Source organism: Dromiciops gliroides, chromosome 4 (genome assembly GCF_019393635.1).
Source record: "Dromiciops gliroides isolate mDroGli1 chromosome 4, mDroGli1.pri, whole genome shotgun sequence".
Taxonomy (NCBI): domain Eukaryota; kingdom Metazoa; phylum Chordata; class Mammalia; order Microbiotheria; family Microbiotheriidae; genus Dromiciops; species Dromiciops gliroides.
The window spans coordinates 380,552,976-380,623,096 of record NC_057864.1 but is presented as its reverse complement, the minus strand read 5'-3'; the positions used below and the strand labels follow the sequence as shown (position 1 = coordinate 380,623,096).

The 70,121-nt window shown below is 35.5% G+C and overlaps 1 protein-coding gene across 1 annotated transcript; it reads left to right on the top strand.

The window, feature by feature from the left end:
• Positions 1–20,999: 20,999 nt before the first annotated feature.
• NMBR (neuromedin B receptor) lies at positions 21,000–50,798 on the top strand. The gene is made up of 4 exons (XM_043963147.1): positions 21,000–21,056; positions 21,157–21,703; positions 44,261–44,609; positions 49,371–50,798. Exons 2-4 carry the CDS (start codon positions 21,246–21,248, stop codon positions 49,770–49,772), a joined length of 1,209 nt encoding a protein of 402 aa, XP_043819082.1. The 5' UTR covers positions 21,000–21,056; positions 21,157–21,245; the 3' UTR covers positions 49,773–50,798.
• Positions 50,799–70,121: the final 19,323 nt, after the last annotated feature.

The window sequence follows — 70,121 nt, the reverse complement described above, 5'->3', positions numbered from 1 at the left end:
TCTAACCTAGTTAGCTAAAAAAAAGATAGAGATGGAGCTACATTCCATTTATTAGAAAAGGCTCTAAGCTCTAACCCCTGAAAATTGCCTTGAAAGGTGAAAAAGTAATTTACTTTGTCAACCTAGACACATTTAAATTTTTGTCCTCTGCTGAGATTGCTGCAGGTGGACCAAATTTACATCAAACTCTTAACCTCCTTAGAGTGCTTTAACACTGCATATATTAACTTTGAGCAAACTCTACTTACTAAGTCTTGTCTTCATGCAGAAAAACATCTTAGGAGTGTGAAGGATGAGCTTCAAAAATGTGGAGGCAAGTAAATTGAATTAAAAACAGATTTTAAATGTGTAAATCATCTATTGACACACTGAACAAAAACAACTGATTTTTAACACATTTATCAGGCTTCAAAGCTGGAAAACATTTATGTAAAAAGTGTCAATCATCTTCTATTTTTAAGCAAATTTCTAGATGTTGTCAGATAAATCTTTATCTCCAAATTAGGGGAAGCTAAGCTACATTTTTCTACTCTTAATTCATTTAGGTTACAGGTAAATCATGTTCTATAGACATGGTTATATATATATTATATATATTTATATATATACTTTCTATTGTTTTCTATTGTTATATATTATTAATATATTATTATAGTATGTAATAATGTTATATGTTGTTGTTTGTCCTTCATTTCAAAGATGACCAATGATGTCACAGGGTAATATTTTGACTCGTGGATGAACTAGATTTAAGTGAGGTAGAGTTGCACAAAGTTGTCAGCCTTGCTCTCTTCCAGAATCATAGATGTGCACTGGCAGATAAAAATCAAGATGACTAGCAATGACCCAGGATGCAATGGATGACCTTGGCATCTTCAATGTCTGACCAAGTACTAAGTGCTCCATGGCACCTGCCTCCTTCAACTGCTTTCATTGTCTTTGGAACAAATTGTTCTCATCTGCCTATTCTTCCTGGGGAAGCCTTCACATACTTAGAATAGATATTTTCCTTTAATTCTTTGGTGCATTTGAGGCCCATTGGTTTATTTTGACTTGGTTTAACCTGTCTTTCAAGAGAAAGTTTTGCTGGGTCATGGTCACTGCACATGCTACAGTTCCTGGAGCTACAGGTGAGTTGAATGAAGGTGGATAGTCCACCAAAGGTGGATATGTAGTCCTGAAATTGACCCAACAATCTCTCACATTAGAGCTGCTAGTCTTTCTTGAACACCCCATATACCCTATGTATCTAGCCCATGAACACTGCAAAGCCTCCCAAATGTCTTGTCACTGGACTTCGAAGACTCTGGAAGATAGAGTGAGGTTGATGACTTTGTGCAACTCTGCTTCATTTCAATTCAATTCACATGCAAGTCATCACCTGATGATGTCACTGGTCCTCTTCAAAAATGAAGAGAACAACAGGTATATGCTATATAATATGTAGCATACAAATATATATATATATATATATATATATATAATGGCATATATTAATGCTACATATACTATAGTGTGTATAATGTAGCAATATTGTACTCTATAGTAATATAAATATAGTATATTATATAACATACTAATCTTATTAAGTGGCTATTATCTTTTCCTTTTAACACCAATAGGATAGCAGGGTTCTACTGAGTTTAGATGTATAGAGAGTGCTTTATGTATATATTGAAATACTTTACAAATGTTATTTATTATTATATTTTCCCAGACAATTGATTTTAGAGTCATATGTTTAATATCACATAAATAGTCATAATGAAGATCAAATAAATGGAGTAATAATTATATCCATAGTCATAGCATTTGTTACTGGTTATATGAGCCATATCACTGGCTTAGGAGTTTTCTTCAAGAGTCACATCTCCAGGAAATGAAATTGGAGGTTTATTCATATTAATCTACTCTGTTTTCTTCCAGATAATAACTATCAATTGTCAAAAGAAAAAAAAATCTGATCCCTTAAAATAATAGGCTGGATGTTGTAAGCTTGTAGAAGGAAGTCCTCCACAAATTCACATGGGGTTAGATGGACAGAAAGCTCTCCCTCCTAGATTCTCTTTTATATTGAATATAAATTTCCCGGGATGTATAAGTGGAACACTTACCTCTCCTGCCTCTTCCACAACATTATCCTCTCCCTTGTGGATGAGGATACAGAGGAAGCTGGTCATTTCTCTTCATTTAGGAAATGCCTTTTCCTTGGTTTGGGGGGAAGAACCAAGAAGAAGCAAAATCCCATCTCATCATTTTCTCCATCAGAATCTCTAAGCCTTACAAAATAGGTCAGGCTGTTTGGAAAGGTTGAATGACTTTTAGCTTTGGTGATCCAAAGCAGGGACTCTTCATGATGCATATCCTCCTTGGGATACCATCTATCCTAAACAAGGCTTCTTCAGTAAACCGATTCTATCAATTTGCCAATATAGTTTCTGTGACTCCTTTGTTTTATGTATATAAAACAGCTGGATTGTTAGTAAGATTGATGAAATGTGACCAAATCTCGGTAGGTGGCGCTTATGAGCCATGCAATACTGAAGTTGTCAAATCCTTTTCCTAGGCAGATTTTTATTCCACAGCCTTGTAATAAGGATGTCAGTGTAATGACTGGGCAATCTTACACAGTCCTTCAATTGGGGAATGGTAGAGTCACATTAAATGATTTTAGAGATTTATTTCATACCTCCTCTACAGTGAATTTGAAGTTTGTATGTCTATTCTTTCTATCACAAATACAGAAATATTGAAAAATGAATTCTGCGTGTCCCCAAATGGTCATTTCTTGTTTCTCCTTCAAAATCTGAAAACTTGTTTCATTTTTCTATTGCTGAAAACCAGCCATAGTTTGTCTATATAGCTGCCTTGCCAGTTTTCTACTGCAAAAGCAAACAAACAAGCAAATAAACAAACCTGGAGCAAATTGAGGTGATTCTTTGGTTAAGCAGGATATACTGAATTCATATGAAATTCTTGGCAGCTACTGCCTCCCAAGAAATTATAACCTTGCTTATCTTTTACACACACCAAGCAGGTTATCCACCAGTTTCCCATTCAATCTAAGTGTTAAGAAATACTGTCAAGCACTAAGCAAATTGCTTTTTTTATTTGCTCTACTGAGCTTTCAAAATATAAACCAGATGTAGTTTTTGAGCTAAACAGACTTTTTAGAAAGAGAAAACACAATTTAATTAAAAAGGACCAGAGTTCTTGCTTACCTTGTCATTTTGAGAATAAAGCGACTGTAAAAGGTTCCCTATAGATTAGAATGGAAGTTGGTGGTCTTTGGGCAAAAGCTATTTTGGAATTATCTTACATAAATGGAAGAAATGCATTCATTATATATGGTGAATCCAGGGGAGTGTATTAAAATAATGTGACATCTTCTTAATATTACTTCTAAATTTTTTGCATTCTTATTGACATTATTTTGTTTCCAAAGTAATTCATTGGTTCATTATTTCCTAGTAAAATCAGTCGGAGTTGATGTTCATATGCAAACATTTACAGTGATTTTTCCCTTTTGTTCTGATTCTTCTTTCACAACATGACTAATATAGAAATATGTTTAGCATGATTGTACATATATAACCTACATCAGATTGCTTGCTCTCTTAGGGAGGGGAGAATAAAGAGAAGGAGGGAGAAAAATTTGGAACTCAAAATCTTACAAAAATGAGTGTTGAAAACCATCTTTACATGTAATTGGAAAAAAATAAAATACTACTAAGATAAAAGAAAGATGCACTAGTTTCAAATGAGGCAGTATGGTATAGTGGGTGGAGTTTGGGGTTTGGAATCAGAAAGGCTTGAGTTCAAATTTTACTCTCTTACACGTATTAACAGAGTGATCCTGGGTAAATTACAAATTCTGTTTGCCTCAGGAAACAGCTATTAAATCATAGGTTGATTGATAGCCACAAAGGTGAAGAAAGTAATTTATAGTGACAAAATCCTGATAGATAAGCATTAAAAATAAACCTAAATTAGTATTTTTTTTTAGTGAGGCAATTGGGGTTAAGTGACTTGCCCAGGGTCACACAGCTAGTAAGTGTTAAGTGTCTGAGGCCGGATTTGAACTCAGGTACTCCTGAATCCAGGGCCGGTGCTCTATCCACTGCATCATCTAGCTGCCCCTAAATTAGTATTAAAGATAAAACAATGGATTTAATTAATTGTGATTAATCAAAAAAAGAATTTTTTAAAAATGTGTAATTGAGGCAATTATTATCTGAGCTACTTAAACATGTTCTTTCATGCTAAAAATAAGAAATAAGCTTTCTACATATACTTTTATTGTTTCCTAACCAATGTAAATCAATCATCACATGAGAGATAAAAGGCCAAAAAAAAAAAAAAGAGTCAGCCAGAAAACCCTTTATTTCCTTGCCAAGTGGAGAGATATAGAAGACAAGGACACCATCAAATCACTTGTAAAATATCATGGAGGAGACAGTAGAATATAATGAGCAGTATTACCTCATAAAAAGTTATAAGCAATAGGAAAACATAAGTTTCGAGAAAGCTTGATTAGAAACACAACTAAGTCAGGCTATCCTGATGGTATTTAAAGATGAAACTGGAATGACAACAAAGAATAGACAAAAACCAGAAAAGATCTGTAAAGCTTTCTTTTAAAAACATTCATATCTTTTTTACATTACTCATATTTCCAATTATATTTACCACCCCCACTCAAAGAGCTATTTCTTGTAATAAAGAATAAAAAAGAGAAAAAAAGGAGTCAAGAAAAACTAATCAACACTTCAACTAAGTCTGACCGTATATACTGAGTTCTAGAGGCATAGTCCCTTGTCTCTGCAAAAGAGAGAAGAAGGAACATTTTTTTTTCCTTTCTTATTCAGAGACATGCTAGATTGTTAAAAGTTATTCAGCATTCATTTTGTTGAGAGGCTGTTGTTTCTATTGTTCCTGCATTTATTTTGTTTTAGGCATCATGTATACTATTTTTCTTGTTTTTCTTATTTTATTTTATATTGAGTAACATGTCTTCCCATGCTTCTCAGTAACCTTCATTATAATTGTTTCTCAACACTCAGTTTAGTTCCTTCCACCCCAATGATGGTCATTGACCACCTACTTTGTTTCTAGTTTTATAGTAGAAAAATATCCCTATAAACATTTTGGTATATTATAAGTCTTTTCTATTTTTGACTTCATTGGAGAATATACCTAACAAAAGGATTTTTGGGTCATAGGGTGTGGATATTTTTAGTCACTTTTAGCCTAATTCTAAATTGCTTTTAATAATAGTTGGACCAATTCACAGTTCCACCAATAATATGTTAATATCTGTCAAGATTTCTATAACAAATATTTTTCTATTCATGATAGTGGATAGACCACATTTTGATTCTAACACCAAAATTCCTGTTGTAATGCATGAAGTAGAAATGCTACTAAAGAAAACAAAGAAAAATACACGTGAGGCAATATATGTTGGATGTAACAAAATTTTGAGGCTGTTGAAAAATTGATTCTTTAGACAATTGAAAGAGAGGAAGACAAGAAGTGTTTGGGGAAAAATGACAAACTTTATTATTACTGGAAAAAGTGACCAAATAAATATTAGCAACTACTTTCTGCCTCTACAAAGCCTTTATGAAATAATTCATGTATGTATGTATGTATGTATGTATGTTCTTGATGAGTGGGTAGCTAAGTGCTACAAAGGATAGAGCACTGGGAAGACCTAAGTTTAAATCCAGCCCCATACACTTACTAGCTGTGTGACACTGGGCAAGTCACTTAACCCTGTTTGCCTCAGTATCCTCATCTGTGAAATTAACTGCAGAAGGAAATGGCAAGGCACTCTAGTATCTTTGCCAAAAATTCCCCAAATGGGGTCATGAAGAGTCAAACACTACTTAACAACAACCAAATTCTTGATGAATGTGTGAAAAGGAAACACATAGCTTTCCTAAATATGCTATAGCAATATATATATTTTAGTCACACAATTGACTGAAAGGTGTAACAAATACAATTGCCACTGGGTTTACTGTTTGGTGACTATAAAAAGAAGTATTTGACTCAGTAAACTCCTCCTTACTTTCCTTCAACAACATGGCTCCCATGCATGTGTCATTATCACACAAGATTCCTTGAAAGATATAACAATAGAGACAACTTTGTTCATTGACTCCCATACAATATCGATCAAGACACAAGAGAAGGAGAATGCAGGCCAAAAATGTTTCCCAATTTCATGAAAAATGTTAAGCACAGAGTCTAACTGAAGGTTTTCGCTATAGATGGTTAGGACTTCCAGATGTTCCTTTTTCTACATGTTATTGTGCTGAATTCATTAATCTTTATAATACTTCACAACCTCATCCTAAAATGATATCCATACTCCATTAAGGATTTGGCTCAAAATTTGGTTTTTCCTAGTAAGATAGAAAAAACCAAATAGATGAAGAATATCTATTGTCCACACTGTGATTTACAATTGGATGGAAAATCCATAGATTTTTGTCTATCAGTACTTATATATTTGAAAATATTGTATATGTATCATAATTTGGATCTATAATTGAAGAGGAAGAAGAGAGTAGCCTGGATTACTTTCTTAAAATTGTGTAGTCATTTTTATAAGATCAAACTTCTGCCTAAGCCATAGCCTCATCTTTTTAATATCAGTGTCCTTCTGCTGTTTATGCCATATAATGGAAGTGTCTGAAAAATTAAAGTTGAGTAACTTAAGAAAGGTACGTAGTGGTTATGAGTGGGTGGCAACACATTATTAATGAAGAATTTTGAAGGAGACAGAGAGTAAATGATGTCAAAGTGGAAAAGGAAGTGAATTTATCATGCCTTGTTCAGAGACCTGGGTTTCTTGATTTTCTGGGTAATTTAATAATTTTATTAATAACACTAGCATGTTTATTAGTAAAATTTGGATGTGTCTCTCTTAGACCAAAGACCCCTCATGTCAGTGGGCTCACAGTTTATATGTCCTTGGAAGAGCAGGTATTCCTGAGCATGGCAATCAATTCTGATTGGTTCACAAGTATTGAGAGAATGAATACTACAATGAGAAGGCAGGCTATGATGAGGGTCTTGAGGTATGTGAGTTGGATCACTGAAATCTTGTTTAAAAAGACCTATCAATTTCCATATCACCTGTCTGACAAAAGGGAGGATTCACATTTTTCCAGACCTGTCTGAGCAAACACAATGAGCTAGAATGCACTCACTAGTTCAAACTTACAATTTATTTTACTGTCTTTGATTAGATTTCACCTATCCTGTCTGGGTAAGTGTTCTAGAAAGATTTCCCACACTGATTGATTTCTGGATGAGGAAGTAGAAAATGGGAAAAACCTTGGTCCTAATGCAATAATTTGTTATTAATATAAGAAATTATCATTTCTTACAACTGGGACTAAGAAGTAACATGAAGAATTCATGTCTTCTGTCGCTACTTCTGTAATATTAAGATTTATAGAAGAAGGTTATGAATAGTCTGGGTAGATCTACAGGAGAACATTGATAAGAGGCAAACAAGCTGAGACGGCTTGGATGTGCTGCAATATGCATCACTGCAGGGATTACCTACATAAATGAGATCAAAGATCCATCAAAGTATCACAATAGTTTTGGAATACTGTTTTATCTTTACCCAGGGACAGTGTCTTGGATAAAGTTAGTGCTAAATAATATTCAATTAAATTACTAGAAATCTAGCCTCACACACTTTCTAGCTATATGGCTCTTGGCAAATCATTTGACCTCTGTTTGCCTTAGTTTCCTTATCTGTAAAATGGAGCTATAAGTAGCACCTACCTCTCAAGATTTTTGTGAGGATCAACAAGATATTTGTAAAGTGCTTAGCACAGTGCTTGGCACATAATAAGCACTATATACATTTTAGCTATCATTATCACCATTATTTATTCCAGAATTTATAACACATCAAATAAAATAGTGAACTCCAACTATGAAGGCCCACAGAAGGAACTAGAAACCTATCTAGTATTTCTGAGCTGCTCAACTTCTGTACTCTACCTCATGAAAAGTATTATTTCCTGAACAATAATGCAAAGTCCTTCTTAACCTAAGCAATCTTCATCTCTGATCCAGGTATCTGTCTGATTCACAATTTCCTTAGATATTTTGGGGGAGTATTATTACAGAGGAAACCATTATTTTGATTTTCTATGGCTTTCTAATAGTGAAGCTTAAATGTGAGGATAGGAAACTTCAGACTTCATTTTCTCCTAATTTCTATTGAGAAGTAGAATGATTTGGAATAAGAATAACAAAGATGACAGTACTGGCAGAAAAAGAATTAAGGGAACAAAAGATATTGTTAGAAAGATATTGAAAGCAAGATTTTCCTCCTAAATGAAACAAAAATGCTATTGCAAAGAAAGGACATTGTCATTCTTAGTACCTTAGGAACTTCCATTCCTGGCTGTCTAATGAACTATACTTAAATAAAGACTTATTTTTAATAAGTCTAAATGTGATTAGTTCATTTGCAGATTACAGAGAATTGTCTGAATTTACATTAATAGCAGTTGAAATAACTATGGAAACAATAACTTGGAAGGGAATTTAACAAATTAGGATACTCCACTAATCTTGATATTGTGAAAGCAGAAATAAACCAGAATAGTCGCAAAACCTATAGACTTTATTTCATAAAGAAGTCAGCCCTTCTTTTCTAATTCACACCAAATATAACATTTTTTACCTTATTAGTGATGGAATTTCCTCTAGTAAACCTTGGTTCTGTCATAAATTATAACCAGAGAGCAGGCAGACCAAAGACAGAGGTTATGGGGCAGCATGTTGGTAGGTAATTGTAGAAGCATAAGAAACGATACATTGATAGTGATAAGTAGGAGAGAACTGAGGCAATCAGGAAGGAGGGAAGAGATGAAAACCAGTAAAAATAGCATAGGCATCTGGAAATATTTAGTGAAGAAGGGAATAGGCCCATATAGCTTTTTTTTTGGGGGGGGGTGAGGCAATTGGGGTTAAGTGACTTGCCCAGGGTCACACAGCTAGTAAGTGTTGTGTCTGAGGCCAGATTTGAACTCAGGTCCTCCTGACTCTAGGGCCTGTGCTCTATCCACTTCACCACCTAGCTGCCCCTCCATATAGCTCTTTAAACCCTGAAGGTATTATTCAGAGGAAAGATAGCAGAAGTTCCATCTACAACAGTACAGTGTCCTGGGGCAAATCAGTTAAGAAATCAAGTCAAGTTTTCTCCACCTCAAGAATCCCTTGAAGATATTATAGTTGATGCTCATGATAATGAGCTTCAACATATTGAGAATTAAACATTATGGTCTATATATTCTAATAATGTAGGGAAGTTTAGAATATGTTTTAGAAAATTTTCCATTGAAACCTATTAAAATAAAAAATGCCGAATGCATTAAATGTTAGTTGTTGGGGGAATATTTATTAGGACTACTTAATTCTCTAACAATGCTGCATAAATGAGACAATATTGTATAGACATGTTTATGTACACATATGTATATATATATGTATATTTACATGTATACATTTGCATATATACACATATTTTTGTGACATAGCATAGAATGGAAGGAACATTAAAGAACATCAAATTCAACACCAACCCTTCAATTTGTAAAACTAAACCTCTCATTTCAATGGTATTAAAAACTCCTAATGAAGAAACTCCCCCTTTCAACTCAGATCATCATCTACTCTGAAACTTTATAATGTTAAAGAGTAACCTAGGGCACTGAAAAGTTAAATAACTTGACTGGGACTATGTGGCCAGTACATATCTGAGGCAAGACTTGAATCCAGGTCTACCTAAAGCAGAGAACAGCTATCTATCTATGCCATGTTGCCTTTCTACTTACAGATAAGAAAATTGTGAAATGACTTTCCTAACAATGCACATGGCAGACCCAGATCTAGAATCCTGGTCTCCTAACCATTCATTCAGTGTGTTTTCTATTTTTGCATTTCATATCTAAAGAAGATCCTTGATTTGTAAACCTCAAATTGTTTTGAGTAATTATGAAAATACTTTTACCAATTGCCATGTTGAGTCAGTCACATTGGATAGTCAACAGATCTCTGGATTTAAAAGCAGGAGAGACCTTGGTTATTAGGCTTCCATCATGCTCTCATTGATGTTTCCTAATTTATAAAATAGGGATAATAATACATACCTCACAGAGTTGCTGTGAGAATTAAATTAGATAATATATTGTAAAGGGTTTTATACATTTTAATATACTCACTATTACTACTTAAATGGATCTGTGATCTCATCAGGTCTAAAACTCCCTGTAGTTGCAACCTACTATTCCTTTCTTTTCTGTTTGACTGTTGTCCTTGTGTCCTTCTGAGATTTCTCTTCATATTTTCATAGTGCAGGGGTAATATTGAAGCATTCTGGCTATCTGCCTGCCTCACTCTCATCATATATGACCAACTCATCTTCTGTTTTCATTATATATTTTTTTGATGGCATTATTGACTCTTTGTCCTTGGAGTATATAATTTGTTATATATTATAATCACTCACACTCACCACAAGCTTTTCTACTGCTCTCTATGTGATATTCAATTTTTATTCTTAAGAGGGAATGGTGTTCCAAGTTTGGATGCCGTATGACATCAGTGGTAAAATGTTTGTTTTGAAAAGATGAATGCTGGGTGTGGTAATACATGCCTGTAGTTCCTGTTCCTGGGGTGGGTGGGTAAGGCTGGTGCATCATTTGAATTCAGGAATTCTTAGATGTAGTAGGGCTAAAGCTGGTTTGGTATCCACATTGAGTCTATCAGCCATACAGTGAACCCCCAGGTATCAATATTGGGTTCTTGTTCAAGAGTGGTTGTTGTACTTTGAGTGGGAGTGAGATAAAGAGATCTGTTCTTAAAATAAAAATTTCAAAAATGAGCTCTTGTTACTAAGGGAAACGTGATTCATTAAAAGTGCCTTGCAATTTCCTGAAGGAAATCTAGTTCAACTTCCTCTGCCTTTTCAACACTGGATCTAACCCACTGTTCATCTGTATTATTCCAGAAAGATATATTATTGGAAATCTCTATGGGGGTTCATTCAGAGGCATGTTAATTTCTGGGCAGTAAACATTTTTTATGCATTTCATCTATCCTGTGTGGATGGACATGCCACACTTCTTTCACAAATTATAGTTGCAGGGGTAGCTAGGTGGCGCAGTGGATAGAGCACCGGCCCTGGAGTCAGGAGTACTTGAGTTCAAATCCGGCCTCAGACACTTAACACTTACTAGTTGTGTGACCCTGGGCAAGTCACTTAACCCCAATTGCTTCACTAAAAAAAACAAAATAAAATAAATTACAGTTCCCTTCCAGGAGGTTCTACAGTGTCTTCAGTTTGACATAATTAATCAACAAAATATCATCCATAAATAGGATTATCTCAAAGACCTCACCATCCATAAGGAAGCTTTCTTTGACTTGGACTTTACTATGGATTTCCTCTACTACAATGACAAATACTTTGGGCAAATATGCATCTTCCTGTTTAACAAGGGTCATCAAATGGGGTCATTTCTGTTGTTATATATATGAAGGACTTTTTAGTTATCTTTTTTTTTCTGGGGCAATGAGGGGTTAAGTGACTTGCCCAGGGTCACACAGCTAGTACGTGTCAAATTTCTGAGACTGGTTCTGAACTCAGGTCCTCCTGACTCCAGGGCTGGTGCTTTATCCACTGCACCACCTAGCTACCCTGCTTATCTTAATAAATGGTAGGGAGACACCTTGTTAACAAATAACTTGTTAGGTAGGATTTTGTTCTACCAACTCAAATGTCTTTATTTTTTTAAATCAACAAACAAAACACAACTGGATCTTATTTTTTCTATATTTTTAGTCAATTATGAAATTGTAGACATGGCTTATTTGTTTATTTTTAAGGCTTTTTTTGTGCAATGAAGGTTAAGTGACTTGTCCAGGGTCACACAGGAAGTAAGTGTCAAGTGTCAGAGGCTGGATTTAAACTTAGGTTCATACTGAATCTAGCCATTACATAAAACGGCCCAGCTGCTACCGAACCATACAGCTACCCCCAAACATGGCTTATTTTGAATAAGCCTAACTAATAACCCTTATTTTCAACTATTACTACCAATAGATATTAATAGATAATTTCTAAAATCATTGATGTCATTCAAGTACTATTAATATCCTCAGTGGTCATGGTCTTGCTATTGAATATGATCTTTTATTCTAGTGGATATTATATAATAACTTTTAAAATAATATTCAAGGAAAAAGATATTAAAAATCTATGAAAAATGGGGTAGATTTGATAAATATGATCAGTTACTAATATTTTCATTAACTTTCCCAAGTCCAATGGATAGAGAACCTTATATGTTATATTATAAATAATAGTTTTGTTTAAAGTAATATACATGCAAGAATTTGTAACTCATGGCTGATCATTTCCAAGTCCTAAATCAATATGGACAGGGTTCAATTCTTGGAGTGCCCCTTCCCCCCCAATTACTGTGTCAAACACATATCCAGAGTATACTCTGAAAAAACTTCCATAAATATCATTGTCCTCTTTGTGAGCAAAAGGGTACTCCAGTATCCCTTATAAAGACTCAACATAAGGGGTATCTGTCATATTTATATCTATTACTAGATAGTCTTGATTTCACTACACAGAAAATGTAGAAAATCTAAAGAACCCAGTGAAATCCATAAGCAAGAGCAAATACCTCCAAAACATGAAGGACTCACAATAACACGTAAATAGTCAACACAATTTCATTTACCTCTGGTTATTCATAGGGTCCTATAGTCCTATCTCAGTGTCATTGGATGGTTTGGGCCCCCAGCAAGGGAACTAGACTTAGGGTGGCCAATAGAGCAACAATGGACATCCTGGGTAGTCTCTTTACACAGAAATATCTAGTACTGAGATTTATAGCACCTCCTTGTGGTTTTGGTTCCTTTCAGAAGGGAAATGAATTTAGGACTGCTGGACAGACAAAAACTCATTGTTCCAGTAAGTCCCCTTTTTACTTCACTGAGACCCATTACGGTATTTAGTTGGTTTTTGTTGTTGTTGTTGTTGGGGGGAGGGTTTGGTGAGGCAATGAGGGTTAAGTGACTTGTCCAGGGTCACACAGCTAGTAAGTGTCAAGTGTCTGAGGCCAGATTTGAACTCAGGTCCTCCTGAATCCAAAGCTAGTGCTCTATCCACTGTGCCACCTAGCTGCCCGTACAGTATTTAGTTTTATGATGCTACTCTGAGGGCTTGGACTGTCCCAGGAGATAAATGTGCTTGGGGTTGCTATATAGGTAATCCTACTTCCCATTAGATTCACACTGTCTGAATAACTCATAATACTAATTAAGGACAGGATCTTTGATTTCTTGCTCCTCTATGCTATTCTTTAGTCCCTTGCTGCTGATCTTTTAGCATGTGTGTAATCCTCTTTTTTTTTTTAAGCGAGGCAATTGGGGTTAAGTGACTTGCCCAGGGTCACACAGCTAGTAAGTGTTAAGTGTCTGAGGCCGGATTTGAACTCAGGTACTCCTGACTCCAGGGCTGGTGCTCTATCCACTGCACCACCCAGCTACCCCGTGTAATCCTCTTTTTTTCTGAGAGGCACACTGTTGTAGCAATTTCTCTTCCCTACATTGGTCGGATATTTTCTCTTCACCTTGGAATTACTTGTGAGACAATCCCCAAGGATGGTATTATCCTGAAATTTCCCACTTCTCTTCTAAAAGGAAGGACTAGGAATCATGATTACTAGGGAATCCTCTTTTTCTGGTTTCAAGGACAGATGTTGTGACTATTATTAAACTGACTACTTGTAGATAGGCAACCCTCTGAATAACCAATTAGATTTGTTTTTCTTTTTCCATGACTGACATGAGGCAGTAAGGTTTTCACTGCCTTTACCAAGAAGTCAGCAATACTTAGTGTTTAGTTACTCTTGGGCTAAGTAGGAATCAATATGGCCATTTCTTCCATGTGCTCCTCCAAGAACTCTCATTACTCCACTGATTGTTTGGCCTGAGAGGATACCATTTTCAGACTGAATGGGGAAGGTGGGTGGGATGGTTTTTCCCTGGGGTTGCTTCTTGGATTCTGAAGTTTGTTATATGTTTCTGCTATAAGTCAACCATTAAAATCACTCTCACTTTCTCTTTCTGTGCTACCAAGACTTATTAATAAGAAGGTAGAAAAAGGATTTAGCAGGTTTATTTGCTCTCTTTTATATGCCAGCATAAAGGGGATGGCTACTCCAATAATAGAGTTATAGTCAACAATTCATTTTGGCAGTAGCCTTTAACTATGAAACTCATCCTCTAGGAGTTGTCAAAGAGCACTATTTTCTTAGGGAGATGCAGTAAAAACCCCCAACAAAGACCCACCACCCTGTTAGCACATTGATTGGGGAAGTCCCTTGATCCCTATCCATAGAATTTCAGAGTTGGAAGGGATAATTTAATTGAATCCATAACTGAATAGGAATTCTTTCTATACTATTTCCAATAAGAAACAACTTGACCTATGCTTAAAGAGCACTCATGATGGGCCAACATCACAACAACTTCCTGAGATATTCCATTCTACTTTGTTACAGGGTTGGGTTTTTTTTGGGGGGGGTCGTTTGTTTGTTTGTTTGTTTGTTTGTTTGTTTGTTTGTTTTTCTTTTGGTGAGGCAATTGGGATTTAAGTGACTTGCCCAGGGTCACACAGCTAGTAAGTGTCAATATTCTGAGGCCGGATTTGAACTCAGGTACTCCTGACTCTAGGATTGGTGCTTTATCCATGGTACCACCTAGCTGCCCCCTTTGTTACAATTTTTATAACACTTTTCTTTATATTGAATAACAGGGGGCAGCTAGATGGCGCAGTGGATAGAGCACCAGCCCTGGAGTCAGGAGGACCTGAGTTCAATTCCAGCCTCAGACACTTAACACTAACTAGCTGTGTGACCCTGGGCAAGTCACTTAACCCCAATTGCCTCACCTAAAAAAAAAAAGCTTATATTGAATAATAATCTGACTCTTCTATTTGACTTGTTTCTACTTGGGACAGGACTTTTAAATACTTGAAGGCAGCTATCATATTCCCTCTAATTTTTCTGTTCTGACTAATCATTAATACTCAGTCCTTGTATGGCATAATATTTTGCTGTATATGCGTGTATGTGTATATGTATATATGTTTACACACATAAATCTATATATGATTTGTATCAAAATCTCAGACTCAGGAAAAGTGGCAAGGTTATAGCCAAGGAAAATTACTTTTTATGGAGAAAAATAAAAATAAGTATTCAAATTACTTTTAAATACAAGAGGAAAGAAAATAACTTATTTAGTGAGTAAAATAACTGATAATATGCATTTCAGGTCCTTTTAAGGGAGATAAAAAGAGGCAAAGACCGAAAGACAAAAGAACACAGGGATGGGGGGGAAGAGAAAAAGATGGTGGGGAACTAGAGCATGAAATAAATCGAAGGATAAGAAAAATTTGATAACCCTCACAAACTTTGAACCTGCTTCTTTAAATTCATCCATCCTTTTTGTTTTTGTTTTTGTTTGTTTGTTTGTTTTTTTGCAGGGCAGTGGGGGTTAAGTGACTTGCCCAAGGTCACACAGCTAGTAAGTGTCAAGTGTCTGAGGCCGGATTTGAACTCAGGAACTCCTGAATCCAGGGCTGGTGCTTTATCCACTGTGCCACCTAGCCGCCCCCTCATCCATCCTTTTTAATGTCTTTATTCTCTTTGGTTCTGATTTTCTGGCTCACCACAATGGCTATGTCAATTCATGCTGCCAGTTTCCCATTTCTTAAAATTACCATGATTCCTTTCATGTTCTAACTGCTCCAATTCCCCCAAACTCCTGAAAAGCCCACATTGCTTTTATCCTTCCCCATTCCAGCAAATCACAAACAATATTGTTCCCTCTTTGCTCACTCGTAGGCAATATTCTTTGTCTGCCCATTCCAAAGCACTTGGAATCTCCACTCCAACTGCTGACAAGGGTTTAGCCTCATTTTCCCATTTGATTTTACCTGATGGGTCAAATCTTTTACCTATTCACATCCATATCTAAAACACAGCAGGGTTAGTGTACCTGCAGTACCCTTGACAGCATGTATAGAGTGTAAAACGATGGCAAACAACTCAAATAGAAATGGGGGCCACAAAACCATACATTAGGATCTCTGCAGGCTACATATTGACTTAATTTTAAAATGTAATGTTATCTGTGCTTTATTGGATTTTTATTTATTTTGCTAATTATTTCCTAATTTCATTTTGATTTGGTCTGAGCTTCCCTCTGGAGTGTTGCAGGAATGTGATCAGTGTGCCACATATTTATATTTCTGGTGTAAAGAATATTGGACTTCATATTAGAACGTCTAGGTATATATCTAAACTCATATCCTTAATAGTTGTCTAACTGGGAAATTTACTTAACTTTTCTGAATCTTGGTTTCCTCATTTGCAAAATGGGAAACTATACAAGTTCTTATACATCTTACCTCATAGGAGTGGTATGAAAACACTCATAAGTCTTAAAATGATATGAATTATGATTGGGTTTCATTGTCTTTGTCACCACTTCCAAATTCTAATACGCAATTGGCAAATAACAGATTCATCTCCTCAAATCTGACTAATATTTAGTGATTTGTCTCTCAAAGTGTTATCTTATAGCAAAAACTGGGGCAAGAATGAAAACTGTATAGCTGGGAGGGACCTTAGAGGTCATTAGGCCTAATTCCTTTATTTGACAGATGAAGAAACTGAGACCGAGACAGATGAAATGACTTGAAAGAAACATTGGACTGAAACCTTTGTGGCCATATGTAAGTCAATGAATCAATCAGAAATCGTTTATTAAGTGTTACCGTGGGCCAGTCACTGTGCTATTTGCTGGGGATACAAAGACAAAAGTGAAACAGCCCATCAAGGAATGTGTATTCTAATCAGGGAGATAACATGTATATATCTAAATATAAACATAATACATATAAATAAATAAGGATTGTTGTGAGAAAGAGGACACTAGTCATGGAGGTGGGAAAAGGGGTCAGGAAGGGCTTCATGTAGAGGGAATCACTTGAGATGAGTCATGAATGAAGCAAAGTATTCAAAGGGCAAGGAGTACAGAGTGTGAAAAGGCAGAGAAGGGAAATGGGGTATTCTTTCTATGGAAAGTAAATTACTATATATATCTATCACATAGTGTAAGGAGGAAAAATATATTAAAAAAGGTTTGAAAGGTACAAAGGGGCAAGGTTGTAAAGAACTTTAAATGGCAAATAGAAGAGTTCATAGTTGACCATAGAGGCAATAGGGAATTATTTGGTTTGTTGGTAAGGGGGCTGCCACGTTGACACCTGTCCTAGTAAAACTACTATGGAAGTTGTGTGGAGGATGGATTGAAAGAGATTTGAGGCAGACATAACAATGAGGAGTCTATTGCAACAGTACAGGTGGGAAATAATGAGGTCCTGAGCCAGGGTGGTGACTGTGTGAGGAAAGAGGTGACAAATGTGAGATGTGCAATGGGGACAGAAGTGACAATATATGTATATATATATATATATATATATGTATATATATATCAACATATTATATAATTATATTATATAAATTGGAATAGGTTAATATAGATGCTGGATCAGAAGTATAGGGACATTCAGATTATTTATCTTTGGTGTGTTAATAAGCATAAACAACTTAAAGAAGTACCATCTCAGTGCTATCTGTTGTAATTTCAAAAAAAAATTTTTTTATTTAAAGAACTAATCTTGGACTCAGGAAGCCCAGTATTCAAATTCTGCCTCTAATCCATATTCAGAACAAATCTATGACACAGGGAAAGTAATTTAACCTTTTAATACTTCAGTCACGTTTCTATGAGAATAAGATTCATAACAATTATTGATCTTCATTGGTAGAGGGAGTTTCTTCATATATGAGAATAAAGTCTCAGGTTTCAATCAAAAAAAGTTGTCTAAGCAATTTCAAGGCCTATGTAAATTTAACACTATATTAATGATGACAGGGTTTTAAATTCACTATCTATGTGTCTATGTGTGTGAATATATCTCATATGCCTATACACACATATCTATCTATCTATCTATCTATCTATCTATCTATCTATCTATCTATCTATCTATCTATCTATCTATCTATCTAGATACACACATATACACATGGAGATGGGAGTGTATATACATATTGCATTCATTCTGTTAGGGTCCTTAAAAAGAAAAAAAAATTGTAAAATAGTTAGGATAAATTGGGCCAACTTTCTGTAATACTTGGAGTAGTGATAATTCCATCAGTTTTACTGTGCTTAATCTTTTAAAAACATTTTCTGAATATTTTATTTCTGAACATTTTCTGAATATTTCTGAATATTATATAAAATATTGATTCAATTGAACAAATGTTGATATCATTGATGGGAAGCCTAGAAAATCTTTGCACTCATGATTTTCATTAAAGAAACATTTACAAATTTATTCAACATCTGCTTATATTATCACCTTTAATGTACATGATAACATTTGAACCTCCCAACAATCTTGTGAGGTAGGTAGTTTACTACGGGTGTGTTTTTATTTCATTCTTTTTTATGAATGAGGAAGCTGATGTTCAAAGAAATTAAGCGACTTGATTACAGACACAAGGTCAAGAGATGTCAAAGGATTTCAAACCTTGGTGTCTCCTGAATTGCTATTATACAATGCCACTACTACAAATTCAAATGCAAGAAAATACAGAAAACACAGAATTTGCTCCATTAAGCCTGCTGTGATAACAAATTTCTGTATGAAGATTTGAAAAGCCAACCCCCAATGATTTGTTATACAATGCTGAGAGTGTGGATGTTTAGAAAATTGAAATTTTAAGCTGAATACTTTGGTTTTCATCTGAATTTTAGGTATTACATAGATGTGACCAATAAAATAGAAAATATGAGAAAGAATACAGATAATTTATTCCAAAATACATTTTTACTAAAAATGTATAAATAATGGAGGTAAAAGTGCTCCGAGTGTGGGGTGAGTGTGTGTATAGTGTGTGTGTGTGTTGGAAGATGGCTTGCCTACATAATTGCTTCTATTTTCTAATTTGTTTTGCATATGTAATGATAACAACTGATATTTATATAGTATTTAAACACATCATATCATTTTATCACCAGAATAATCCTGTGAGATAGATATTATAGAATTATTTATCTATTGTCGAGGAGAAAACAGGTGCTCAGAGAGTTTGAATGACTTGCTCATGATCTCACAGAAAGAGTCTGAAGGCAAAAATAGTCTCGGATTTTTCTTCATTCCTTTTGTAGCCATCTTTCCACTGTGTTACACTGTCTCTCATATATGCAGAGCCTAGACTAACCATTAAAGCTGTAAAGGACTTTAGATAATCTAAAGTCAGCCAATTGATATTTGTTAAGCATCTACCATAGGCCAGGCACTGCGCCAAGCTCTGGGGATACAAACACAAATAAAAAACAATGACAGTCCCTGCCCTCAAGTATTTTATAATCTAATGAAGGCAGATGGCATGCAAAAGGAAGCCAAAATGTGAAGGAGTGATGGAGAAGGTACAAGGAAAGGGGGAGGGTTTTTCTGGGTGAAAGATATGTTAAAGAGTTCCAGAGAAGTATAAATGTTGTGTAGCTTGTGAGAAATGGGGAGAAAAACTATGCTTGAGTCCCTTCTTTAAATTGAAGCCCTGAAATCCATTGCCCTGCCCTTCAGTCAGAGGGTCAGGGCAATTAAAGGGACAGGGTGTACCAATGAGATATGAGCATCAGATTCAGTCTTGCAGCATAATGAGATTTCAATCTCATTATGATATAATATTTTAGATATTCATTCCTAATTAAGATGTAATTTTTATTCTTGTTTGCTGATTTCCATTACCTTGTAAAGACCTTCCACTATAACATTTTCACTGTTATCACATTTTCATTTAACAGGGAAACTTGTTTTAAGTTAAGTGGAAGACCGTAAGGAAGGAAAATTAAAAGTGAAAAGTTATCATAAGTGAATAAAGATGGTGATCACATCTGGGTGATTTTTCAAAAATCTGGTTAATTCAACTAAAATGCTATTGCTTGCATTTTTTAAGGACAATTCAGCAAATATTGTCTGATTGTATAGGTGAAATTATTCACTTCACTTTTATGTGTGTACACATTAAACTGACAGAGACATATAATTTCATTCTTTTAAACAATTACAGCCACATGATTTTATTCTTTCAAACTCCTTTTCTTATTAGAAAGCTAGTTTCCTTCACTAGTAAGCAAGCTATAGCCTAATGTTTTAGAAGTTCAGTACTAAACTGTATGTTCCAGTTACCAAAGAATATTAACTGGTCAATATCCAGATATCAGTAGAGCTTCCTTGGTCCATCCATTACATTCTATCATGGTTTTAGCATTGGGTGTGGGTTTTGCTATATGGTGTACATATGGAAAATGATAAGTAAAATGGAATATTATGGATCTTATTCAACGACTCTCTGAATCCTTGCTTCCCTCAGACCCAATTTAGGTTTTTGGCACTTAGGTTCTTTCAATTCAGTACAAACCCAGAGAAGCTGGCAAACTTCTAGCCTATACTCCCTTAGAATTGAAAAGCTCCTCCCCTGTGGAGGCGGGTTGGTATGAATGTATATAGGAACACAGCGTGAGAAGGAGGATCCTTGTCCCCTCCACTCACACACATGCTCAGGAAACTGCAGAAGTAAGGGAAACCCAGCCAGACTAAGATGCTGGAGTAGACTTGGTAGCCTCTTGGTTATGCTACCAGAGTTTCAGCAGCGTCTGGCTGGACAGCTCCAGGAAGCATTAATGCAGCTGCTCTGTTAGTTCGGTTCTCTTAAGAATCCAGACAGAAAAGCTCTAGTTTTTTCTCTCTCTTTCTCTCTCTGTCTCTGTCTCTCCCTCACTTCCCCCACCCCCATGGCCCCGTGAGGTTCGTAACACCAGGAAGAATTACTTTGCCCAGTTTTCAGGTAGATATAATCTGAACTTTGAGGGAGGAATTAAAGCACCTGAGTGTATGGATCAACTTTTCCAGTGTCTTTTATCCTCTGATTTTTTTTTTTTTTGCAGGACACTTTCTCTGTGGCAGAAACTTGACGAGGAAGACCGATCAATCTCATCGAGCATTTTTTTCTTCATTCTCCAGTGTTATAGAACGCATGAAAACTACAGTGGATTTTCCAGTAGTTAAGACTATGGTTACAAAATCTCTTTCTAACCTTTCCCTGCAAACCGACGAGAATGAGAGCAACTTGATTCCGGGCATCTTAGAGACAGATTCCTTGCCTTCCTCAGAACAGGGCACCGCGGAGTTCGTGATCCGCTGCGTGATCCCGTCGCTATACCTGCTTATTATCACCGTGGGTTTGCTGGGCAACATCACCCTAATGAAGATCTTCATCACTAACAGTGCCATGAGAAGCGTTCCTAACATCTTTATCTCTAGCCTAGCAGCTGGGGATCTGCTACTTTTGGTGACCTGCGTGCCGGTGGATGCCTCTCGCTACTTCTTTGAAGAGTGGATGTTTGGGAAAGTGGGCTGCAAACTTATTCCCGCCATACAGCTTACCTCAGTGGGAGTTTCTGTGTTCACTCTCACAGCGCTTAGTGCAGACAGGTAAGAATGCCTGCCATGGCACTGAGACTTTTTAATTTTTATTTGTTTATTGGGGGGTGGGGGGAGGTGAGACGAGGAGGTGAAGAGAAAAAGAAGGAAAATAAACATAAAGGGAAAGAAAAATGCAGAGGGAGAAAGGAAGAGAGCTAAGGATATAGGGAGGAGGGAGGAGGAGGAAAATGGGAGGGAGAGAGGGAAGGAGTAAGGATGAAAGGAGAGACAAAGATAGAGGGGAGAGAGCCAGAGATAAAAGGAGACAGAGAGAATGGGTAAACTGAACTAAAACATAATTTAAATGTGACATTTCAAAACATAATTTAAGAAATTTAAAAAGAGATCAAAGTACTTGAAATCATTTCTGGAATACATTTATTTGTGCATCACCACCATGAGACTCTTAAAGCTAGTTTCACCACTTTACATGGTAAAAATTCAATTTCAGGTGTCTTGTGAGGGGAGGAGAAATCTTCAAAGTGAGACTATATTTTATCTTTTAATCAATAGACTATCTTGATAGTCCAGAATATCCCTTTAAAGTATCCCTCTCAAATATTATCAGTATTTTGCCTCTGAAATTTTTATTGGACAAGGGGTAAACCTTGGCACTAATGCATTACCACTCTTTAGAGCAATAGCAACTACTTTTATGAACTATTCTAAGGTATTTTGGACATTTTATGTTTGTTTAGTACCAGCAGTTTAAGAGCACTTTCCTTAAAATGGGTTGTAACCAAGTTTTATTATTTATAGACAAGGGAGTAAATTAAAATTCAACCCCATGCAAGATGCTTTTTATATTTTACAAAAATTGCAGAGCAGGTGCTGGACTTCAATGATAGAAGGAAATTCCTCACTGAAATTTCCCTATACAAATGAAATCGTAAGTCTAGTCCAAAAAAACCCCACACCACCCTTAAATGTGTGTATGCATGTGTCCATACACACACACAATATATATATGTATATATATATGTATATATATGTATATATATATACGTATATATATATGTATATATATATATATAAACTATCACAACACACTTTATATGTAACACTTTATGGAGACATATAGACTAAAATGTCACTTAGAGCTTGAGGGTCATCTAGTCTGTTTAATTTTCAGATGAGTAAAGATCCAGAAATACCATGTGATTTATAACTTATGGTATAGTATGTACCTATGATTAGAACTCAGGTCTCTAATTCCTATCCAGGTATATTCCCAATATAACTTGCTCTCATCCATTGAAACTGTTAAGTAGATAGCTAAAGGAAAAAAGAGGATTTTTCTTTTTTCTTTTTTTTTTTGTCAAAAATGATAGGCAATATTTCTACAGTTGGATGAAAGCAAGGACAGGAAACCTGTTTATACTGTGAAATATGAATGTATTAATTTGATGGTTTATACTTCCAGGAATTCACTCTGTGCTATCTAAACATTTGAATGTTACATTGTCTAGGAAAGATCAAGTAAAGTGTATGTAAAAATAAACATATGGAAAATCAATATTCTTTAATTTCTTAATCCAAGTTTTTAAAGAAAAACAAAGTTTGAGTTATTGAATTATCCAGATCATTGAATTAATTCCTTATTCTGCTTTGTCAGTGGAGAGTTGATCAGAGATAGCACAAAGATAAAGTGAAGTAGAGAACTGAGTAAAATCTGTTAAATAGAAGACTATAGAATGTCATTCAAAAAGAATTAGACTTCAATATACACTTCCATAGGGAATAGTAGAGTTATTTTGTCTGAGTTATCTGGAAACTTTATTCAATTATTCATGTTATATTACTTATATGGACACAACCTCTTGTTCTTTTATTTTTTAATGTGCTGATAATTTTCTTGAAGTGCATGAAACAAGATATTCCTTTTTGTGTAATCTTTTATATATAAATCATTTTACATGTCTCAAATTAAAATGATACTATGATGATTTTGGACAAATCTCACTCATGTATGGATCTTACTGCAGTATTCTAGCCATTTTTATAATTTTTTGATGTGATTTTTTTCAGACATGAATCTTAGTATCCCAGTAGGACAATGCTGAATTCACCAAGTTGGTTTTATAAGTGCCAGAGAAACACAAGTAAAATTGTTCTGTCTAGGGTCAGATATTGTATTCATTTTTCTTATCAGGTATTAACAGCAGATAAATGTAGGTGGTTTCCATATAGTCTATATTGCTAGTGAATAAGTCCCAGATAATTTTAATACCATATGAGTTTCCTTCCTTATATTCAAATGACTTGTGAGATATTTCCCTCTGTGTTGATGTGTGCTTAGGGAATAAAACATAATCTTAGCAGCAATCCAAGGCAAACACATAATTCATTTCAAAATCTAGAATGATATTCAAGTTATTTGATTTTTTTGTTATCTCTATCTTGGTTCTTCTATTAAAGGATGGATGATTATGGGATGATGATGGTGGTAGTCACATAATACATATACACACATGCATGCACAAACATACACTTATACAGTTATGTATGTGTGCATACATGCATGCGCATATGCATGTATCTATGCATATGATTCAATTCACATTGAGTCCATCACCTCTCTATCTGGGGTGGATAGCATTTTAAAATATGAGTCCTCTGCAACTGTAGTTGGTTTCATTGTGTGGATAAGAGTTCCAAAATCTTTCAAAGTTGTTTGTCTTTGCAATATTATTGTTATTCTATGAATTGTTTTCCTGGTTCTGCTCACTTCATTTTACATTAAGCAATTTTTTGGTACTACTTCTCATCCTCAATGCATTGTTGGCAATATATTCAACATTTGTGTTATTTCTAAAAACTCATTTATGCTTTGGTTATTTGGAACTTGGAACATGAAACACATTTTCTTTCTTATTTTCTTTTTATTTACTTATGGATGTAACTCTCATTAGCAAAAACTGATATTTCATTATACAAAAAAGAACAAGGAAGAGAATTCTTCAGAATATTCACTAGGCATCTTTCCATTGCTCTTTAAGTAACCTATAATTTTGATTCTGCTGAGATTATGGTGTCATATGATTTGGAACATAAAGTTTCACTGGAAAACTATTATTAAAATATACAGTTTTGTAGCAGTGAGCAGTTGGAAATCATTAAAGGCATTGTGTAACTTCCCAAATTTGATTCAGCCCAATTTCCTCCTCCTATTCAGTTTTCTATCTTCATAGTCTGTCCAAGTTATCTACTTGGGGCACCTAGGTGGTACAGTGGATAGAGCACTGGCCCTGAAGTTGGGAGAACCTGAGCTCAAATCTCATCTCAGACACTTATTAGCTTTGTGACCTGTATAAATCACTTAACCCTAAGTACCTTAAAAACACCTGGGGCCATCTCTAGTTGTCCTGATGTACATCTTACCACTGGATCCAGATGGCTCTGGAGAGTACAGTGAGGTTGGTGACTTGACACAGCCTTTCCTCACTTAAATCCAATTCACTGCAAGTCATAACATCACCTCCTGATGTCATGGTCCTCTTTGAGAATGAAGGACAAACATCAACCAACCAAGTTATCTACATCAATGTATTAATTCAACTTGCAGTCTATTTAGTGATTATAACTTCTATTTATATAGTATTTTATGGTTTATAAAGTGCTTTAAATAGATTGTTTCATTCAGTCCTCAGTATTATTCTGTAAATATGTTATTTTAGATAATATCCTTATTTTGCAGTAGAAGCACTGTTGCATAGTGGATAGAGAGCTGTCCTTGGAGCCTTGAGGGTCTGGGTCCAAGTGCTGTCTCTGACATGTACTGGCTATGTGATCCTGGGAAAGTCACTCAACTTCTCATTAATCTAAGCTACTCATTAAGATTATAAATTGCAGAAAAGGGTGCTACCTCCATTACCTAGCAGTTCAATATAAAGACAAAATACTATTCTCTATTCCTAGTTATAGATAAGGATACTGTGACTTGAGGTCACACAGCTAGTACCAAACCTAATGGGACTCGAAGTCAAGTCCTCTGCCACCAAATCCAGTCCTGTTTCCATTACATCAAGTGACCCTTATAAGTATCCTTTGTCTCAAAGCCTTGATTTTGCTACCAATGTTGTATTTTATCTTTTATTAAATATAGTATATGTATATATTATGTATAAACACAGCAATAACAGAAGTTGTTATTAACCTGACCTATTTCACAGCAGACCAACAAGTCACATGCTAAACAATCCAGTGATAATCAATGCAGACCAGGGCAGCTAGATGGCACAGTGGATAGAGCGCCGGCCCTGGAGTCAGGAGTACCTGAGTTCAAATCCGGCCTCAGACACTTAACAGTAACTAGCTGTGTGATCCTGGGCAAGTCACTTAACCCCAATTGCCTCACTAAAAAAAAAAAAAATCAATGCAGACCACATTAACTAGTCTTAGTTACAAAATAGCAAATATTTGAATATAAATTAAAGAGAAAGTAGAAACAACTTTCTGGCTAATTCATACATATTGGTTCAAGAGGAAATTGGGCTTTGTTTTTTGTTCAGAAAGACTCAGATATCTGAAAATTTCAGAGTCAAGGAATCACAGAAGATTCATCTGATAAAGCTTAATCTTCTACTTACTGTTTCCTGGGGCCAAAGAGAGGTCATAAACACAGTGGGTTATAAAGAAGGAAGCAGATTATAGAAAAGCACATAAGCTGTTTACACAGTACAAAGTATAGTGGAGACTTGATAAAATTCATCAGTATAGACTACAAGACCACATAACTGAGGCATCAAATTTTGATCAGATGATTCTGGCCCAGACACCCATTTGGGGCCTATATCATATTTTTTTATATAGGGACAGAAATTGATGCCCTATTTGGGTGTTATTTTCTTATACTTGTTCCTGGGCTTGTTATCTCCACTGTATAGCCCAGGCTCTTTAAAAATGCTTGTAAATTGATTTAGCTACAGATGTCCTTTGAAGAAAGTCATATATTCCTGGAAAAGATCTAACTGAATCCAATTTTTATGTCTATGATTCGCCTTATAGGTAAACATTGGGGAACATCACATAATTTATAGAATATTGGCAAAACTCCTTTGTCCCAAATATCTCTCTTAATATCTGTCATACTTCCTGAAACGCCACTCTTAGTCTTCTCTTCCTTTGCTTCTGAAAGTCTTTTTGATCTTTAATAATTTTTGTTAAAATTCACTAGCCTCTGAAGCAGATAACATTTTAGAAACAGGTATAATCATGTCAATACCCTGCTTAAGTAGCTTCAGTGGCTTCTCATTTTTCTTTTTTCCTTTTTCCTTTTTTTTTTTTTGATAAAAAACAAACTACTATTTTTGGCATTATAATTTTTCACAACATGGTTCCATACTATTTTCCACGCTGAATAATTATGCATTACTGGTCCTCACACATTCTATGCTACAGAAAAACTGGTGATCTACTGGATGCTCCCTGTATATGGCATTTTATTTCTCATTACTGTGTCTTTGCCTAGTCTGTTATCCATGCTTGTAATGAACTACATCTTTAACATCACATCTTGGAACTGCTAGCTTCCTTCAAGGATCAGGTCAAGTGCCACTCCTTTTAGGAAGTCTTTACTCCCAAACTGTAAGTGACTCCTATCCATTAGTCTTCAATTATTTTTTAATGTATCCTGCATTATTTATCTATGAATATGTTGTGTCCTGTCCCCTAGTAGAATCTAAGTTATCTGGTGTCAGACACTGTCTCATTTTTTTTTTGTTTTATTTTATTTTGCAAGGCAATGGGGGTTAAGTCACTTGCCAAGGGTCACACAACTAATAAGTGTCAAGTGTCAGGGACTGGATTTGAACTCAGGTCCTCCTGATTCCAGGGCCAGTGATTTATCCACTGAACCACCTAGCTGCCCCTGATACTGTCTCATTTAAATGAAATGAAATGAAATAAGTTCTCTAGCACCTAATGTGTCTAATACACAGAAGGTGATTAATAAATGCTTACTAATCTGATATAAATGAATTCTTTGATATTTGGTAAGTAAATAGAACCCCCCTCCAACCAGACATAGTAAAGCAGAATATCAAAAATAAGGAAGCAACTTATAAGATTTTGATGGAGAAAGAAGGAAAAAAGAGACATAAAGACGAGGTTTGAGGGCATCAATTCCTTCGATAATGCTAAAAGCTGACATTTACGTGGTACTTATAGCGCATTCATGTTAATAACTCTGTGAGTTACCAGAATCATAGAACTATATATTTAGAACTGAAAGGGATATTGTATGTAATATGGTCTAATCCCCTCATTTAGCAGACGAAAAATTGAGACTCGAAGGAATTAAGTAAGTTTCCCAAGATCACAAGGTAGTAAATGGTCTGCTAAGACTTGACCCCAGGTCCTTTAACCATAGAATCCAGTACTCTTTCCTCTGCACCACACTATATCACCAGTTGATTTAATCAATAGAGCAAAATAACAACTATTCGAGAGGACAGAAAACAAGGAAACTGTACAAAATCAATTTAACTCAGTTAAATAATTGGTTTTGGATAAGGTCATAAAACTGGTTGACTTTCTGCAAGTTAGTATTCTATGAACTGTAATGACATGTCAGCATGAAAGTTATGCTTCAGTGCAGCAATGTGTCCATTTGCTAAAAATGAATGGCTAGAATTGTTGAACCAAAAGTGACCTGGAGGTCATCTAATGCCACCCCCCTTTACAAATGGAGAAAATGAAGTCCAGAGTGGCTAAGAGGCTAAAGGCCATGCAGTAGTTAATGACAAGCTTAGGATTAAATTCAAGGTCTTCTGACTCCAAATCCAGTAGTCTTACCACTACCTCACACCTTGTCTCATACTCCCTCCTAGGTTTTTTGAGCTCTTACCTTTTACTGGAAGATCCAATTTTCCAGTGTCAGCCCCATGCATAAGGCTTGGATATCTGGAAGTGCTGCCTACAACCACACAATCATTGCTTTATTATATTCTGTCACTTCCATTTGAACCTTTACATTATGAATTTGGCTCCATTCATTATTCTCTGGATTACCATATCGTGTTTTTCTTGTATTTCAGGAATGGGACTATTTTTTTTTTTTGTCACTTACCCACCCCTGACAATAACAATAGCTCCCATTTGTTGGTTTACAAAGGTTTTTTACTCCCAGCAACTCTAAGAGGAACATAGCATGTGAATCATGATGATCATGATCATGATCACTTTTATATATGAGAGGCAGAATTCTATATGTTGCAGAAAAAGTGTTAATTTAAGTGCTTTAAATTCAAGAAGTTTCTTCCAGAAACAAAAGGCCATTTAAAACAATACCATCGGGGGCAGCTAGGTGGCGCAGTGGATAGATCACCGGCCCTGGATTCAGGAGTACCTGAGTTCAAATCCTACCTCAGACACTTACCACATACTAGCTGTGTGACCCTGGGCAAGTCACTTAACCCCAATTGCCTCACTAAAAAAAATAAATTAAAAAACAAGAAAAACAAACAAAAAAATATCATCAGGGCAGCTAGGTGGTGCAGTGGATAGAGCACTAGCTTTGGATTCAGGAGGACCTGAGTTCAAATCCGGCCTCAGACACTTAACGCTTACTAGCTGTGTGACTCTGGGCAAGTCACTTAACCCCAATTGCCTCACTAAAAAAAATAAATACCATTCTCCTGGTGATCCTTTTTGACTCTGAGGCAAGGAATAACACAATCTCAGAAAAATTAAATTTGTGGGTCACACAAAGGGCAATAGAGAGGTACAAGGTGGGCATGAAAGTAGCATAAAAGATGTCACTAAAGAAATGCATAGCCATTAAAAAGGAAGACAAATGGGTCATAGTGAAAACAAATATTAACTGAGAGCATGTTTACTCCAGTGGAGTATATTTAAAGTCATGAGAATTAGAGAAAAGTTTCTAGCACAGCAAGTTGGGTGGCCTTTCTATAGAAGATTAATAGAACACAAGAGGGTTTGTTGAGACGGATATGAGTAGTGATCTTATCATTTGATGGAATATTCCAGAGGTAAGGTCATAACTCTCTCCAAATATTAAAGTATCTCTTCTTATTATTCCTAGTTAAATAATCAGTGTAGACAATCAAGTTTTCACATGACCTGACCTTGATAAAGCCATATTGGTTTTTGGTAATCATGGTTTCCCTTTCTAAGTGTTCACCAACCATTTTCTTTGCAAGAATAGAAGACAAGGTCACTGTCTTATAGTGTAGATAGATTCTATCTTCCTTTCTCTTTTCCCCTCCCCCCTGTTAAGGGCTAAAATTCTAGCTAAACTGTCTAAAATATCTAATGGAGTGGTCGCCAATAAATTATAAACTTAGCAAGAGTTAGACTTTATAAGCGTTTATATAAGGAGAATAAGAATTTGGTAAAGAGAGAAGAAAAGGCCTAGATTCCTATCTATTAAAGGGAGAACACATTACTAGCTCCGCCTCTCCACCAGAGTCCTCAGGAAAGAGAGCGAGACTGAGCGCCAGTCACTTCCTTCTCCTCCCACTAGCCGCGTCACTTCCAGACGCCAAAGTAAAAGTACAGCCTGGTCTTGCCCTCAAAGACCTTCGCTTCAAGGGCGGAACTCTACTACAGACAGTCCGTCTCCAGCAGGTGGCATCATTCCAATTGTTACAACCCCACGCTCTTTTTGAAATCAGTACAACGTTGTTTCTCTTCAGTATCATTATCTAACAAGTATTTAAAAATTACTGACCCATGGCATGCCATTTACCTCTCTCAGTTCTTTTAGTACTTTAGAATCTATTTAAAGGAACTATTAGTTCATTAGGGCCTGAGAACAGGGACTCATTGAAGGTAAGAAGGTGATGCCTGAAATACCTTTTCACTTTCTTGGTATGCCTATCTCAGTTGATATTTATAATCAATTCTCACTCCTTAAATTTATTTTATTCCTATAGAAGACAAAACATGAGCTATAATTGAGTACTGTCTTCTTATTCTTATGATGGTACAATCATCTCATTGGTCCTGAGTAGCACTTTCCCCACCTCCCATCTTTTGATCCTTCTCTATCCCCAGCATTGGTAAAATATGCTTTTTTGGTTCTTAATCCTTCAACTGACAGTCTCAGCTCATCCTTATAGGGATATACAACTCCTTTGCTATTCACATTTGATATATCTGCCCTTGCTTTTGCCTTTAGTAAATGTCATTAAAAATCTGAGATTATCCATGAAATTCCCTATAACATCCCAGCAGTATCTAGGTAGATATCCTATTCTTTCCTCACTGGAATAATATCTTCATTTGTCTTCAGAATTTCAGTCTTGTAGGGTTTCTAGTCCTCTGGGGATGACTCCTTCACAAAATTGTTGTTTCAATCCTTTCTCTTGACCTGACAAATCTGTTCTCCTTCCCTCTGCGATGAGTGTTAGACTATGCTCAGATTTGTTTTCCTTCTTTTTTTGCTATCTCTGTAATAGAATAATCGTAAGCCCAATATTCCTGTCATTTCTACTTTAGTAAAGTCAGTTCATTGTTATTGGTTCCAACATATGTGCAGGTCTAGGACACTGGTTTCCTTTATTATTTATTCTACTTTTTGAGTGATGGAATAATCATCAAGCTAAGTCACAAATTTATCAGTTCGGCTTTTTGGAGAGACAGAGAGACACAGAAGAAAGAGAGGAGGAGAGAGGGAGAGACAGAGAGACACAGAGAAAGAGAGGGGGAGAGAGAGAGACAGAGAGACACAGAGAGACAGAGACAGAGACATAGACAGAGACAAAAGAAAGAGATGACAGAGACAGAGAAAGAGACAGAGACACAGACAGAGAGAGACAGAGATTCAGCTGATGAATATGTAGTTGAAGTTCATCATTGACATGCTTCTATGTTAGGTTTATGATCTGTTTTACAAGCTCAATAATTCGTCTATCTGTAGAGATGATCAATAATGTATTCCTCCAAACAACAATGCATTCTGTTTTTACCTACCTTTATTTTCACTTAAATGCATTCCAACTATATTTCCTCCCTTGGGGTTCTAGAAGTTTATTTTTTCTCTCATGAATATATTTCTTGGTCTATAATAGTAGGAGCGTCTTGATTTTTATCTATCCTATTCCTTTTGAATAATATATGCCATTCCCAGAGCCAAATTTCCCAGCAGAAGTCTCATTTCAATGACTTTCAAGGATGGTTTCTAGGTCTTTCGTCACCTTGCTGTAACCTTATTTGCTGGCCAGATTTTGTGCTTTCATATATATATTATTTAAATCTAGGAGTTTTCTTGCTGACTCTCTTCATATGTATTATCTTCAGTTTTCCCATCATGTTGTACCTGCTACTTACTCTCTGGTATCAGGTTCATTTTATATATATATATATATATACATACGAACACATACATATGTGTGTATGTATATATACACATATACACACGACATGCATATCTCACATACACACGTGTATGTATATATACACATACACACACATATATAATATGTGATATATTATATATGGGGTTTGTCCCCCCCCCCCAACATTCTTTCTCCTCCCTTTTCAATGTAGTGCCTGGCTGGTATAGTAGAGAGAGTTCAACACTTGAAGTCAGAAAGAACTGAGTTCAAATTCTGCCTAAGATACTTGTTGTGTGACAAGGAAAGTTACTTAATCTCTCTCAGCTTCAGTTACTTAACCTCTCTCAGCTACCTCAAAGGATTGTTGTGAGGATCACGTTAGCATATATAGAGCACTTTGAAAATCTTAAAGTGCTATATAAATACTAGCTATTGTTACTATTAAAAATGTATTTTTTACACACTGGACCTTCTCAGGTATTCTCTATCCCATGCCAAAAGCTATAGATCCACATATCTTAATGTATGATATTAATATTCGAGTTTTAGACACGATCTTATTAGTTACCTATTCATTCCCCAAATCTGCTTTTCTTTTCTGAATCCTCTACTCTTAATTTATAGTAGTAATGAAAATATCACCTGTTCCCCCATGGTCTTTAGGATTTTTATTAAAAATAGTCCTTAGCATTGTTTTTTAGCTCCATTGTAATAATATTATTTGTCAGTACATGGCTTTCCAGAATTAGGTAGAGGTCCACAGGCTTGATAATTTTTGGGAAACTGTCTTTCAAGTACCAGATAAATGGCCGAGGAAGACAGACCTACTTGTTGTTTATATTAGGTCAAAAAATACTTCCAATCCAACCTCAGATACTTATTAGCTGGGTAATCCCAGGAAAATCACTTAACCTCTGACTGCTTCAGTTTCCTTAACAGGAAAATGGGAATAATTGCACCTACCTCTCAGAACTGTTGTGGTGATAAATTGAGATGATATTTGTAAAGAAGGTTTCAAAGCCTAAAGAACTATACAGATGGCAGCTATTATTAGATATTGCTATCATGTTAATAATTGCAATTCCATTTTCTATGGGGGAATTTACTTGAAACTTGTCATTCCATAGCTTACTTCAAAGGAATCATAGTATTTAGAGCGGAGAGTGACCTTAGAGGTCATTTAATCCAACTCCTTTTAAAAATGAAGACACTAGGGCAGCTAGGTGGCACAGTGGATAGAGCACCAGCCCTGGATTCAGGAGTACCTGAGTTCAAATCCGGCCTCAGACACTTAACACTTACTAGCTGTGTGACCCTGGGCAAGTCACTTAACCCCAATTGCCTCACTAAAAAAAAAAATGAAGAAACTTAGGCCTGGAAAATTTGTGTCTAAGGTCATGTTAATATTTAACAGTAAAGAAAAAGATGCTGATCCAATTAGTAAATATCCCCCCTCATATAGAATAAACAGAAAGAACAAAACACTTGGAGAGAATCCCGAAGTGAAAAAAGAAATGATTACATTATTGTAATAAATGTCTCTTGATAACTGATTTTCCATAGGAAAAAATGGAAATATAATCAGTATGATTTGATAGGGATTTAACTGAGGTCTTCCTGACTCCAGGTCCAGCTCTACTAATTACTGTGTCACCTTCCTTCCTTTAATAAGGAGATGTTAGAAGTGTGACATATGAGAAAATTAATTTTATTAATTATGGCTAGTGAATAATTAATAAAAGGATGGTCATTTGGCTTTCTTTCGTAAACCAAAGACTCCTCATGGAGGCCTCTTGACATTTATTTACCCTTCAAAGAGTAGATGTTCCCAACAGGCAGTAATCAACTCTGATTGGTTAACAATGTATGAGAATGAATATTATCATGAGAGGTGGGCCTATGCTAATGAGGGGCTGCGTATGTGACTCTGATCATGTTACTCATGGACTAAGAGAGACTCATGTCAAGCCAGACTACTTCTGCCTTGGGCAATCTATACAAAAAGATCTATCTTCCACCTAGTCAGTGAACAATGAATAATGGTAGGTTAAGAATTCCACCTAGATTATATTCTCTTTGTAAGATTTTCTAGTTGAGTGGGGTGAGAATTATGTATCCAGAGGATTTGGGCAATATCATCTTTCAGCAATGTACTTCACAAAAACTGGATGAATAACCTACAGGGGTTTCTTTCTTTCTTTCTTTCTTTCTTTCTTTTTTTTTTTTTTTGCAGGGAAATGGGGGTTAAGTGACTTGCCCAGGGTCACACAGCCAGTAAGTGTCAAGTGTCTGAGGTTGGATTTGTACTCAGGAACTCCTGAATACAGGGCCAGTGCTTTATCCACTGCGCCACCTAGCTGTCCCCAGGGGTTTATTTCTAAATGAGGAAATAGGAAGGGAAAATCTTAATCTCAATCAATAACTGGTTATTAGTATATGAGAGAAATAATCGCATCTCTCAGTAGACTATCGCATCCATTGTAAGTTGCATAGGAAACTTTTCCCATGTAAAAGTCATCATAAAGGATATGTAGTACTAGAAGAGTAGGTGGATTGGTCATGTATGTAGAATGAGGAGAGGGAAAGGGGCAAGAAGAAGATGCAAGAAGGGATTGGACTGCTGCTCAGAGTGGAGAGAATGAATGAGGGTGAAAAGAATAAACTAACTCAGTTCTTAACAACGTCATACTTAGAAGGATAAAAGATAGTTTAATGGGAGTTAAAACTTGAGGGAGGAGATATCAAGAGAACAATTAGATTTTAATGAGTTGAATTTACTCACTTGGATCAGGTTACAAAATAACTGTCTAATTGTCTAATATATATATATATTTTTTTTTGGGGGGGGGATGAGGGTTAAGTGACTTGCCCAGGGTCACACAGCTAGTACATGTCAAGTGTCTGAGGCCGGATTTGAACTCAGGTACTCCTGAATCCAGGGCCGGTGCTTTATCCACTGCGCCACCTAGCTGCCCCTGTCTAATATATTTTTAAAGTTGCTTTCAGTGACTCTTGGAGGACAAGAAGTGTCACAGGATTGGTAAAAATGTCCCAATTAAAAAAAAAAATCATGGGGTCTTTAAAATACAGGACGTTTATCCTGACTTCACTTCAAATGCATTATTCAGGGTTGACTTGTGAACTTTTTAGGAATGGAAATTTTGACCAACAGGGATGAATATGGCTTTTTCAAATCAAGTCTCAATTTTTTTTTTTTTGATTGATTTACCAGAGTGGCATGTTGTGAGGATGCTAGAGACATTATTCTTAATTTTAGCCAACATTTGACAAAGTGTCATGCTGCCGTTGTGGAAAATTTGAAGAAACATGGGCTATATGATAGTACATTTAATACAGAATTAATATTGTTATAATATATTTAGAACTATTTGAAAGACTTGGCATTAAAAATGTTAGTATTGATTTGCTGTGAACTTAGAGGATATCCTTTGGTAGAATGCCTCATGAATCTGACTTTGACCTCTGTCATTCATTTTTATCAGTGACTTGGATAAAACAAAAAAATAAATTTTGAGATGTCATGAAACTAATAATGGGTAGCTAACATGTTAGAGGAGAAGGACAGGAGTCAAAAGGCTTTCAATGAGCTAGAGTGTTCTAAGAAGATGAAATTTAATAACTCCATTCCTTATTTTCAAGAAATTCTTCCAACTGTAAAATGTAAAGTTCTTAGGTTGAAGCTTAATCCTCTTCTCTCTTATGAAGTCCTACAAAAGGAGGAAAACTGTTTTGTAACTAGCAAATACTCTATGAAGTCTGAGTCTGGTCGGAGGTGTATATTCCTTATGTTAGATAACTTTTGTGAGACTTCAAAGCAGTAAAATGTAAGAGATGTAGAATTTAAGGGCTTCAGTGTGTATTTGGGCTTTTAAATGTTATTTAATTTGTCAAAATAGAGATAAAGATGGTCTCAATATTTCAATTCTAATGCCCACCGCAAACTTACTAACATACAAAGTCAAAAGTGAGAACTTGCAGCCAAAGAATAATGTTATGACAGGCTGTTGATGGATACATTTTTGGACATATGAAACCTTTTGATTCCCCTCAAATTATACTGACTACACATGGGAGTAGTCCACTGTTAGATGATATTGTTATTTGTTTCTACAAATCAATATTTTTATCAACAAGCATTTATTAAACAGCCACTGTGTGAGGCTCTAAGGATACAAAGACAAAAATAAATGGTCCTTGCCCTCTTGCAGCTAACCCTATATAGAGAAATAATATATGTGCACATAAAAGTATATAGAAAAAAAAACATACAAAATGAATGCAAGATAATTTTGTGGGGGAGGCAGTAGCATTTGGGAGGATCAGGGAAAGTCTGATGTAGGAAATTACATTTCAGCCAAGCTTTGAAGGAAACTAAGGATTCTAACTGGAAGAGGTAAGGAGGGAGTGTATTGCAGGCATGGGTTACAGGCAGCCTGAAAAACTATGGAGATGGAAAACCTAGAATGCAGAATAGGGGAATGGTATGTGTGAAGGGATTTCATATAGGATTAGTCAATTCAGTGGATGAGGCATGGCAGGGATTACTTGTGGGTGATAGAAGACATCATGTGGATTCCAGTTGGGGTTAGCATGACTGGAACATAGGAGGAGAGCTAAGTATGCCAATTTGCCCCAAATTAACCCTACTCTAATTGGTTGCTCAGGTAAATAAATGAAGATTTGAGATATAGAGGCAATATAGCAGTCCACGAGGAACTCCTAAAAATGGAAGCTGTTTAGATCTGTTTTTTAAGATTCTGAAAGAGAATTGAAGGACCTAAATAGTGAAATACTTGAAATTATTGAAATTTGAAAGAAATAAAACAAAAATGTTTCTCACTTATTTAAGACATTTATATGTATTACATATTTAAATGTATAATATTAGATTGAAAACTAAAGGTAATTGTATACAGGTTATCATATGGCAAGTCAAGAGCAGAATATTTTTTAAAATAAAGGATATTTTCTATTTTAAGAAATAGTGGTGAATTCAGTCTTTCTTCTAAGCAAAATGATAAATTCTATTAGTACTTAAAGAAAAAAAAACAGCTTTGGCTTGTTGAACTGAACTATGAGGAATATCTCGCCATTCAAGAACCTCACATTCTCTAAGTAAAAAATGGCATCTTTGATTTCTTGCCTTCATAAATAAATGTAACCAATTTCAGTAATCAAAACCAACAGGCATGAAATTCACTCAAAACTAACTCTTTCTTCAGAATCCCTATTTCTATGAAGCATTTTCCAGGCACAGAAGTGCCCTCAGGACCACTTTCATAGATGAGACATTCAAACAATTCCAAATAACTGTCAGAAACTGTCAGTTCTACTCCCTTTAGTAAATAAAAATAACCTTTCAGAAGCCAGTTATTTGCTTAGTCCCTGTTTTGCACAGAACATGTGACAGTTCTAAGGCTCTTTTATGCCAGTGAAATTTGTTGGAATATCCCAATTTAATTTTTTTCACCATTAACACAAATAATATTTCCTTGGGGAGGGGGTCTCCATTCCTGGACTACTAATCAAATTTTAGGAAAAAGCCCAAAGTCATTGGCTTCTTGAAGGTAGCAGACAAATTGCTTTCATTGTACCTGTCAGACTGATGTCAAACAATTTGTGGAAAAACAGCTGGTCTCCACAACACAAAATGAAAATGGATAGAGGCCTGGACAATTGATTTAAGTTGAAGCTTTGCCCATTGCATGGATGACTTATCCTCTCTATTTAAATAATGAGTCATGCTAAACTTGGGGCAGGTATTTAAGTGGGCATAATGAAAAGCCACATGCTCAGAGTTAGATCCTAAATATTTCAGTTTTAGGGATAATAATAATAATAATAATGATAATACGTACTGTTTTTATAGGGTCTATGGTGATAACACACTTTGTAAACATGAAGTCACTTGATCAGAAGAGGCATACAATAATTTTCACTTAACAGATCAGGAGTCTGAAGCTCAGAGTATGCCAGGGTTGAAAGAGTATAGAACTTGGTGTCTGAAAACTAGAGTTCAAATCTTGATTCTTTTTGTCACCTACTAGCTGAGTTACCTTAAGCAAGTCACTTTATATTTCTGGGTTTATTCCTAAACTGAAAGATTGGGTTTGGGTGATGGTTTATATGAAGTTCAAAGTCCCTACCAAAGCAAATATTCTATGATTCTATAAATGCTATCCCCCAAGTACCTTCAAAAGAATGGATATATTCCTTGCATGAGCCTTTTCTTCAAAGCCATCACAAGGCAGGGAAGGCATCCAATTCATTTGAAGTAAATTTATGGACAGCTAACTTCAGATAAGGAAAATTTAAGGCAAAATAAAATAGGTTTTTCTCCCACTTGAGAAGTCCCATCCACTTCCCCCCCCCCAAAAAAACCAATAAAACAACACCTATAATAACATTGCTTCTCCTATTCTGATATATGAATTATTTTTTTCATACAGGCTGATATCCTTTTTTCTAATTAGAAATCAATGCTTAAACTATTCTTTTTGCCCAAGATGCACTTGACCCTCTTCACCAATCCAAGTCCCTCCCACTCTTTAGTGACATTAGGTTCAAACCTATAACTTAGTGGGCTTCAGATAACTGGAATGTGTAGTAGAAGGGGGATGTGTGGAGTAGTGCCTTGAATGAGAACATGGCTATTCTCTCTGGATTCACAAAATTAGTTATTACCAACTAAAAATGCTTCTTGTATTGTGAAACAAATAAGCATTAGTTGAAGCCTTTCCTCCTACTTATTGTGTTCCTGACCTTTTTCTGGGAAGGATACATTGTCCTTGACCCCAGAGCACATTTTCCTCATCCATCCTCTGTTGCCAGATTTTTGACTTTGTCTTTTGTCCTGGCTTATTGGTTCCTCAATAGATCCTTAGGAGAGAATTGTGCTTGGCAAATCCTATTAAATTCAAACAAACATTATTAAGTACCTAATATTAAAAGGTGTTATGCTAGGTATAGAGGATAGGAAATAAAAATTAAAAAAAAATTTCTGCTTTCAAGTAGAAGCAATGTGACCAGTAGATAGAGAGATTTGAGTTCAGGAAAATGTGATTCCATATAAGTCAAACAGTCAATTAATATTTTAAGGCTCTTATTGTGCATCAGGCTCCGTGCTAAGATCTAGGAATACCAAGAAAGTTAAAAGACAGTCTCTTCTCTCAAGGAGTTCCCAGTCTAATGGTGGGGGGGGCAATATGTAGACAACTATGTAAAAATAAAACATGTGCAGGAAAAACTAGAGCTAATCAACAGAATTGACATCAGCATTAAGGGATAATGGGAAAAACATTTTGTAAAAGGTAGGATTTTTAGCTGGGTCTTAAAGGAATTCAAGGAAACCAGGAAGCAAAAATGAGAAAGGAAATAATTCCAGGAATTAGGGACAGATAGTGAAAATGCCCAGAGTCTGGAGATGGAGAATCTTGGGCAGGGAATAGCATGAGGACGATGTCTGTATCATGGTGTATCTGGGAGGAAGTAAAGTGTAAGAAGACTGTAAAGGCCAAGCATGAACAGCTTTGAATGCTAATCAGACTATTTTATATTTGATCCTGAAGTTGATAGAGTCACTTAACCTATCAGTGACTCAGTTTCCTCACCTGCAAAATAGAAATACTAGTGTCATAAAGAGAATTTCTGGTCTAACTTTTGTTGAAAGTGAATTTTGGGAGAATATAACTTATTCCATTTTGTTCAGTATTCTTCATTTTGTTGTGTTGACCTCTGTGAATTGCAAGATCAACTACAACAGCTGATTCCCCTTCAGTGTCTTTTCTGTTCCTCCAACTGATGCAAAAAACTCACCTTAATTGCGAAAAAGGAAAAAATAAAACAAGAAAAGGAGGATTTAGTCTCTAGAATGTCTTCCTTCCTTATCTCACCTGATAGGTAGTTCCCTTTGATTTAGTGAAACTAGTTATACTAAAAATACAGTCTCTTATCTGTCCTGTGTAGCTATTGATATACACTTTCCTAAACAAACACACTTTTTTCTTTGTCTAACTAGTTGGAGCATAATGAACAGCCATCTTGTTGATGGTTTGTTTGATGTAATGTATAAATACTGCTAGCTGAATTGTGAATAACATACATTCCCATCAACTGCTGTCAAAGTATGTTGCGCTTTAAATATAAGAAATGTCTGTTTCTATGATTAATTCTATCTTATTGGCATTAATTAGATGAATTGATGAGGAAATTCATGCAACACTACTTCACTGAATTATTGTGAGGAACAAAAGACATAATGTGTATAAAGTATTTGTAAACTTTAATTTGAGCTATTATTATCAGATGGTAATTTTGCAGAGCAATTGCTAAATCTAGTCTCCTTCTCAACTCTGAAAGTCAGGAAATACATTTTGCTAAGTCCTCTCTTCCATTAGTTTTCCCCTACTACTTTGAGCCCACATTTATGTTTTCTTTTTATGAATATCCATGAGAGGCAGTATGGCCTAGTAGGCTGGTTTTGGACTTAGAAAATATTGCAGGGCTTCATGTCTACCTCTGACACATTTTGTGACCATTACCATATCAAATAATCTCTCAGTGCCTCACACAACTATTGAAGGCCATAATCAATCAGCCAATCAATAAAAAACCCTTTTTAAACTCCTACTATGCACTAGTTACTGTGTTAAGTTCTGGAGATACAAAAAGAGGCAAAAGATATTTCCTGATCTCAAGGAGTTCATAATTTAAAATTAGACATGAGTTTTTGGGAGGGTAGTTCCTCATTATGTGTTAGGCTGATGAAATCACATTATTCTCTCCCATATCATCACCAAAACTAAAAACAACAACTCTTGTATTATCTAATGGGGATGAGGTGAGGAATGAGATGTTCTGGAGAAACATCTTGGTGTAGTGGATAGAGAGCTAGACTTGAAGCCAGAAGGACTGACTTTTAAGTTGACTGTTTCAATACTCTGGGCAGCTCTCTAGGCCTCTCAGTTTCAGGGAAAGTGCCAACCTACATTAGTTGAAGTTGTTTCCCCACTCACAAGTTCCCAATGAAGATAAAATTAATAGTCGCATTCCTCTCTGTCAGGGTCCTCTGGAAAATTAGATATAGTCTTGTGGAACAAATTAATTTTGGAGAATCTGATTGTGATTTCCTCGATAGAGAAAGCTTCCTCTAACAATGCAAGTGGGCAATTAATCTGCCATTCATAAAAGTTGAAATACCAATGTTAATTATCATTCTAATATCTAAAAACTTGTAAATTGCTAAAATAATCTGATATGCTCTTTCTTTTTGAAACACTTATTAAAAGATTTTGTATTTTAATCTGACTTAAAGTACTGACAAAGTACCAATATCTAGAGAAGAGAATACTTATGGTCTTTCCCAGAAGTTTAGCAGGTCAATGGAAGTCATAAGTATGTGATACATGTATAACTGAAGATGTAAAATGGCAAGTTTTAATTTAGAGAAATGTAGAGATGAATGCAATGAAATGATTTTCCAAGCAGAAAGGAATTTAAAAGATGAAATATTTTCATTAACTTTTAGAAATTATGATTAAATCAAGTTATACTATGTTCATACCAAACAGAAATGGTAGGCAAGTTTCAACAAAAGGATTATTAAAATTTCAATACATACATTGTATTTCTACTTTTTCCTTTTTCCATTTTTTTTGTTTCTCATTTGTTAAAATTGGAACTATTTTACTTTTATTTGTATGAATGAAAACAGCCCTCTGCACATATAAAAATATCTTATTATTTATATATGAGGTAGTTTGGGGACTGTCATTCATACATTTTTCCCATAAATGTCTGAAGGAAACCTGATTGATTATATCTATTTTCATTTGTATTATATTCCTTCAGATTAAAAAAAATACTTTCACAGAGACAGATTCTTTTGAAGCAAAAGATATATACATAAAACACTCTTCAGATTATAAAACAGGGTTGCATTGCCATCCTGAGGTTGAGTCTCTCATAAATTATCTGTTCTCAGATTTGCTTTCTAACATTTTTGAATCCATATTATACTTACAAAAGACATCACATTGGTCTCAGCATCCCAAAGATATCTATCTATTCCTCAACATTATGGCTCAATACTCTCTCAGCTCACCCCTCTCCCATTGTTGTGCAAGCTTCTAACCTCTCAGGCAGTTATAACCTAACCCCTAACTGAGTACCTATGGTGGCATCTGAGCTGGTACCTTTGGCATTTACCACCCTTTCTCTTCCCCCAACCAGTTTATATACCAGGAAAAAAGCAAAAGCAGTGATAGGATCAAAACAGTTTTGAGACCACTGCCTTAGAAAACAGAATAGAAATCTAGGTCTCAATTAAACTTGAGAATATGGAATCAGGAAGAACATGGATCTGAGATTAGCTACTGATTTTTTTTTTTTAAATTTGAGTTTGAACCTTTATTGCTGAATTTTTCTTAACTACAGCTTTAAATAGTTGTAAAGTACAGTCATATTTCAATGATCTGTTTATAATATTTGACCTCAAAGTATGCTTCAACTTTTTATTTACATGATAAAGCAGGTGATAAAGTCCTTCATTAATATCTATTATTCATTTAGTTCCGTAATTCATTCAAGAGGAGGCATCTAACTGCCTCTCTCCCACTCCCTTGTCATAAACTATAAATAGAGCAAATTAAGGCAGAAAAAGGGCAATACTACTTAGGTTGGTGCTAAGAAGGGATGCTATCTCCAGGAAGAGGTGAAGGCATTTTTCTTCCCCTTGGAAATCAGGGGAGAGTTCTATGCACAGTATAGTGACATTTTTATACATCACAATGCACTGACTTAATGATTTAAGAAATATTATGAATTTCCAGGATGTTGTTGTTGTTTAGTTGTTTTTCAGTTGTATTCAACCCTTTGTGATCCCATTTGGAGTTTTCTTGGCAATGTGGGGACCAATTTTTAATTGGGGAGTGTTAGCTAAATGGCTTGCTACAATATTGGGGCAAGGAAGGAGACCAGCAGCCTCCCTCAAAACAGAGCAGGATTTATTTAACAAGAATGAACTTTAAAAAAAACACACAAACAGGATCAGTAGGATTAAGGGAAAGGAAATAAAATGGGGAAAGGGAAATTATACAACCTGGATAACACCACCACTCAGGAATCAGCTGAGAATACATAGCAGTGTCTTCCAGCGACTTCCAGCTTCCAGCTTCCAGCTAGAATGGGGGAGGGGGGGAACCTCTCTTCTTCCCAGCACACCCCACACAGCCCCCAGCCAATTGGCTGGCCACTCTGACAGTCACATGACTGCCCTCACTAGGCTTCCAATCATTATAATTTTGCCAGGCCCATGTAGGCATCGGTGAGTGGTGACGTGAGGTGCCGGCACCATGGCAACAGCTACAACCAGTGGGTGGAGCACCCTGCGGTTTGTGGAGACCCAGGCCAGTGCCCGCCGAGGTTTTTTTTTTTTAATTCTAGCCAAAAGATGGGGTCATAAAAACCTCAAACAACAATTAATTCTTTACAGCAAAGATATTGGAGTACTTTGTAATTTCTGTTTCCAGCTCATTTTACAAATGAGAAAACGGAGGCAAACATGGTTAAGTGACTTGACCAGGGTTACACAGCTAGTCAGTGTCTGAGGTCACATTTGAACTCAGGAAGATATCTTCCTAACTTCAGGCTCAGGACTCTGGGTCACCTAGCTACTCCTTTAGGCTATTAGACATAGTCAAATGCAAATACCAAAATATATTAAGGCAGTTAGGTGGTATATTGGATAGAGTTCTGGACTTAGATTCAAACTCAGAATAATTTGAGTCCAAATCTTGCCTCTCATACTAGTTATATGACCATAGGCAAGTCACTTGCCTCTGATTTCCTCAGTTTATTCATCTATAAAATGGGTATAATGATAGACTCTCCTGATGATCAAATTAGATAATATAGGTAAAGTGCTTTATAAACTTTAAAGTGCTATATAAATGTGAACCATTATTATATATTAACAATTCTTGAATTGCTGCAATTTTTGATTATCTGCACTATTCTGCTCCTCCATTTAGTGTGCTTGATTAACAATTGAATCTAGAACTTGTAACATGTTTAATCTCTTACTAACAAATAGTGAAAAATGATGTAAATGTGGACAAATGAGGAGTGAAAGACCTAGACAATTCACAAACTGGAAAATATGTTTCTTAATAGTGGAGCATTGACTTGTCTTACATGTGTTTAGAAGAAATTTGTAAAATAAAATAAAAATCTGTTTTCTTTCCAGATATAAAGCCATTGTGAATCCCATGGATATCCAAACATCAGGTGCAGTCCTGTGGACCTGTGTGAAAGCCATTGGCATATGGGTAATTTCTGTGCTGTTAGCAGTTCCTGAAGCAGTGTTCTCTGAAGTAGCCCACATCACTAGTATGGATAACGGCAGCTTCACAGCGTGTATGCCATACCCACAGACTGATGAGTTACACCCAAAGATCCACTCAGTGATGATTTTCTTGGTCTATTTCCTCATACCCCTTGTTATCATAAGTATTTATTATTACCACATTGCAAAAACATTAATCAAAAGTGCACACAACATCCCTGGAGAATACAATGAGCATTCTAAAAAACAGGTAAGAAATGGGGTGGGAATAAGTACTATATACTAGTAATTATTTTTCACTTTACCTACTAAGCTCAGAAAACTGGGAGTGAATGAATAAATGAATGAATGGAAAATCATTTAGTAAGTGCTTCCTATGTGCAAAGCATTGGAGATATATAGTATAGTGTCTGTTCTAATGGATCTCACATTCTAAGGAGGTGGTGGGAGGTAGAATATACATATAAGTGATTTCAGTTACAAGTCAGATGTAAGGGTTCCATTGTTCTTTGGATGAAATAGCAGAATAGATGTAGAGCCTTCTAGGTTAGTACATAGATGGATTATATATTTACTCAATGTGATGTGATTTAAAGTGCTTAGGAGATCTTACCTGCCTTCCCCATCTCCCCAAATGTGGCATGCACTCCTGTCATAAGGTTTAAAATTCTACTTTTAGAAATTAATTTCCCAGGGTGAGTGTCTTATTTTTTATTTGTAAATGTCTTGGTGAGAGAGGGTTGGCATGTAACAGTGTTAGTCATAGTTATTCTGGATATTAGTTTAATCAGGTTTTTTTTCTCAGAGCAGCTAGCTGAAATTCAGGTGGGAAATTAGAGTTTTATTGAAGAATAAGGGATAGAAAAAGAAAGTTCATTTTAGAGCATGGGCACTGTCTGGGGAAGGAAGTATAAGTGGGGTGACAGTGTGAGAGTTGCTAGGCAGCCTGAAGGTAATATGAAAGTGCTGGACACCAAGGAGAAGTAAGTGGCAGGAGATGAAAAGGGGCTAAGAGTGAATTTTGACACTGCATAATTTTACTTAGTTGGCCCTGAATTTCCACAGTAAAAAAAACATTTTTTTTTGGTGGGGCAATGGGTTGTGACTTACCCAGGGTCACACAGCTAGCAAGTGTCAAGTATCTGAGGCCAGATTTGAACTCAGGTCCTCCTGAATCCAAGGCTGGTGCTTTGTCCACTGCACCATTCAGCTGCCCCAAAACACATTTTTAAAAAAGTAAATCTTCAAATAACTTGCCATTAAGAGCATTACTAACAGGAACCAATCATATTTATTTTATACACACACACACACACACACACACACACACACACACACACACACACACACACACTCCCCACACCACTAGAAACCAGGGCTTCAAAGGGCACCCTTATATGTAAACATGGAGAGAGAAATCTATCAGTTTCCATAGGTTGGGGCAAATTATCTCTGCTTGTTCTTTGCTTGAGAGAAGAATTGAGTTGATTTAGATTATTTTGAATTGGTTGGAATACAAATAAATAAAAGAAAAATGGATGGATTCTGAGAAATACTGAAATTGTATTATCAAAATTTGGTTTCTCAAGTAGGGGGTTTTAATCACAACTTTTTTCATGCTGGGTCTCAATGATATTCTTTTTTTATTGAAAAGTGAAAATTTCATTTCAGACAATCACAGAATTGCTTTTAAGCATCTGGATATTTGGTACTATAAAAGCAAAGTATATAGTTGAATTGTTCTTTTCTACCCAGATCTGGAATAATGGGAATATTACCATTAACTAACTTTTTACTCTATGATATTAAATAACATTGATATGCCACTTTTTCCATAATAACTCTGCTGTTGGTAATGTAAGAATTGCTATTTCCATTTTATTTTCCATTAGAGAAGAATGAAGCACAATGTGTTAAATTGACTTTTGCAGGGTCATATCTAGTGTCGGAGCTGAGATTTGAACCCAGTACTCTTTCTCCTTTATTATATTGTCTTTCTTCTGCTTTCTAGTCTTATGGTTGCCCCAGGAAAGGAAATTTGGTCTTTTATACTACAATGGCAATTTAGATGAGCAGTTTGCAAATTATTGCCAACAGAACTCAAAATTCACTGGCCTCAAATTGTGTATCCTCCACAAAGGGTATTCTATATGGAGATTCCTTGCTCATAGAACTTCTTTCCTAACCTGGGCAATTCTTCTCTTTGGTGCCCAGGAAGATGTACAGCTAGCAGCATCAAAATCATAGAATATGTATTTGTCAACCAAATCAATCAAGTAGTAAGAAAATATATCTAAAGAGCCTATTATGTGTCAAGGCACCATGTTAGATTCTGGGAAATACAAAGAAATTAGAGGCATGACTTCTACCCAAAGAATGTTATGATATATCTGGGAAAATAAGATATAGATGTAAAGATTACTCATCAACAAGTTATGGTACTCAATTAGATCATTTCTATAGGTGCACTCTTTTTCTAACAATCTGTAAAATTATTATTTTATTCTGTAGACAATGAAAATTCAGCAGAAAGAGAGATCAGTGTGGGACAGGGAACTTTTGGACTTTATCCTATAAAATAATTTTAAGGCAGCAAAATTTTTTATTTCTTAAAATGACTCATCAAAAAAATTAAAAATGCAAATTACCAGCTACAAAATCATTCCAAGTCAAACCAGGTTTCTTAGAGCAAGCAATATGAGTCTAAAGGTAAAAGCCCCATAGGTTTCTCTCTTTTCCTCTTCTCTGGAAGAATGCTAGACCTCTTGGGAGAAAAGGGGTTTTGCATGAGACAGATCTTGAGTAATCTTCCAGGGAAGTATCACCCCACCTTCAGGAATGGTTGCATCAGTCAAGAGCTCATGAAGTTCCTGTTCATTTTGAATGACTTGTTGGATATTCATGCAGTGTGCAGTAATTGAGACTTTTTTGTTTGTCTAAGCAGCACTACCAGATAGTTCCAGTAACTCTACTGTCAAGTATTAAATCATAGCAACCAGAAATATAGGGGTTGAAATTGAAGTAGTAATTACTGAGCAGAAGATGTATGAGGTAGAGTTGATATTAATTAACTTGGATTAGAGGTACTGCTTTCTCTAAATCTGAATTTGGTTTGTTAGTGAAATAGGCAACAGAAGCACAATTTTAAAATTGGCATCTTCAACTGGAAGGAAGCTTGGTATAAAGAATAGTCAGCTGGCCTTGGAGTCAAAAATGCATATTCAAATCTTTCTTCTGATATAAACTGATTGTGGGCAAGTCACCCAGAGCTTTTGGTGCCTTAGATGAGGACTTTTTTTTTCATTTTGTTTTTGAGATGAGGATTTCTTAAACTTTTTCCACTAGCTACCCTGTTTCACCAGAGAAATTGTTACACAACTCTGTGATGGCACATGCAGTGCAAAGAAGTGTGCATGTTGTGTGTTCAGAGCCAAGGCCACAGAGACCCCCACATTCAGTTATATGATCCCATATAGGGTTGTCTCCCATAGTTTAAGAAGCTAGGCCTTAGATAACTCTCTAAGAGGATATTAGGAGAAGTTGCTAACATGTATACGGAAATAACTTCACTGGATTTCCCTACACCAAGAAAATCACAGATCTGAACATATTCCACTCGAAAGTACCTAGTAACTCAAGGAAAAGTCTTCTTGGTAGCAGTACCTTTTCTCAATTTGCTACACAGCTCTTATTTTAAAATTCTAGGACAGAAATAATCAAAATGTCAGAAACTAGGTGGAAGAAAATGATTTAGAGATAAAATAAAAGAAACAGTCAATTCCTTCCCCACACTGACCTCCCAGAGGACCAGGTTCATGGAGACTTTCCAGAAAATAATTACCTTCAAAATGCATGCTACAGTGAAATGAAAGGAAACTCATTTTGATTTTTCTTAGATTTAAAACATTTATTTTTTAAACTATTTTAAAGTTGTGGAATATTTGACAATTTTCACAGGTCAATTATATACATACACACATACTATATATATACATACATATATATTATATATGTGTATATGTGTGTGTGTATATATGCGTGTGTATGTGTATATATATATATATATATATATATGTGTGTGTGTGTGTGTGTGTGTGTGTGTATACAGACACATATATATATACAGGTAGCAAGATGTGGGAAAGAAGGTGAATTTAGAGTAAAAAGATCACAAATCATAGATTTAGGGCTAGAAGAGACTTTAGAAGTCATTTAATTCAACACCTTCATTTTACCTATAAGGAAACCAGTTTACATGAATTGACTAAAATCACTCAGGTAGTAAGTGGTGGAACCTGGATTTGAACTCGTTCTGAGGCTCTAAGTCAACCCTCTTACTACTGCACTATTCCATATGACCATTGCCAAGTCGCTCAAGTTCTTTGAAATTCAAATTCCTCTTCTCTAAAATAGAGATAATAATGCTTCCATCTCTGAAAGTTCCTGGGAAGAAAGAGCTTTGAAAACTCTAAAGGGCTCCATCAGTGTATAATATTATTAGATGACTGTTTGGAAGGGTGAGGATTTAAAAAAATAATTTTACTTTAAAAGCCTCTTCTATTTTTCATATTCAGACTACTCTTGTGCCTGAAAAATGCCCAAGTTTGTTTAGTTTTCATGCCTCATTAATTGGGTGAATTTAACTTAAAGAGAGATAATTTGTTAATAGTTGGAGGCTTGAGAAAAAGAAAAAACACTTAAACACAAAGGAGCTTTGAAAGATTGTGGATTGGAAATGTAAAGCCTTAGACATTTACTTGTGATTTATCATCTTAGTGTATGCAAACTGTTAAATATAACTGGTAAAGGCAATGTTAAGTGCTGTGATTAAGCTAAGAGATTTCACAGCAATGCCAGTTGCCACTGATGAAGGGAAATTATTGTTTTGCTGATGTAATTTGGATGCATTGTCATAGCAAGGTCCACTTCATTTATATCAATGATTGTTATGTTGGAGGTAGACTTGATTTGATTCTGCTCATCTGGCTGATTATTTCTCTTCTATTTTCAGATGGAAACACGAAAACGCCTGGCTAAAATTGTCCTGGTCTTTGTGGGCTGCTTTGTGCTCTGTTGGTTTCCAAATCATGTGCTCTACATGTATCGGTCTTTTAACTACAAAGAAATTGACCCATCCCTTGGCCATATGATCATCACCTTAGTGGCCAGAGTGCTGAGCTTCTGCAACTCTTGCGTCAACCCATTTGCTCTTTACCTGCTCAGTGAGAGCTTCAGGAGACATTTTAATAGTCAGCTGTGTTGTGGGAGGAAGGCCTATAGGGAGAGATCTACCAGCTACTTACTTAGTTCCTCTGCTGTGCGGATGACTTCTTTCAAAAGCAATGCTAAGAACACAGTGACCAATTCTGCCTTCCTGAATGGGCACAGCATGAAACAGGAAATGAATCTGTGATTCCAGTTATTTGACTCACTATCTTGAAAGAACCCATTCTTTCTATATCATTGCTGAGCTGAGCAGGACCAAACAATTCCCTCCTTATTCCTATGTTCTTTCAGTTATTTCATTAGAGGATTGATTGCTGTTGACTCAGAAAAGGCAAGACAAACAAAACAAGTATTTTTCTCTGAATGAATCCTTTAATTACATTCAACACATGGATTGCCCACATAGAGAAAGACTGAAGATCAGTTTAAAATATTTTCCATGCTCTCAACCTGCATTGTCCCCCCACCAAAAAAAAAAAAAAATCCCAGCCTGATATAACACAATATTACAAACTGTAGGATTTAAGCTAATGCTATAGATAACTGCAGAATCTTCTCTTTAGAAGTGTTTTTCTTGGAAATATGACATGAATTTCTATTTCTTAAGATATTCCACAAGGGGTTACATAATACTGAGATTTAGTTTTTTTCAGAGACTTGCTATTTCAGATATAGGTTACATTTACAGATGTTTACTTTGGGGACTTTTAAAAATAGTGCCAATATATGCACAAAACGAAAGTCATTTCAAAATTTGGACCCAAATTCTAAGTGGTGATAATAGATATTGAAAATTCAGTGAATGTGTCAGCATAAAATGCATCTCTGACCTTCAGAAATTTGGCTTCTAAGATGATGTGATACATTTTTTTAAAACACAGTAAAAAAATAACAACGATAATTCACTTAACAATGTAATAGCATAATGGTTAGTACCATCTATACTAAACAGTAGAATTCTTTGGTGATGAGTTGCTCCTGTGGGTATGATTAAGCACATATATGCCATCCCTCAAGAACAATAGTTATGGGGGTTGTGCAGTTCATGTCAGCTTCTGAGCAAAAAAAGAAAAAAGTTAAAAAAATCTGTAGTCTGATCAATTTCTTTTATGTTTCACATCTCATAGGATCATAGATTTAGAGGCAGAATGTACTTTAAAGGTTATCTAGTACAACTTCATCATTTTATAAATATGGAAACTGAGACCTAGAGAGATTCAGTGACTTTACAAAAGGCCACATAAGGAACAAGTAGGTGAGTCAAAATTTGAACCTAGGTCCTCTGATTCCAAATTCAGAATGCTATCCACTATAAGATACTACCTCACAATGTGCTGTGAATTGACATCCTTTTTAGAATTTGAAAGCAAATCTGGTATTAACTAAATGATCCAGCCTCCAATCATGAATTAGAAAGCCTTGCCTTTGAAACAACCCATTTTAAGTCATTGCTGTTTTCAAATTACTATAGCAGAAGGGAGTTAGATTATTTAAGTAGCAAAGATGGTAGTGGCAGGGGACTGTAGGGCTGATAGTAACACCTAGTGTCCCTATAGCTTATCAGAAGAAATAGAGTTGTTGACTTTTATCTTATTCAAACGTTGTGAGCAATCAAGTGGTCATTTCAAGTGATGAACTCACTACCTCACTAAGTATTCAATATTCATGTAGTTCTAATTGCTTGGAAATTCTTCCTTATAATTTAGCTGAAATCTTCCTACTTAAAATTAATCTTAGTTTTGTCTTGTGAATACACATAAAGGCCCAAACTTGGGTTGAAAACCCCACTGCATAAATATAGAATTAGAGAGATATCTGCTATGTACACTATTTTTCTTTTTGACCACCATAAATTCTTAGGGACAAATGGCCCCTATCTCTTTAGGTGCCTGAACTTCTGCTTGACCAGCCACTTGCTCCTCATTAGTCAGAATTAACTCCATATTAACACTTCACTAAATTCCTTTACTTTGTGGGAACAAATTTTTATAAAACTAAGGATTTATTTCTTATAGAATTTTGTGGAATGATGTTTTGGCAGATGTTTGTGCAGTTTAAATCCCCTATAAATAGTATATTTGGCCACTGTACCAATTCTTTGGTATGTATCAATAATTCATTATCCATTTCCTCCATCCATCAGGGTGGTCTGGATTACATTCACATGAAATAATGTGTTTTTCTTTTCTTATATCTTCACTCAAATGTTTGATTCCATATTTTAGGTTCCTGTATTTCTATGTAGGTATATACTTTGAACAACAATGCTACTGTATTGCCCTTTAAATTGGATCTATTTCCTTAAAATTCACTTCAACAATTATTAAGTGACTTCTCTATACAAAGCACCCTCTTAGGCACTGCGGATACAGAGAAAAAAAATGAAATTGCCTCAGAAATTAACATTTTTCAGAAGTGAATTCTTTCCCACCAAGGCTCAACAATACATATTAGGGTATTTATCATTATGTATTGAAATTTCAATATACTTTATTATTTATATTTTGTGCTGTTAAACATCTAAAGATGTCAGAGTTTTCTTCTGTCCCTATTCATGGTTGTTTTCTTCTGTGAAAAATGGAATATCTCAACTTTGTTACACAAAGCCCTCTTTTTATTATATTTTGTATTCCCTGTAGGAATAGGTTTATAATTTATTTGAGGTTTTTTCCCCCCTTCTCTCTTTCATTTTTCATTTTTAAACTCTCTTGATCAGATCAGCAAGCCTCTGGCCATATATAGTTTTCTCAAATCTCATGAAATGTCCTTCATCCTTAGTCAAGAATTTGTCATTCCAGTATCTTAAGCTATGATCTGAAAAATTAATTCTTGCTCTTTGAAAAGATCTTCATTCATAGCCAGCTGTTGACTTTACATAGCCTCCTCTCTTCCAAATTCACATCCTTCAGTTCACATGTTATGGCTTATATCCAAAATCCTGTTAATTTTAAAACTATCTGAATAATCTTAGTGTTTAATCTGACATCTGGTCAATGTTAAATTTTGGAAAGGATAGACAGAATCTGCTTAACAAAACAGCCTGTATATTTGTTTTATATTAAATATTATCTATACATTTGACAAACTAACCCTTGTTAGTCATTGATGGTTCTAATTTAATGATAGCAGTTACTAATTTATTTTTTTTTACAAAATTCAATAGCATCTAAGAATTTGGATAATATTAAAATTAGATGTTTCTCATTTTCACTGATTGTCCTTCAGCTGTTGCCTTGGTTATTTGTGGTCACCCATTTTATTTTATTTTGTGTTTGTTGGAACTTTTATTTTTCAATATATATAACTTTGAAGATGGGAATTGCCTGTCTTTTGAGGATTTCGAGAAAAATATCAAATCTTGATTGATATGAGCTAGTTTGAGGGTTATGTGTATAAATCTATCAATAGTATACAAGAAATATGGCATAAAGTTGGGTTGTAACCCTGATTATATTCTTTCTAAAAGTTTTCTTTTATGGGATGCTGTGATTTTCAAAATTAACTTCCTCCAATCTTCCCTTTTTAAAATATGGATCATTGAGATTTTGATATATTATAAAATATATAATAGAAGCAAGGACGATGGCAGCTTTGGAATTAGGAGAAGAAACAGTAGTTAGATTAACAAAGAGGCCATTGATGGTAGGGGTGTTAGTAAAATAGGAAGCAAGCACCATCTCTCCCCATAAGAAATCATGTCATCCATATTATCTACATCTAGAACACTAGTGTAAATGCTCTGTGCTAGTTTTTTTTTTTTTTTATATGGGAAGGCATTATATGAGTGATGCAAAGAGAAAGTTTGCCATCTTGTTATAGAACAGTGTTTATCTTTTTTGTTTTGGGCAAGAGATTAGTATGGTAGGAATTACAGTATTAGTACAAGGGAAATGGAAATAGTAGAAGTTGCATATTTATTAATTTTCTTTTAAAAATATTTTGACTTAAGTGGGTAAAAAACCAATTGGTTAAGTTAATAGGTAAAATGTGTGAATCTATAGTGTGACTAAGAAGGCCCAGCTTTAGTGTTTGAAATGGCATTTCAGAATCTGGTAGTAATTTTTCCCACTATTGCTCAAATGAACTCATGTATGTGTATGTGTGTGTGCATGTACACAAAACTCCTAGGAAACACACAAACATACATTAAGACCTTTATTAAAGACTTCAAACATGATTGCCTTTTTTATGGGAATTGCCAATCTTTTTTAGTAGCCTTTTCCAGTTGTCTAGATAGAGATAGAGTATTGGAGTAGCTTTCTGATTCCATTCCAATAGTCTCTAGAGTTGGGCCAAGAATCATCAGATTCTGTGATACAGCTAAAGTATAGTTAATTGCAACAAGATTAGATATAGCTAATCTTACAGTGATTTTTAATAAAGGCACTTCAGAGATGAAAAATGGGAAGAAAAAAACCTGTTTTTGTTGCTCCCCAACCATCCATTATGGTGTCTCAGAGTCAGGAATAATGCAGAGAAATAGTTTCATCTAAATATTTTATTGAGCCTATATGACTCTACTTTTTTTTGTTTGTTATGTTTTTTTGTGGGGCAATGAGGGTTAAGTGACTTGCCCAGGGTCACACAGCTATTAAGTGTCAAGTGTTTGAGGCCGAATTTGAACTCAGGTCCTCCTGAATCCAGGGCCGGTGCTTTATCCACTGCGCCACCTAGCTGCCCTATATAACTCTACTTTAAAGCTATGGAGAATAAGATTTTTGTACACACATACCCCAAATACAACATTCGTACAGTGTTTTGCACCTTCCACCCTGATCTCTCTGACTTACAACCCTAGATTTAGAGTCAGAAGGGGTCCTTGGGGGTCATATAATCTAATACTTTCATTTTACAGATGAAGAAACAAACTAATGGGCATAGAGGTTTCAAGAATTGTCCAAGGTTCTACAAATAGTAAGTGGCAGAGCCTGCATTTGAACCCAGGTTTTCTGACTCCAAATACAGTGCCCCTTCTACCAGACAATGGTTCCTCTCTGGCCATATGACCTTGATATCCCTAGTGCTTAATAGTGTGTAGCATGTAGTAAGAACTTAATAAATGCTTATTGACTGATATTGTTGATACAGGCTATCTTCCTTTTTGCCTGGATACCGGGCATAATCCTCTTGGAAAATATTACTTAGGGCTAGGCTTGTTACTGGGAATATATTTGAGAGGACTTCTGCTTCACATCTTTGGGATGGAAGAAAGGAAAGTCCACAGACTCAATTTTCTCCTCCATTTCATTGTTTACCTGATATTTAGATTAAAAAAATAGGGAAAAGAAGAAAAAAACCACACACAAATGGACTAAAAAACCTACATATTCAGAAAAATGCTCATATGGATACAGTTCTGAATATTAATAATGAGTCCATGATATTCCATAATCATAATTATTATAAGGTTTTAAAAAATTATACTTAAAAATCCTAATCTTTGTGATTCACTTATTGCTCTAACATAGATTTAATAGGCTCAGAAGAGACTTCACTCTGAATTAAAGGCACTTTAGAATATATTCTGATGAACTGAGAAGTGGAAGTTTTATCCTATATATTTCTCTTAAAAAAAGAGAAACTTCAGTTATCTTAACATCTGGGTGTATTTTCCATAGGATTCCTAGAAAAGAGGAACTTTGAGCTGGCCCAAGTATTTTGGCTGTAAAATATATATTTTTTTAATTTGGAAGGTTATGAGTCAAAGAAGGAATGATAATAAAATCTTGTCTGTAACTTCATCTATAATAACCATTAGCATGAACACCAAGTATGTGTCATAGTTACAGTGTTATTCTTCCTTTTACTCTCTAAATTATTTTGTCAAGTTATTCCATATGTCACTTCTGACCAAAATTTCAAACAGTAGAGCTTTATTTTTAGAGAGCCAGCTATTGGACTGCAGAGAGTAATTTGTTTTTGAAGAGTGATTCAACAATATTTGGCCAAAATTTCATTTCTATGAACTAAAGTTGTTAGTAAATGGGCAAGACATATAACATGTTTCTTGGTATAAGAAGAAAATATAAAGCCACATGCATTATCAGGTCATAAAACCCATAGAGGGCACCAAAAATGATTTGACAGAATACCTTTTATTATTTAACAGTACCTTGGGAAGTGGAAACCTCCAAAGTATTTATTGAATCTAGGTCTTGTAGATACCCAATTCATTCACATCCTTTTGGATTCCCAAATCCATAGATCCATGTTCACTTGTAAAAGAGGAATAATAATAATAATAATAGCTAGCATTTTTATGATGCCTACTATACAACTGGCACTATGCTAAGTACTTTGCAAACATCTCATTTCGTCCTTACAACTACCCTGGGAGGTAGATGCTATTATTATTATCTCCATTCTACAATTGAGGAAACTGAGGCAAACAAAAGTTAGGGGACTCGTTGAAGGTCACACAGCTAATAAGTGTTTGGGGCTAGATTTGAACTCTGTTTTTCTTGATTCCAGGTACAGAACTCTATCCCCTGTGCCATCAGACAGATTATAATATAACATTTCTGCTTTATTGCTATTCATCTAGACAATTATCTGTACAATCTTCTGGCTTTTATGATGATTTGTTTTTATCATTATGCCAGCCAAAAGAAATTAACCTCAAAATCTTGTTTTCATAATACTAATAGCTAGCATTTATAGAGTGTTTTAAGGTTTGTAAAGTGCTAACAAATATTGTCTCATTTTATCTTCATGACAACCTCACAAAATAAGTACTATTATCCTTTTTTTTACAGATGAAGAGACTGAGACAGGGAGAGATGATTAACTCACTTGCCCATGGTCATATGGCTAGGAAGTGCCTAGGACGGGATAGGGAAGTGAACTCAGGTTTTCCTGACTCCAGGTCTAGCTATCCCTAGCACATTCACCATTTTTGGAAGAATGGGCTGATGTAGTTGAAGAAAGAGGAGAGGTACCTCCCAATGTTCACAAATGATCTCAATATGAACCCATTCTCACTCTTAGACCTAAAAATGCTCATAATTTATTTCCCTTTATGTAAAAAGAGTATCATGTCTTCATATTTCCTAAACAACTTGTACATAAACTAAGAATTTAGTGAAGCCAATTATTTGGCATCATGTAGTTCAAACCCTAAACCAAATGGTTGATTAATTTCAATTTTGTTTGTTTTGTTTAATTTACTGAATTCAGTGGGTAGGCAGTTATCAAGTAAGCACTTCCAGTAGATTTCAGCAACATAAAATTACCCAAATAATGATTTACCAATAGCAGCAACATTTTTCTTTATATTGTCAACCAAATAAGCTCTGACTGTGAAGTTAATGGGGGGTGTTTTAAGGCAATGTGTTGGATTTTTGTCACGCAAAGTCTGTTAATGTTAGTGATGCAGTGTTGCTTGGATCTCTGCAGCATTTTGCGATTTCAGTCTTGACTATAAATGAATTGTCTAGGACATTTTAAAATATTTTGGTTCCTTAGGTAGTTTTTCAGAACAATACACAAAGATATATTTTCTCTACAAATTTATCCACAACAAATGAGATTAAGAAACACGAAACAGGGGGTGGCTAGATGGCGCAGTGGATAAAGCACCGGCCCTGGAGTCAGGAGGACCTGAGTTCAAATCTGTCGTCAGACACTTGAAACATACTAACAGTGTGACCTTGGGCAAGTCACTTAACCCCCATTGCCTGCAAAAAAAAAAAAAAGAACATGAAACAAAGAAGAATAGTGTTTACAGTATCTTGTTTCTTTTCTGATCCATCCTTCTCCTACCAGGCACTCTCACAATTTTTATGCATCATTTTAACATTCATTTCAATTTATCAAACGTCCAGTAAGCTCCTACTGTGTGCAAGACACAGGGCTGGATGCTAAGGAGTTAAAGATGAAAAACTACATTCTCCTTGACCTTAGGAAGTTTATGCACAAGTAATTATTGTAATTATATTAAGTCAATGTAGTGGGAATAGGGGGCAGTAACTATACCATCTAAAAATGAAATCACTGAAAACTGAACTCTAATTACATAAGCAACAAAGAGAAAACCAACAGCATTAGTGTTTTCAAGATCTGCTTACATAATTTCTAATGATATAATTTTCCTTTTGAAAAACTTCCTAAAGATACAAAAAACCTTTAGGTCAGTAGCACTTAAATTTTTTGGTTGTAGACTAGAGTTAATATCATGTTTTGCAGTGTCAATGATCAATCCACACTATATTCTCACCTTTTTTCCCCATAACTTTTTGAAACAGCTTGGCTAACATTTGTCACTAGTTAATTAGTTTTATCTTGACCATCTTAAAGCCTAAGTTTCTGAAATCTATTTCCTTTTACATTTTAGTCACACTAGCTTTTTGCTCCCTTGAAATGATATATGACAAATTATAGTGTCTACCACAGACCTTTTTTGGGAGGGTCCCCAGCTTGAAGTGTTCATCACAAGAAGTGACAGCTAACATCATGAAGAACATGACTTTTTAATGTGTCACACTTTAAAGGCCTTTTCTTTTCTTTTCTTTCTTTTTTTTTTTGAGGAGCAATGAGGGTTAAGTGACTTGCCCAGGGTCACACAGCTAGTAAGTGTCAAGTGTCTGAGGCTGGATTTGAACTCAAGTCCTCCTGACTCCAGGGCTGGTGCTCTATCCACTGTACCACCTAGCTGTCCCTTCCCCATAAGTTTTTGAAACAGCTTGGCTATCATTTGTCACTAGTTAATTAGTTTTATCTTGACCATCTTAAAGCCTAAGTTTCTGAAATCTATTTCCTTTTACATTTTAGTCACACTAGCTTTCTGCTCCCTTGAAATTATATATGGCAAATTATAGTGTCTACCATAGAGCTTTACTGGGAGGGTCCCCAGCTTGAAGTGTTCATCACAAGAAGTGACAGCTAACATCATGAAGAACATGACTTTTTACGTGTCACAATTTAAAGGCCTTTTCTTTTCTTTCTTTCTTTCTTTCTTTCTTTCTTTCTTTCTTTCTTTCTTTCTTTCTTTCTTTCTTTCTTTCTTTCTTTCTTTCTTTCTTTCTTTCTTCCTTCCTTCCTTCCTTCCTTCCTTCCTTCCTTCCTTCCTTCCTTCCTTTCTTTCTTTTTTTTTGAGGAGCAATGAGGGTTAAGTGACTTGCCCAGGGTCACACAGCTAGTAAGTGTCAAGTGTCTGAGGCCGGATTTGAACTCAAGTCCTCCTGAATCCAGGGCTGGTGCTTTATCCACTGTGCCACCTAGCTGCTCCCTAAAGGCCTTTTCAGATTCAATATAGATCTTTTAATTGCCAGCTAAGTGGCACAGTACATATATCTCTAGAATTGGAATCAGGAAGATCTGAGTTTAAATCTGATATCAGATACTAGCTCTGTGACCCTAGTGTAAGGCCAGGGCCCCCAACCTTAGCCAAAGATGGGACCACAGAAACCCCAAATCACAATCAATTTCTCACATTAGACAAGTCTTTTTATATTCTGCCTGCCTCAGTTTCTTCTTCCATATAATGAGAATCATAATACCACCTGGTTGTGAGAATAAAATGAGATAAAATTTTTAAAGAACTTTGCAAACCTCAAAGCACCATATAAATGATAGCAATTATTATTAGAAATTATAGCTTAAAGCTTCACAAGAATTGGGATTCAGGTATATTAGACTAGATTTGAAATATCTATAGTTAAAATTTGGTAATCTATCGTAATCTAGGCAGGAATGCCAGAATCTATGATTTATTTTGGGATAAATTCATTTTAGTGAAAATCAGGAATTGATGTTAATTCAATATTAATCAAATCCAACCAGTAGCTCACTATCATCATCTCAGAATCTGTAATATCCCAGAATCAATATTCATGGGTTTATTTTATATTTTTGAATGATGTCTTATTTTATTACTAAGGGAAATGCTCACCAATACCATAATTGAAGTACTACCAAACACTTTACTGCATGGCTCTCCTTAAAGGCTTTTTGTGATTTTTTAAGTATGTTTTTTAAAATTCATTGTGCCTTTAAACAATTGGTTAATTGGATGGTGTGAACTCCATTTTTTTTTATCTCTGGATTGTTACTAAACTGCAGAACTCTGCATTCTTTTGGTATTTGAATTTAAGAGGTAAACTGACCTGGACCGTTATTTTGAACATGAAGCTTATGTAAGTGATGCAACATCCACATGATTTTTGGCACATGAGCAGACCTTCTCAACTGGGTCCAGGTTTTTGCATTGGCAACTGAGTCAGAATCATGATAAAGTCAGAGGGCAATAACTGGACAAAATTGAAGCCTTCCATTCCCCCACCTAAAGTGGTTCCACTTCAAGAGTTTCATTGAAACACTGCACTTTCTCCAAGCTTGGGAATAACTCTGTTTCTTGACTTACTTAATATTTTATAGACTACCTTTAGAGTGTAATCACATTTCTTCAGCCAATCCAGCCTATTGGAACATGATTCTTGTGTAACATCACTTCAATTTCAAGGACGTTTACATACTTAAAGCCCATAATTGATGGATTAAAACCAAAGTCTATGATTGAAAGTCATCATTTTCATCTTATTAAGGCATTGGACAACTTATCATTTACTTTAAGTGGGACAGGATGAATTTATTGATTTATTCAACCAAATACCAACCATACAAGAGAATACAAAAAAGAACAATAACAACAACAAAAATATATTTCAAAAACAAGTTGACTAATGAATGTACTGTTGTTACATGAAGAGGAAAATGACAAAAATTAAGTAATATAAAACCAGTGTGATTGGAGGGCAAGTGATAATATGAACTCTAGTTCTTTTCAAATATAGATGAGACAATTGAGAAAAACTTGGGTCTATTTCAGGCCGTATTCTCTAAGACAAGAGAAGAACTGCTCCTATGCTCTGAGTAAGCTTTCACTTGCATGCCCAACACTATTATGGGGTTTAGTTTCAGAGTTTCTTCTCTTTTAAGTTTTTACTGGTATTTATCTCTTGAAATCATTTAGTCATTTTTCTTACCAAGTCTTATGAATATGTAAATCGGTTGCATGCAAATAAGTCATTGTAACTTTATGTTCTAAGCATTAAAATTATTGTGGGAGAACATTCTTCAGAACCGCAGTTATTAGTACAACAAAATTCCAGTTTCGGAGCCCTAAAGCTTTTCCAGTGGATTCCTGGGAATTGAGTTGATTTATAAGTGAATATGTACTTTAAACCCATAGGGGAGATATCTGTGGTTAACCCAAGGAGAGACAGATGGCTTTGGAATTTTGAAATAAAAGTTCTGAGGCTTCTTCATCATCAGAAAAGCACCAATTAAAAGTTCTTTTTCTCCCTGCCTTACATGTGCTGTCTGGTTACCCTCTAAGATTTTACTCCATTGCTTAGGCAATGCCAAACATCTGGATGGAAAATTCCCTCCATTATTCAAGTGTGAATGATTGACTTAATGTTTTACTTTTAGTGAAATATTTGAGCATTTGTATAAACACAGCCAGAACACTTGCACTAGTCTAAGAAAAGTGTATTATTAATATTTTAAGTTGGAAAAGATCGGGGCCCAACATCTTTATTTTTCTTTTTATCAGAGGGGAAAACTAAGGTTCTGGAAGGTTAGGTGACTTGCCTAGGCCATATGTAGCAAGTAAATGTCTGAGACAGGATTCAAATACAGGCCTTGTTGATGCCAGATATAGTGACCTAACCACGACACTCTGTTGCCTCTCATACTCTATCTTTAGGTTAAGACAGTACCTCCAAGTCTGTGAAATGAATGACATGTTTTAATGCTGCTCATTTCATATCACAAAACTCATTAAGGAACAATGGTGAATTGAATGTATAGCTTTATATAAAAACAGGAAATGTTCCTCTGGAATCATTACAAATATCTTAAACTTATGCAATGCTTTTTCAGTTCACATGACAGTCTATATGAATTATTACACTTACTCTTCCCTTGTGTGGTAGGTAATATAAGTAGCATTATCCCATTTTCTACAGACCAAGGAAATTGAGGTTGAGAAAAGTAAAGTGATCTGTCCAAGGTCAACACATGACAGAACCAATATTTTAAGTGATGTCTTCTAAAAACTAGGCCAGTGTTCATTCCACAAAACCACACTGACTGTCTAGTAAATACTGCTTACAGAGTTCTTATAGAGCCCCTTTTTGGTTTCCTAGATGAATCAGTAAACTATTTCAGGTAAATACTATTTTTACCTGTTTTTGTTTACTGGCTGGGGTTGTAGGATGATATTGGGGAGGAGAAGAAAGTTATAAAAGAGATAATCTTAGTTTTTATTATGTTCTTGCCCAGAGTTTACTCTGAGAAATCTCTGAAAAGAGACCAAATATGGCTCATGTCTAGATGCTCGCAAATGTGGGCAAAAGGTCCCTAGTCTATATTCAAGGATATAGGTACATTTATTGAGAACAAAAAACTTTTCTTTCATCCTACATAAAATGGAGAAGTTAGCCTTCATTAAAAATCTATATCATTGTCCTCTCTGAATCACATTTTTACCTACGATCATAAAATCTTTTACATTCTGCCTATGGTTGAGGTGACTTTTGGAAAGAAAAATAATTTGTAGTTACAAGGGAGATAACTCCTCTAGCATTCAGATCAGTATTATTTTTACATCAAAGATCCATTCAAGAACCCAGCTTTATAGAACCACACAAATGGCATGGACTCCCCTCAGAAAAGAAACATACTTGGGGGGAGTGCAAAAGGCAGGTAATCTCTTTCTCTTCAGACCCATGCCCTCTAAATAACCTACAATTATATCTGAAGGCATAATCAAGTTCTTTTATTCCACGATATTATTGCTTTAGTCCCTTGCTACTCCTCCAGTTTCAAGAGTGACATGTTCAATACTTTTTCCCCCAAGGAAATGGTGCTGCTCAGGAACTCCCCATTCTCTATAGGTAGGTTGAGTTCTAAAACTCTCAAGTTTTGAATTGTTACAGAGGCAAGTCCCAAAACTGCTAGTACCAAGGAAATAACTTTTTTTTTTGGTGAGGCAATTGGGGTTAAGTGACTTAACCAGGGTCACACAGCTAGTAAGTGTCAAGTGTCTAAGGTTGGATTTGAACTCAGTTCCTCCTGACTCCAGGGTCGGTGCTCTATCCACTGTGCCACCTAGCTGCCCCCAGAAATAACCCTTTCTACCAGAAGGTTTGATTCCAGGAATATGCTGCTATAGCATATAAAAATAAGATATTGTTGTTTGCTTTAAATTGGGAGACAGAATGATGGCTAGCCTTACTCTGGTGAGAAACCAGCATGACTGAGGAGAACAAACTGTCTGGCATGTGTGTGTGTGTGTGTGTGTGTGTGTGTGTGTGTGTGTGTGGTGCCCATCAATATTAATTGGATCCCCCTGGTCTATGTGACTGCTTTTCTGTGGCACTGGGAAAACTAATTCTTTCTTGTCACCCCTCTGCCTCCTGTTTCAGAATAGAAGGGAAAAGCAGCTCTCATTAAATAGTTAAATAGGACTTAGATGGAGGATGGGATGGAGGAGTACTAGAAAGATCAAAAGGAAAGCACCAGGAAACAGGGAGTTGGGTTTATAGCTCTAATCCACAATGAAACTGTATAACTGTGATTCAGTTTGCCATGTGAACTTTTCCCATCTGTCTGTTTCCCTGGAGTCACTAACAAGCTTCCTCTTAGGGAGCCTCAGAGGGCCTTTTCTTGTGCTGGTGTCAGAGGCAAAAGCAAAAGGAGAGAAGTCAGAAAGTAGCTGGGCTGAAGATAGCAATTTCCCAAAAGAAACAGGTGGTGGCTGTGGCAGCGAGAATGTGAAGAGACCAAGTATCCCCAGATCTGAGTATTACTAAAGGGATTCTGGGTCCACAATCCCTGGGAATTGCCTTAATGGAAGGACAGAATCCTCTAGACCAGGGCTTCTTAATTTTTTTTCCAATTGCAACCATTTTTAGCCTGAGAAATTTTTACACAAACCCAGGTATACAGGTATATAAAATAGGTATTGCATAACCTTTTACTGTTGCCAAATTTTTACAATTCCCTACATTCGGTTATATAACCCCATGGGGTCACAACCCACAGTTCAAGAAACTTTTCTTTAGAGTGCGAGTGCAAGGGACTTGGGTCCAAACCTGGAAGAATTTACATGTATGAGGATTTGTATCAGAAAACCTGTTTTCCTTCACCCAGGAAGTTGGGGTTCAGGTATTGCCACTAGGTATTTGTATCACATGATTTCCCTCTGTATCATTACCATATACTTGAGAAGTTATGTCACTGACACTGAAAGATTATGGCCAAGTACATGAGGTCTAGAGACTCTTTTCAGGATACATAAGTAAGAGCATGTCTGTTTCTGCATAGGCTTCTGTCTCAAAGTAATTATTGTTGCCCCTTTCTTTCTACCCACCCCTCCACAAGGACCATAGTCCACTATTATCTCTGCTTCTCTCTCAGGATCTCTCTTTAAACAAGGAAAGCCCAAGTCTTTAAAGATCTAGATTCCCTTTATATTATTATAAATTTGTCATAAACACTATAAACTCCTAGACTCCTTCTACAACATTTTGTTGCATAGTTGTCTAAGACAATTGATTTGTCATCACTGACAACTATGTACTTCATCACTGAGACTTACCCTCCAGGAAATACCACCAGGCAGCTTCATTCCATCCACAGAAATTTATAATCCAAAGTCAAATCACATAAAATCAAGTCAAGTAACCCAATATTTATTACTTACCTACTATGTGCAAGGCAATATGCTAAGTTCCAGGAATGTAAAAAAAGTCTAAAACAAAACCTATCCTTCCTGTAAACCCATCAAGTTGATGAGGAAATTATCCTGATTCTTTAATTAATCTTTTACCATAACCACTGTCATTGCCAAATTCATAGCTTGTTTTAATGATAGCTAGATAATGCATTCAAAGGTTTCTATGAGAAACAGGAATGCATACATAAAATACTTTTTAGGCAAAATAATAAAATGTCTTCCAAATCTTTAGCTTCTTTGTTCTCTAAGTGATATTATGTTGCCAATATAATTAGTGACTTGGTGGTCTCAAGGAATGTATTTCAGAAGGCAGCCTATGGGGGGAAGCTAGATGGCACAATGGATAAAGCACCAGCCCCGGATTTAGGAGGACCTGAGTTCGAATCTGATAACAGATACTTAACACTTACTGGCCATGTGATTTGGGGCAAGTCACTTAACCCTCATTGCCCACAAAAAAAAAAAAAGGCAATCCATGATCCAACCATTTAGGCAAATGGTTTCACAATATGTTCCCCAAGGCATGTGCTATTCCTGAATATCTTTTTTAGAAAAACTTCCACAATTCTGAGATTTTATGTTCAAAGTTGAGATATCTGGTGAAAAATTACACTTCTATAGCTTCCATGCCCAATGAAGATATATTTTTTTAAAAGCTAATGGACACTTCAGTTTAAACATAAAAGCTGATATTTACAAAGGCATGCAAAGTAGTTTGCATATGTTATCACAAATTGATCCCCATAACATACTTGTGAGGTAGGTTCTTTTTTTAAATTTAATAAAGTATTTTATTTTTTTCCATTACATGTAAAGTTAGTTCTCAACCTTTGTTTATACAAGCTTTACAATTTCAGATTTTTCTCCCTCCCTCCCCTCCCTCCCCTCCCTCCTCTCCTTTCCCTCCCTCCCGTCTCCCCTAGACAGCAGGTAATCTGATATAGGTTATATATATATACACACACACACACACACACACACACACACACACACACACACACACACACATATATATATATATATATATATATATATATATATAGGTTATATATATAACTTGTGAGGTAGGTTCTAAATGTATTATTGACCCCATTTTAGAGATGAGATGACTGAGACATAGAAGAGATTGAAGAGTTGAAGGCCACACAAGTGATGATTCTCAGAGGAAAAATTAAAACATAGATCTTTCCTGACTCCACGAGTAGCACTCTTTCTACTATACCACAATGCCATGTAACCTCCCCAGGGTCTCAATTTCCTATCTGTGAAATTAAAGGGTTGGCTAAGATGATCACTAAGATTTCTCTCAGCTCTAAGCATCCATTTAACATTGTCAATTACTAATTTATTTACATGTTGTTTTATTTACTGTGTAAATAAATCTCAAATGAGATTTTTGTACAGTCCCCTGCACAGTGCCTGCCACACAGTAGTCACTTGATTAATGTTTATTTTTTTCCCTATTCACTTTTACCCTGAGTAAAAAGTATTATAGGGGCATCTAGGTGGCACAGTGGATAAAGCAGTGGCCCTGGATTCAGGAGGATCTGAGTTCAATTCCGGCCTCAGACACTTGACACTTACTAGTTATGTGACCCTGGGCAATTCACTTAACCCTCATTGTCCCACCCCCACTCCCCAAAAAAAGAAGAAAAAGAAAAGAAAAAATGTAAAAAAAAGCACTATAACAAAAAATATCTGTTAAGCACTTAGTATGTACACACTAGTACACTGTGCTAAGTGCTGCAGTTACAAAAAGAGGCAAAAGACAGTCCTTACCTTCAAGGAACTCAAAGTCTAATGGAGAGACAACATACAAACAGATATATAAAAAGCAAGCTATATACAGGGTAAATAGGAAATAATTGACAGAGGAAAGGCACCGGAATTGAGAGCAGGTCAGGAAGGCTTCTAGTAGAAGGTAGGATATTAATTAAGACTTAAAGGAAACTAGGGAGGTCAATAGTTGGAGCAGAAGGAGAGCTTTCTAGACATGAGTAATAGCCAAAGAAAATGCCTGGACCTGAGAGATGCAGTGTCTTGTTTATGGAACAACCAAGAAGCAAGTGTCACTGAATCAGAGAGTACATGGCAAAGTATTTTGTATTTGATCCTAGAGGCTTACTAAGTTAGACTCAGAGGGAAATGCAAAATTTAGATGAGACATGGTTTCTGCTCTCATAGAATTTATAATCTAGAAGCATATCAGAAATATAGACAGATAATTTTAACATGAAAATATAAGTATACAGATAATTCTAATAAAAATTATAATTAATGATGAATTAATTAATGATCCATGCATTGGAGCAAACTCTTTATTATATGATGCCCAAGGAGGAAAATGGAATTAAAATTGGCTATTTGGAATGGGGCTCAACATTCACAATATGATAGACTGTTGTTCCCTGAGTTGCTATGACTAACCTCCACTCAAATATCTCTCTTTTATATCTACTTAGTCAGTTAAAAGAAAATTATTTATTAAGTGCCTATCATATTCCAGGAACCAAGCTAAGCACTAGGGGAAAAAGAAAGACAAACACAAACAAACAAACAAATAAATAATCCACAACAACAACAACAGCAGCAGCAGCAGCAGCAACAACAAACCCACAGGAAAAAAACAGTCCCTGTTCTCAGGAAGCTCAGTTTAATGAGGAGACAACATGCAAATATCTATGTCTATGTCTATGTCTACGTCCATCTCCATCTCCATGTCTATGACTATGTTTATGTCTATATATGTATATATAGACAAACATACATATGTGTATATATACATACCCATGCATATATACACACAAACAAGATAAAGACAGGATAAGTTGGAGAAGTCATGAACAATGAAGGGGCTTAGACAGGCTTCTTGTACAAGGCTGGATTTTATCTAGGATTTGATGGAAACCAAGGAGGCCAAGGGGAATGAAAAGAATTCCACATATGACGGATAGCCAAGAAAAATGTGTGGAGTTGACAGATGTAGTATCTTATGCAAGGTACAGTAAAGATGCCAGTGTCACTGAATCTCATCCATTCTGCTCATCCTACTGAGTTCAATGAAGAAAGTAAAGTTTAACCTGGGCCATGAAGGATGAAAGAAAAAACAAAAGTCAGCATGATGTAGTAGATAGAGCAATATATCAGTTAGGAAGTACTTCAGTTTAAATTATTCTCAAATTAGCAATATGACCTTGTGCAAGTCATCTAATTTCTTTGAGCTTTTGTTTTTTTTTAATATAAAATGTGGAAAATAATTGTTCCTACTTTGTAGGTTTTTTTTTTCCTTTTGAGGATTAAATGTGATAATGTAAGTAAAACATTTTACAAATCTCAACACACTAATGCCTTTTCTTCTTTTCCTTCTCCTCTTCCTATCAATCCCCCCCTTTTGCCATTTTTTTGTATACTATATATTGATCACTAAATCTGAGATCCTTAAGAATATGCCTTCTGTAAATTTTGGTGCTATTAATCTGGTCCCGAATTGACATAATTAACTCCTCCATTTACACAAATAAATTTACATGGCAGTCATTTTTGACGGATATGTTCACATATCATTGGTTGGGGTTCATGTGTATGTTTCCTTTGGTTCCATTCATAGGATTTATTACTCCTACTGCTCCTTCTCCTTCTCCTGGAAGAAAAGGTAAGGGAGCTGGGATTAGAACATGCACAAAGACATGAAAGCAGGAATGAAAATTGGAATTCAGCTGGAGATACGGAGGTCATAGATATGACTAGAGCAAGGGTTCATTTTAAGGGAGTACTGAGAAATAAGACTGCACAGGTGAGATAACTAGATTATGAAGGAAACTTAAAAACCATGTAGGAAAAGGAGTTTATATTTCAGACAGAAGACAGTAGAGTTGTTGAAATTTTTGTTGAGCAGAGAGACGATCTATGAATACAATGGTTTAAGAAACAGCCTGCTACATTTACTGTGAAGCCTTTGTCAATTACTTCAGAGTATGCTAACCTCCTCTATTCTTAACTAATAAAACAATAATAGTAGCAAACAATTAGCTTCTAATTATACTCAATTGCATTATTTTTCATTGTTTCATGTGTTATTCATATTTGCCTGACTAGATTATAAGTTCCTTGAGGCAGGGTGCACATAACATGTTGTCCATGGTGGTTGCTCAATTAATTCTTGCTTATTGTTTGATTGATTGACAAGTTCAGATTGTGCCATGACTGCATTTCCCCAGGATAAATGTTCTTTATAAGGGAGTAGAACAATGACACAGACACAAATTGTCCATTGATTCTTATTATATGTACTAACTCTCTTTTTTTCTGAGTTACTTACTTGATAAAGACTTTGTCTTTCCATATTTTAAGATACTTCCATCCCAATCAGTCAAGTGCCTTAGGGTACTAATTTTGAGAGAGAACGGAGACATGTTTACTTTGCTATTTCAAATTCTGATATTTTCTGAACCCAAAGAACAAAGAACAAAAAAAACCACATTTCAAATGGCTTCCAAACACAGAGATCACAACTAGATAAGCCTAACTAATTTGAACACAAATGTCTCTAGAGGCTCACCCTGTGAGGCTCTGGGAATTGACTCTTGTGAGTGTTCAGTTTCTAAACTGATCTAGTTTATGAGTTGAAAAGATTTAAATGCTAAAAACTATTACCTTTCTTGGCTAACATATTCCTGAAGTAACTTTCCATTCACTTTGTTCTATACCTATTAGCAGGTATTTTGGTGAAAATGGCTGATGATTTAATACAATGGAAGAAACTGTTTTCCCATTTCCATTTGTGTTTCTAGCTGTGTGCTTGTTTTTCTGTCCTGTAAGCCTTGGACACAGATGGGCTTTTGATGTATGTTTTGATGTATAAGCATGATAATTAAAATAGTGAAAGGATTTTATATGTACAATTAGATAAATTATGCAATGGGAGAGTAATGGACTTAGAATCAGGATGACCACAGTTCAAATTCTGCCTCAAACACATACTAGTTATGTGACTAAAGAGGAAACTACAACCTTGTCCAGCCTCTGTTTTCTTATCTGCTGCTGTTGATTTACTAGCACCTATCTCACAAGGTTGTTGTGAGGATCAAATGAAATAACATAAGTAAAGCATTTTGCAGTTTTAAAGAGCTATGTAAATGCTAGCTAATATTGTTATTGTGATGATGATGATAATGGTGAAGAAGAAGAAGAAGAAGAAGGAGAAGGAGGAGGAGGAGGAGGAGAAGAAGAAGAAGAAGAAGAAGAAGAAGAAGAAGAAGAAGAAGAAGAAGAAGAAGAAGAAGAAGAAGAAATTGAGACTCAGAAAGGTGAAATAATTTCCCTAAGAATGTATAGGAAATATTTAATAGAATCAAGTTTTGATGCCAGGTTTTCTTACAGCAGGTCAAGTTGTCAAAAAACCACAGAAACCTAAATTGGGAAGGGAATTTGTAAAACATCTAGTCCAATTTGATCATAATCAAAAATTTCCTATATAACATACCTGCTTTACCTTTAAATGCCACATTGAAGGTATACCTACTGTATCTTAAGGTGAATTCTAGTTCTGAGCAACCTGCACCCACTGCTCTAAATTCTGTTTCTTGGCATCAAGCCTGTCAAATCAAGGAGAACTTTTGAAGCTACAAGCAATCCATTTCTAAACCTTCTTTCATATAACCATACTTCGGCCACATGACAACTTTTCAAATGTTTAAAGTCAGATTATATCAATTAATATAATTAATTATAAATAATTATATCAATTAATATAAATAATATAATCCCTCAAATCAATTAATAATCAATCAACAA

Bases quoted from the DNA above. Each gene is read 5' to 3' on its own strand.
- NMBR (XM_043963147.1), top strand. From the start codon at position 21,246: ATGAAAACTACAGTGGATTTTCCAGTAGTTAAGACTATGGTTACAAAA. The intron at 21,704-44,260 runs GTAAGAATGCCT...TTTTCTTTCCAG, and splicing joins ACAGCGCTTAGTGCAGACAG to ATATAAAGCCATTGTGAATC. The intron at 44,610-49,370 runs GTAAGAAATGGG...TTCTATTTTCAG, and splicing joins ATGAGCATTCTAAAAAACAG to ATGGAAACACGAAAACGCCT.